This window comes from Nicotiana tabacum, chromosome 9 (assembly GCF_000715075.1).
Source record: "Nicotiana tabacum cultivar K326 chromosome 9, ASM71507v2, whole genome shotgun sequence".
Taxonomy (NCBI): Eukaryota; Viridiplantae; Streptophyta; class Magnoliopsida; order Solanales; family Solanaceae; genus Nicotiana; species Nicotiana tabacum.
Window position 1 is genome coordinate 90,382,919 of NC_134088.1, and position 72,089 is coordinate 90,455,007.

At 36.6% G+C, this 72,089-nt stretch overlaps 2 protein-coding genes and 1 pseudogene across 2 annotated transcripts; 2 read left to right on the forward strand and 1 right to left on the reverse strand.

Moving 5' to 3' along the window:
• Window positions 1–10,006: 10,006 nt before the first annotated feature.
• On the reverse strand, window positions 10,007–12,527 carry LOC107823763 (GEM-like protein 5). Its single transcript, XM_016650503.2, has 3 exons — window positions 11,982–12,527; window positions 11,142–11,416; window positions 10,007–10,592 (listed from the first exon to the last, which is right to left on the reverse strand). The coding sequence occupies exons 1-3, from the start codon at window positions 12,346–12,348 to the stop codon at window positions 10,359–10,361; spliced, it is 876 nt and encodes a 291-aa protein (XP_016505989.1). The 5' UTR covers window positions 12,349–12,527; the 3' UTR covers window positions 10,007–10,358.
• A 15,166-nt stretch (window positions 12,528–27,693) lies between these two features.
• LOC107823676 (uncharacterized) lies at window positions 27,694–34,505 on the forward strand. Its single transcript, XM_016650402.2, has 3 exons — window positions 27,694–27,958; window positions 28,509–28,743; window positions 34,172–34,505. The coding sequence occupies exons 1-3, from the start codon at window positions 27,916–27,918 to the stop codon at window positions 34,224–34,226; spliced, it is 333 nt and encodes a 110-aa protein (XP_016505888.1). The 5' UTR covers window positions 27,694–27,915; the 3' UTR covers window positions 34,227–34,505.
• An 885-nt stretch (window positions 34,506–35,390) lies between these two features.
• On the forward strand, window positions 35,391–37,422 carry LOC107823357 (uncharacterized; annotated as a pseudogene).
• Window positions 37,423–72,089: the final 34,667 nt, after the last annotated feature.

The following is a 72,089-nucleotide window of genomic DNA, read 5'->3' on the forward strand; positions in this document are numbered from 1 at the left end:
ATCATGGACACATTGGTACAACACGAGTCAGTTATTGAGGAGTTGGGAAAGGACGTGAAGAAGATGAGAAAGTCCTAGGCAAGCAAGAAATCAGTGGACAAGCTCTGAAAGGAGGTGAATAGACTTGCCACAGCCGGAGACTTGCCTTTTGATATGCTGCTTGACCCACACCAGTCCGTCCCAGATCCTTCAGCACCATCTACATTGTTAGCACTAGTTGGCCAGTCTGAGGAGCTAGACTTTGCTGCTGACACTGTTGAGGTAGTACGTGCAATGTTCGACAACCCAGCCACGCCTAGATTTGATGATGATGAGATACAGTTGGCTGATCCTGAGTGAGATGATATTGCAGGGGACACTGAGATGTCCAAGGATCCTTAGGGAGTTTTCTTCACCCTCTCTTCTTTTACAATTATTTTGCTAAGCATTGAGGACAATGCTTACTTTTATTCGGGGAGGGGGGAGGAGTTTATTTGATACATTGACACACTTTCTATACATTTGGTGTGTAATAATTTTATGATACTCTTTCTTTTCTTATTTGTATTTATCTATCTTTAGTAGTTATCGTTCATTAGCTTCTTTATTTTTCCACTTTAGCTCTTATTTTGTTAAGTAGCTTCTTTTTACGCTTTAGAAGATAATAAGCCTTTGGTTTTCTTAACGCCACAGTTCTTTCCAAAGTTAGTTTTTGTCTGAACCGAGTGACTCGTCCCAACGATGGATGACGTGACAACCTTCATAAGGAAATGGGTCCGTTTTTATGTTTAGGTAATGATAGTAGTAGTAGTAATGAATAAAAAGGCCTAATCAAGTCATTCTTAAAGAGTTAATCATGCTTATTTGGTACCAACACACTTAACTACGTGCTTATGGTTAGAGACAAGGTTATTGAAAGAAAATAGCTCTAGTTAGTGATTTTTGTGACTCTTGAGTTGACTTTGGTGATCATCGAGTGGTTTATTGGACCATAGTGATATTTAAACTTGAATGTGGTCATTGTAGGATCTCGACTCTATCCTCTTTTACGATCTAGTTGCACGAGGGGTGAGATAAATTGTTGCTAGTCCAAGTATTTGTGTGAATGGTTTAGAACTTGCTCCGAATGTATTTCAAAGCAAAATCCTAAGTTTTACTTTGTTTGAGAAGTAATTGTAGGCTTTCCTTGGCCCATTTGAGCTTTCTATTGCCAACCAATATCGTTATCCCTAGTCAATCCCCTTTGAGCCTCTAGCCTTTTTTATTTGATAACCATGTTATAAGTCTTTACCCATTTTGTCGTGACCCTCTCTTGGCACCCGGACTTTCCTTAACGCTCTTGTGAAATAAGTGGCTTAAAGAATAAGGTTGCGGGAGATATGAGAAGTTTGAAAATGGTATCAAGGCACAAAAAGAGAAAAGAAATGATCCCTATGAAAAGAGAAGGCATATAAAGAAAAGAACAAAAAGAAAAAAATATGCAAAAAGAGAATAAATGGAAGTGTTGATGGATTCAAAAAGAGGTAAAGATCCCTAACATGAGCATCAAAATGGGAGAAAAAGAATGAACTGAACAGGAATGAGTGATGCCAAGTCTCTCTAGCCCTTAATGAAAAGAAAATGTCTCTAAGAATTGGTAATTGTGAGTCGAGAAATGAAAATTTGGAGTGTTTAAGGAAAAGACCACATACCCATATAGTATCCTACCCTAATCCAAAAGCCTTTATTATAACCCGAAAGAAGTCCTACTAACCGAGTGAGGTTACATTAGCGGTGATCTATATGAGGGGAAAGCCTGGTACTTGAAGCCGTACTTGTGACATTTTCTTGTGAGAGAAGAGTGAACCTTTCATGAATCTTAAGATTGAGTGCTAATTTTTAAGTGAGCTTGGTAAATGAAAAATAGAGGAGGAAGAGTTTGGACTCCACCATGACCTACATGATAGAACAATAGTCCTTGATCAGTAAAGTCAATTCTTGAAGCTTAAATGTCACATTAGAACTATATGTGCGTGAATATTTGACTTGTCACCTTGTTGATAATGCATGAGTAGTGTGGGTAATTGTTGGTCCCAACTGAGTATGAATGGATCACCATTGACTCGCTGAAATGACCTTTAACTTTGAGAAGGTGGGAAATAATTTGTTTGCTTGAGGACAAGCAAAGACTTAAGTTTGGGGGAGTTGATAAGTGTGGATTTTGACCACTTAGTAGCTCCTTTTTGCTTTTGTTTTAGTCCGAAAGTATTGATTTATGTTCCCAAAACTAATGAAAGTGTGCAAATTGCAGGAATGTTGGAAGTTTGGGCTCTTACGATGAAATTCAACTCAAAAACGAGTGTCCTCACAAGGCAATAAGGGGCGCATAACACAAGAAGTGCGGTCCGCAGAGGTATTTTTGCGGCCGTAGAAGAAAGTGCGGACCATAGAATTCCCTATGCGGCCACAGAACAAGTGAAGAAGCCAGGCAAACTTTAAGCTGACGTGGGAACCGCATATGAATTGTGCGGACTGCATATGAATTGTGCGGCCGCAGAACAAGGTCTGCACTAATAAAGAATTCAAAATTCAGAGAGTGTGCAAATGACCAAGACTTGAAGCCTTGCCTGAAGTGCAGACCGCACAAGAATTGTGCAGCCGCAGAAGATGCATTGCAGCCGTAGACCAAATTGTGCATTGCAGAATCCTAGCACCTACAAGCTAAAGCAATCTGCGGACCGCACATGGAATTGTGCGGCCGCATAACCTCCCGAGAGGTATTTTTGTCAACGAATTTTGGGCTACTATTAATAGATGAGAATCGCATTTTTAGGTCAGGTTTTGAAGTTTGAGCTGATGTAGCGGTTGTATTTTGCTATTTTAGGACGTTTGTGACTATTTTGAGATTTAAACATCATCTTTTATCATTTTAATCTTAGATTATGAGTTTAATTAGAATTTCTTCTTTGTTTTCTTTATTTTTCACTATGAGTAGCTAGATTCTTACTAGGGTTGTGACCTAACCCTAGTATGTAAACCTTATGGGTATTTAATTTAATGCTTGTTTATGATTGGGTGTTGATTATTTAGCCTTGTTTATGCTTTAATTTTAGAATTGATGGTTGCAAATATTGATTCATGCCTATTTGACTTGGTTCTTACTTGAGAAAGATGTACCTAGTCTAGGAAAACTTGGCTAACAAGATTTTAGGCTAATTAAGGGTCTGATTAGCTTAGTTAAAGGGTTTGAAATAGAGATAGTGAGAACCCAACTTGATCTCATAGCAACTATTTAGCTTGATACCCATTTTGACTTGAGAAAGCCAAATTGGACAAAATCACTCTATGACCGAGAGGTATTAAGTGGGTAACTTAGAGTTGAGAGATATAATACACCCCGATCAATAAAATAAGTGTTAACGTATTTAACCCATTAGGCGAACACCTAGGTTAAAGTCACATCCATAGTCTTTTTAACCATTTGGAAAAATAACAAAAACATTCATTCGTTTTCTAGTTTCTTCTCTTTAACTTATAATTGTTAGAGTTAACTTAGAAGTAGAAATGAAAACCCTTTTGTTTGGAAGTGCAATTTAGTTGTACTGTTTGCTCTCGTCAAGTGTATACCCCTAACACCCATATTAAACTCCCTGTGGAAATCGACCCCGATTCTTGTTAGGTACTATTCTTCCAACGACCGTTTTCACTCACTATTGAGTGTGGATTGGACTTGGATCAGTTGCCATGGATTGAAAAGTATTACCTTCCAATTGAAATGCAATACACTTGAAGAAATATTACTTTTGAGCAAGTACTCATGGTCAGGACCATCTTTTATAATTAAGCCCCTGTAAACTAAGTCACAGCATATCAAAGCATTCATTCTACTAGGATAATGCGAAAAAAGGCTCAAAAATTAAATAGCAAAATTATATATAAAAATATTGAAAGTTAATATTTCAATATTGATGTTGATAAAGGTTTCCAAAAAACAAACAAAAACATCCGAAAATATCCAAAAGCATCAAAAACATCTGCTAAAAGAAAAAGACTGAAGAACATCTTAGGAAAGAGCGGAAGAAGGATCAACTGGGGGAGTTGAAGATGAAGGCTGAAGATCAGAAGGATCAGCCTCCGGACGATCTCTGCATAAATCACCCTTGGAACTTTCATCCTCGGGTGTAGAGAAACTTTGATGTTGCTGAGTGGTCTTAATTTTCTCTTTAGCCCAGGCAATCTCAGCTTCTAGATCAAAGCCTTCTTGGCTAGCCTCAGTCAAAGTTTCCAGATGTGTGTTCAAGAAGGTCTAGCTCACGTCTAAAGTCAGGTTGTCCTCAAGAACCGTGTAGTCTTCTCCAGTTGTTCAACTTCATCCCTCAGCTCTTTTTTTCAGCCTCGGCGACATCATATGAAACCTTCAAAGGTTCCTATATAGTCTCAAGAAATTTAATTTTGTTAGAAGAGGTGCAGAGATCATCTTGATCTTGAGTTAACTCTTGGACCAGATCACCCGCATACATTTCTTTTTAATTCAGAAGTTCTTTCAAATTTCAAATCTCTTCAATGGCCCTTGAATGGTACTCAGCAAAAGTGGCCTACGTCCTTGCTTTTTCCTTCTCTGCCTAATTAGCCGATACCTTCACCACTGTTAACTCAGCAGTAGTGAGCCTAAGTTGTTGCTCCGAATATTCTTCGTCGTCGGCCAAGATATCCTTCTCTAGTTAGAGGCTCTCAAACTGCTCTTTCCAGTCGTCAACCTCCGTGCTTAATTTCGCAACTTGCTGCTCAGTCTGAGCCAATTTCCTCATTAGATTTGTACCTGTTAAGTTGATCTACAAAAGGGAGAGGAGAAATATGTTACAAATCTAAGGAAGGGAGGAAAGAAGTAAGAGAAGAAAAATATACCAGAATGAATCACATCATTTATCAGAGTAGTGGAGGAGTGTGAGTCAAGTGTTTTCCTCTCGAAAGGGCCAATAAGAGGCTTCAACCAAACCACCGCTCTGTTAGGTTTCCTCAGCAAGTTGACGCTCCCAGGGACTTCAATAATAACTTGTTTCATTCCGCCCCCGATGGAAGGACCGACTTCATCTCGAGGAATAGCAGCGCGAGAAGCGGCAGGAGCAACGGGACTCATAGGAAGAGTGGCAAGAGGTGGTTTTTCAGAAACAAAGCTGAAATCTTCCTCCTCACCCTCAAATCCTTGAGCAAAAAGTCTTTCAACAACGCTTAAAGGAGGATCCAAAGCGGGCTCAGCATTTTCTTCCTCTAAAATTTTCGTAGGGACATCTTCACGCTCGTTGACCAAGTGAAAAGACACAGAGTCTGAAGGCTGATTTTGAGGGACGTTGGATTCATCATCCAAAATAATTTGCCTCCTAACTCGAGGTCTCTTTACCAAGGAGCCTTCTTCTTCTTCCTCTTCTTCGGGGGCAAGGGGTTCCTTATTTTTCCTCTTCTAAGAGGACACATTCAAGATCCACTCCTGCGCTGTGTTGAAATTGAGTCTAATTGTAGGAGCGGGAGAGGGACGAATTTTGCGGAGTCAAATCCTAAAAATCGAAAGGAAATGATGTTAAATAAACAACAAGAAAAGGAAAAAAATACACGGTTCGACTTTTCACCCAAAATTTTGGGATAGAAATTTCCAAGTTCTTGCTTCATAGGAGCATCGGACAACATAAGTTCTACCCAATCATGGAAGTCAGGAAGTTCCCCAAAAACTTTCACGATTGCTAAAAGAAGAAGAAGAAGAAGAAGAAGAAGAAGAAAACGTGTATGAGAAGGTTAGTATTTTAAGAAGGAAGTGAAAGACGATGGAAGAAAGCAAAAGTAAAAGAAAATACTTACGTGCAAAATTCTAGTTTTCGGGAAAAGACATGTTCTCTTCTCCCACCAAGACACGAGTCGGGACAGCAACAAACCGAGCATACCAGTCACGATTATCTTCAGTACCAACTAAGATGCGTTTACTCTTTGCTGCGAGTATAAAAACACCAGCACAAAAGAGTTTAGGGGAATATAGATGAAGAAGATGTTGGAAAGTAAAAGGGGTAAAAACTAAGCCCGACAAGTAACGAAGGCATGCTACTGCCCTCCACATCATTGGGCCTATCTACCCGAGACAAATGTTAAAATAGCGGCAGAACTCCAAACTCACTGGGTTTATCGGAGGCTTAAATCCTAATATAAAAGGATAAGTGTATATGAATGAATAACCTTCATGGTATGTGGTTATTCAGTCATCAACACTTTGAACTGTGATCGGGAAATCAGATTTCCAATGGCATTCTCTATGTATGAGACGAAGTAGACCAAACTTTATGAGGGAAGGATAGTGGTCTATAGAGTTGAGTGCTGCTATGGAGGTAACTTCCTTGTTCTATGCTTCACAGTCAGAAATAAAAGAAAACTCATAGGGAATAATATCCAAAACTAAGGGTTCAGGCAGTGGCCTGTTTTGATCCCTAGTTATGGAAAAAGATCTAGGAGTGGTTGTGGACTTTGCTTTGGAAGAGAAGTAGGTGTAGGAGAACTCTTCTTAGAAGAAAAAATGTTCCGACTCGATATGGAACCTAGGCTACGGAGCCTACCACCTCTGCTTCTACTCCTAACTGGAGCCATTGTAGAAGGGAGTACGTCTACTATAATAGTACGACAAGGATCGGAGGAGGAAGAATGATTTGAAGATAGGGAAGCCATTGTTAAGGAAAAGCAGGAGCACGAAGAGCAAGAGAGAAATTGTTAAGAGGATTCAATGAAAACGAAAGATAGTAGAAGAAGTTTTAAAAGGCGCATGATACGATATTAATAAGGAAAAACTTCATCATGGACCGTTATCACGTAACTGTCACATCAAACTGACACAGCTGCGGAAACCCTAAAAAGTCGTTGCATACTGCAGAGCCAATCACGATAAGACTCGTCTCTCGAGCATTAAATAAAAGAGACATACATTTATGCGCTTCTGAAGCAAATCATAATGATATCGGGTAAAGGCGGCAAGACATTCTCCCCATAAATAAACTCTTAACTTCCCGAATATTTAAAAAAAAGGGGGACTATCTGTATTGGTGAAAGAATAGACTCGCCACGTGGACCAATGATATGCTAACAGGTGGAATAAAAGTCGAAATGATAAAGGAGAGTGAAGATTAGATGAGGCATGAGTAAAACACTCATGGGATCATCTACGAAGATACCATGCCTGATAGCTGAAAAAGAGAAAATAAGTGTGGAATGAATAATTAAAGCCACGAAGATGGAAGGTTCATTAATAGTCACGAATATGGAAAGAAATCAGCATAATCCCTGATTATGCGGGATTGATTATTATTACCATAACTGTTACGAATCACCTATGTAACGGGTAATCAATGTAATAAATATTAGTAACATGCAAGAATTAAATAGGGTGAGACAATCACAAATTGTACCCTTATATAAATTCGCTTACCATATCTTGTACCCTCATTGAGAAATTCACGAAGTTATACTATCAATTGGCTATATTTTTACTATTTTCTGTTGTTGGAAGATTATATTTTTTCTTATTGGAAGAAAACTGCAATTATCAATAAGATTTCTTTTCCTTATTCTCTCAATCTTGCTTTCCATTATTTTCTATTCTTTTATACAAGAAAAGTGAAGTAAAATTAGTTATTAGAAACTCGAAATATTTTTTTATTTGCTTTGACCACAAAAATTATTTTTTGATTAAAAAAACGTGTTATTCGATAAATATGATTGTAATTCTCGTATTTATTTTTTACTATAAACGTTCAAAACAATGTATGAATATTGATAAGTCATATGAACTTGTGAAGGTACGTAAGTTTTCGCCCCTGGGTAAGGGAAGTCATTTTTTAGAGGAAAACAATAGAACATTTTCTTCCGTTCAAAGTACTATAACACTGGAAAGTTTCCATCATGAAAAAATTTAATGGAATGTTTTCAATGTATTCTTCCTTTAAGTTTTTTGCTCAGGAATCTTTCTGCTTCTGCCTTTCTGGAGCTGATAAACTAATAATTTGGTCTTTTGAATGAATTGGAGATTATCTTTTAATATCGAAATTTTGTTTGGGCTGGAATATTTTACGTTATTTTTTAAGATAAATTTCATTAATCATAACCTCCATTATAGTAGAAAATCAATTTTTATACTACTGACTTTATTACTTGAGAATAATTATCTGCAAAGTTGATTTAGAATATCAAAATCTATTTAAAATTACAAAAACAAAAACAAATGGCCCTCGTAATAATTAGAACGTCCAAATATTTAGGGGGGAGGGAATAGTCAGATTTACAACTATTAATTGAAAAAGAGTCACAGCTTCAAAAGTAATCGAAATTTAGATATTTTTTCATGTAAAAATAAAATTCGAACAATAGCACCCTTAAAATCCGGAAATATTCTAGCATAATATGTTGGAGTTCGAATTTTTTACATGTGAGATTCCAACATAATGTGTTGGAATTTTATAATGTCCTGGAATTTCAATATAATAAGCTGGAAGTTTATACGCTGGAGCTCCATAATCCAGCATATTATGCTAGAACTTTCCATGTGCTAGAGTTCCAACATAATATGCTAGAAGTAGGACTGCTTATCAGGCGGATTGGGCGGTTAATTACTCTTAACGGTTTGGCTTAACGGTTATCGGCTTTTAAATGTATTAATCCGCTAGCCACCCGATAAGATATCGGGCGGATTGGTATCAGTTTAGCTCTTATCGGGCGGTTTATCGGCCTAATTCAATCTATATTGCGTGCATTAATTGTTTGTTGACCGCCTAGCATACAAATTCAGAATAGAAAATTACACATTGAGTCCAGACATACATGTCTGTTAACGCCTACATAAGAATGATGTAGTGTGTCATGTGGTGTAGAGTGAAAAAAGCAGAACACATTGTAGTCTACATTACATCCCAAAGCAAACTATGATATGATGTAATTAAGGAAAAAGTAGTTCTAATGGATATGCCACTGTAACTCTTGCTAGCTATAACATGGATCATACAAGGATATCAAATTTCATTGAGATAACTATGTGATTGCTTGGGTTTAGATGCAAAGGAACAATTTCAGTAGTTTAGCTCATTAAATATAATGGTATCTAAGCTTTTATTAATTTATTCATAGCACAACGAAGCAAAATTACAATAAATGTGCGGTCCTTCCCTTTGTTTCTTGTTCATTTCTCTTAGAAAGGTAACAATATATTAATAATTAACACAAAGGTTGTGCTGGAGCCATACTTACAATTTTAAAAAGCAAAGATATGAGCTTGCTCTTCATACTAGGGCACTAAGATGGAGTGATGGAAGCCTGGACGTTGGCGGGATAGAGTACTGCGGGTGGCTGTTGGAGTGCTGGTTAAATTTCTACTGAAGCTGGTTGAATTATGGTCGAATAAAGAGAACCATAATTCTGCCGGTGGCTGCTGGTTGAAGTTTAGGCGTTAGGGTTCTGATTATTTAGGAATTAGGCGTTAGAACTTAGAGATAGAGTACTAGAAGAAGTGGAAGGGTTTTTGATATTTAATATATATATATATATATATATATATATATATATATATATATATATATATCTTAAGATGTATATATAGTATATAAATCGAATAATTCGCCCCCAAACCGATAAGCCGTTAATTAAAAAAATTCAATCCGTTCCCCGTCCGTTAAACCGTTAACCCGATACCAATAAGCCATTAAGCTTCGGTTTCGGTTCGGGTTTCGGTTTCGGTTCGGTTTTAAACACCCCTAGCTAGAAGTATATATGCAAGAGCTTCATAATCCAGCATAATATGCTGGAACTTTCTGTGTTTTAGCAAAATAATGATTATTTTTTATTGATTTTGTAAACGATGACTATTTTTCAATTATTAATCCAAAAATTGGCTAGTCCGTACTATTTTCACCCTACGGGCTGAAGTAAACTGATCAACCTAAATCAGCCCAATTTGATAAGTCCAGACAAAACCAAAAAGGAGAGACAGGGAAATTCAACCACAAGCTTTTGGATATAAAAACAAGAAAAATTCATCATATGCATGTAAATATATTTTTCTAATGTTTATACAATATGTCGATATAATTGAGACCGGAAGTAAAGCAATAAAACCAATATAGTGAAAGAAGCATAACATACCACAGCCCAATGCAATCTCATTTATGTACCCCCACCCCACCCCCACCCCCCACCCAATAAAAAGAAAAAGAAAAAAGCATAACAGTTATTTCCTTGAACACATATAAAGCACCCCAATCTCTGTATCGTGAAACATACTAGTAATGATACAATCAATATCTCTTCCGAATACAAAGGGAACAGACAATCTGAAAAACAAATGTGTAATCCAAGAAAATGTCCCTGGCGGAAGATTTCATTACCTAGTAATTACCAGCGGATTGTGCCACTGGCACATTGCCATGTCCACCAAAAGGTTGCCCTCTAAACATTGATAAAGTCTCTAGGAGATGATGCTTTGCTTTCTCAAAATTGATTAATCCCATGAACCAAAAGTCATGACCATCAATGGTGACAATTTGAATGTACCTTTCTGATGGATTTTCTCTCATGACTACAGGGTTGATAGTGCCTATGTTTGCCAATGGTATTGCAACCTATATGCAAGTCGAAAGCACTCGTTAACTGAAGGAACAACATCAGTAGTAGTTTTAACACGCAGTTGTATGTATATCTCCCCTGTGTTTAGTTTTTCTTCTCTTATTCATTTTCATCGCCGATGAGCATCATACATAGATAGTGCGAGAGCCAAGCCAAAAATTTATACAAAGGGATTCGACAAAATACCAAAATGTCATAGTTGAGATTCAAACATGAGAGCTAAAGCAACTTTTGAGCCCCTTAACACTATACTAGATTATTCTGTTGTGTTTAGAGGATTCAACAGTTTATATATAATAAAAATTGAATCGTTATAGCCCTACTCGCACAGTATATTTTTCGATGAAAGGGATTCAATTAAACCATTTCCCTTTCACCTAACTCTGCCCCAGGGTTAGAACTTTCAAGGAGAACTTAATACAAGTGTACCCTTTTCTGGTGCATTTATAGTAAGAAATATTCAACTCATCAGAAAAAATACATAGTACCCCATAATGTATTGGCATTCAGTGAATCTATAGTCTAAATTTGCACGAGTTAATTACCTTATAGTAGCTCCAAGCTTCCTGTCCAGATGGAGCTCCGAAAGATAAGGGACGATCACTGCAGAAAGCCACTTTAGTAGATGACAGATACAGAGTTCCAGCAACAGGGCCAGTTGTTGTAGATAGGTAACAAGCAAATGTTTTCTTCAACTGCTCATTTGGATCTGTAGCAAAATTCTGCTTGTATAGTGGCTCAAATCCTCCCTCTGTTAAAGCCTTAGCTGTCAATTTAAGCTTTCCACATGCAGCTTCGGACACTGATGGCCCAGTTTTCACTACAACATGAAGAACAGGCTAGATCTATCAAACACTTGTACATATATTTGCCTGGTATAGCTTGGTGAAATAGACAATAATCAAATAGGAGTAAATAAATATATGTATCCCTCGCAGTTTAAGCTTTTCGATGAGGTGATATGACAACATAAGTCTCATCGCCACTTCTTACAGAATAAATTTGCACATGAAAAAGAATCAATCCCGCATTTGAAAAGGATGTGAAGATATAACTGAATGAAGGAAAAGTGCGTCTTCTAAAACTAATTACTTCATTTTACGTGAACCTTTTGACTGGAAACGAAATTGAAGAAAGAAATAAATAACAAGATCAATCTCATGGTTTGAATTACATACTTTTGAACCTTAGTACTCGTAACCTGCCATAATAAATATATGACTATAAAAGCTTGTTATTAAGTTAATTCTTTTCAAATTTAGAAAAATATCAATTTTTTTAACAGACCGAATAGGAGTAGGAAATAAGAAGGTCATCAACTGAAACGAATGGGGTAATATTTTAGATGAGGCAATCACACAATTGAACAAACAGTTAGAACTCACGGTTATGCCAGAGGTTGCGGGCGGTGGTCTCAGCTCTATTACTCCAAGAATTGAGGATATGAACAACAGGATCAAGAGGGTTGTTGCTCGGCCTTTGAACAGGAGAATACAAAAGGTAAGGCTGCGGTTGAAAATCATGGCGGTGGTTCTGATCAGCTCCCCATAAGGCAGCCTTCTGGTTGTCTGGATGTGTAATTGGAACTGCTGGAGGTCCCATAATATGGGTACCCAATTTTGCCCGACCCATATCAGGTGATGGATCTTGTGACCCTGAAGTTGATGAAGGAGCTGCAGTAGGAAATGTTTCGGGGGGTTCTGGTTCTTTAGCTTTAGCTGGTATTTGGTTATTCTCTGCTGTGCTTGTCATAATTGATCGTTGATTATTGTCTGATAAGGTAAAGATTCTGCTGAGAATCTGCTTTAGTAGAATGGAGAATTTTAAGTGGAGAAATGTTAATGGACTGTATTTTTACATAAAGAATTGAAGAAGATGAGAAATAGGATATATTCTGTAAATGCCAACGCGTTTTCTTTTGCTTTGTTATGAAGATTATGCTGCAAATTTAAGCAGTTAGCTAGAGAACATCAGCTGAAAGAGACATCAAACAAGTAGAGGTAAGGCTAATTATACTCTAGCTATCTCGTGTTTTCTCTTTTACACGTCCCTTAGAAAAATATTAAATAGAAAATTTTTTTTACTATTTTATTATTATTTATATCTTAAAATATAATTTATCTTCATTTATTACTTACTCATAATTAAGGTATTTGTAATCTTCAAGAATAATTAATATTAAGGATAAAATATGGAAAAAAAATTAATTTTAAACTTTTAAAATGACAAATAATTTGACACCACTATTTTTAGAAATCAAGACACGGAATGTTATTATGAGAAAGAGGGAGTAGAAGATTATCTCCACAAATATTTTGCAACATACCTTAATTTAGTAACTTTAAATTAGAGGGTGGTCATTTGCGGTTTGCTTACTAATATTATATGTGTTTGGTTGCAATTTCTACCTGTTTTTGCGTGCTAATTAACGAGAAGAAGGAAGGGTCAACTGGTGATCATTGGATTCAAACTGATTATTCTTTTATATTTTCTCGGTAGTCTACTCGGTTAAGAAATGGCTCACATTTATTAAATTTCCTATGTTGCCAGTTTGCACTGTATATGTACAAAAAGAATTGCTTGGCTTTCTCGTTGTCTGCCAAGCCATGTACTCATTTTGGCTAGCGTTGACTTTTTTGGTCATAAATAATATTTCAGTATTTATAAATTTTTAAATTTAGTATCCGTAAATATTCATTTGGCTAATAACATTTCTATGCGTTGAACTTCAGTACCTGAATTAGCGCTGAAATATCAAATGCTTTATTTGAATCATATTTCTAGTGAAATACTTTTTTTTGACGATACACGACATTTAAGAATATTAGAAAATTTTTGAGATTTGTACTCGAATAAAGGTGTCTATAATATACTAAAGATGATTTTTGAACTTTGTGGTCTTACAAATGTTATGTCATTCCTATAGGAAATGTCATTAGCGATAAATAGGAATATTAAAATAAAAAACTTACTAAATATTTATAAAAGTAACATTTCTCTTGAAACGAGGGAATACTCATTTCTCCTCACAGATTTTTAACTTTTTTTATGTGAAATTCTTCTCCATATGGAAATGCAAAAAATATCTTTTTTCGAATTCAACTTATAATAATAGTTCACCCTTTTCAATTTCATTTAAATATTATCCAAGCTCCTACACATGAATGACGCCTATTTACTTCGACATGTTCGACCCTTTTCTTAAGTGGAAGATGAGGCCCAAGTGGTAGGTGGACCTGGATTTCATTACAAATTGCATTGGGGCCTCAAAAATCTTCAAACTGGCTCAACAACGGGAAAAGTATATGGTATAGCCGCTCTCAAAAATAATACGGTATATAGTATATAGTATATAGTATATATATATATATATATATATATATATATAAAAATATTTTTTAAAATATATTTGGCTAGTGAATATAATTAATTTTTTTTGACTGACCGTCAATGGGTAACTTACCTAAGTTAAAACATGATATTAGTAAACTAAATTCTCCAAGTTAGAACTTAGACCCTCTTGAAAAGGGAATTTGGCACACCGTGATAACTGCCAACACGTTTTGGCAATATTTTAGCCAAGAATTTGATTTAGCAACTTAAGCCCAAAAAATTAGCATATATGGCCATATTCCCTAAAAAAGGAGAGATAACAGGAGAATGAGAAAATTCTCGTCCTAATTTCATGCCTAAAAATTATCTCTTTGCAAAAAGTAAAAAAAAAATGAGATTTCAAAAAAAATTTCTCTGCTAAAGGGATTCAAAATCATCCACGTGATTCAGTTAGTTGTAAATTGCTATCAACTAGAGTCTTAGTTTTACTGACATTCTAACTCTTGTGTAAATAGTTGTTGTATTTATCTACTTAGATTTGGATTCACTAATCCACTGTATAAATGTACGTAACAAAGGCAATGGAAAATGCATCACTTTCAGCAACTATTTGTGTTCCTTTATGGTATCAAGAGCATCAAAGACTCTAACGAGTAACTGATTCTCGGAACACCTTTTTTTTTCTTCTTTTCTTGTCAAACCAAACCAGTGACAATGCCCTCTTCAGATACTATTGTTGTTGCTACTACTGGTGGCACTGCCCCTCAAGCATATCAACTAATCACCATTAATCTTGCATCCCAACTACCTCTCAAACTCACCAGCAGTCATAATTTCTCGACATGGAAAGCTCAACTTTCCACTCTCCTCGTTGGATATGACCTCATGGGTTATGTAGATGGAACGGAACTGTGTCCTCTACAGTTCCTTACTTCAACAGATGGTTCAAGCAAGCCCAACCCAGCCTACAAAATCTGGACAAGGCAAGATAGCCTTCTTCAACACGCAATCATAGCCAGAGGCGGAGGCAGAATCTGAAGCTTATGAGTTCGGTTTTCCAATTAGTATAAGCTACTGGGTTCTAAATTAGTAATTTATATATATTCAATGAATTTCTTAGGACAAATATATGGATTGAACTAAAGTTATTGGGTTCGGACGAACCCGCAACCTCAAGGCTAGCTCCGCCCCTGATCATAGCCTCAGTGGATGGCACAATCGCACCAATGATAGCCAATGTCACCACAGCTGCACTTGCTTGGAAAAGTCTTCACACTACATATGCCAACAAATCCCAGGCTCGAATTTTTGGACTTCGTGAACAGCTATCCGTGCTGCGAAAGAATTCCAAATCTATTGTTGATTTCATGGGTGAAATAAAATCCTTAGCGGATGAACATGCAGCCACTAGATCTCCTTTAACCAGCGAAGAGTTGACGATTAAAGTCCTTAGTGGTTTAGGGCCTGAATTTAAGAAAATTTCAGCAGCCATCCGAGCCTGAGACACACCTATAACCTTTAAAGAACTATATGATAAACTACTTGATCATGAAGTTTTCCTCAAACATGAAGATGCCAAGAAGAAACAACTCACTATCACTGCTCAACTCAATCAGAGAAACTCCTCAAACAATTGACCTCGTAGTAACAACTTCAATACCAATCGCAAATCCTAGTCTACAAATGGACAGTCGAGCAATTAATTCAGACAGCAAAATGGATATAATCCGTGACAATCGAACAATCAACGAGTTCAGTGTCAACTTTGCAATAAATTTGGTCATATAGCTAAAGTTTGCCGCTCAAAATCTCACTTTGCTGCTAAAATGCAAGCTAACTTCGATGCTCGTAACAACATGTAAAATAGTCGGTGGGTGATTAAGTCAGGAGCGTCACACCACATGAGAAATGATCCACATAGCCTCATGTTTGCATCGGATTTTACTGGCACGGACGAGATCATCATTGGTGACGGTAATGGTATTCCTATTTCACATATAGGAAACACTAATCTCTCAAATTTCAATTTTAATTCCTTTGTGCTTAATAATATCCTGTGTGCACCTCATGTAAGAAAAAATCTTATTTCAGTAGCCAAGTTTTGTAGACAAAATAATTCTTCCATTGAATTCTCTCCATATTCTTTTGTTGTGAAGGATCTGAGAATGGGGGAAGCACTTCTTCAAAGCCAAAATAATGGGGATCTGTACGAACGGTCATCAATTGATCGTGTCGCCGAGCATTCACCACCTTCCACTCAGTTTGCAATATCAACTAGTCATCCACCACTACATTTGTGGCATGCTCGTTTTGGCCATCCTCAACCTCACATCACAAAGTCAATGGTCTCGTTGTTGAACCCTCCAGTGTCTACATCCAAGTCTTTTACTTTTTGTGATCCTTACTTATGTAATAAGAGTCATCGTCTCTCATTTGGAATAAATACTTTGCAAAGTGTTAGACCTCTTGACATTTTGTATTCAGATATGTGGGGACCCTCTCCTATTCGTTCCTTTGATAAGTCTCCCTATTATGTTGTTTTTGTCGACCACTTTACCAAGTATTCTTGGCTTTTCACAATTAAACAAAAATCTGATATCATGGCCATCTTTGATAACTTTAAAAATCAGGTTGAACGATACTTTAATACATCAATTTGTCCTTTCTATAATGATGGTGGTGGCAAATACATTGGCCTACTTTCTTTACTTAGTCGCCTGGGCATTCAACATTTCACCAGCCCACCATACACTCCCTAACATGTTGGGACGGCTGAACGAAAGCATCGTCATATCATAGAGGCGACTCTTACTCTGCTACACCATACATCTGTTTCACTTTTTTTTGGTCACTAGCATGTCAAGCAGCCATATACTTAATCAATTGCATGTCCTCACGGATTCTCAAAAATAAATCATCTTATCAAATATTATTTAACATTGCTCCCAACTACTCGAAACACCGTGTCTTCGGTTGTTTGTGCTATCCATGGCTTAGGCATACACAAGCCACAAGTTAGACAATAAATCAAAATCATGTGCTTTTATGAGGTATGAAAGAATTTCAAGCTGTTACATTTGCTACGATCCTCAAAATCACAAATTTTACTCTTCTCACCATGTCATTTTTGTAGTTGGTATTCCCCTTCAAAAAGTAACAAAATAGTCTACCTCGTGTCAATCTTACACAACAAGATCCCTGGATAATTCATCCTGCAGAATTTTCTCCACCTACTGGAGAAGTTCAAACTCCTTCCAAAGCTCTCTTATCTGAAGAGATACAAATGGCGCCGACGAACAGAGATTCCCATTACCCTGCCTTGATCAGTTATGAGCCTTCTGTATCACCATCACAGGTAACTACTTCACCTTTCTCTTCTTCTTTACCTGCTTCACTCCCTGCACAACCCAATCCAACACTTACTGTTAACATTACTGGAAACTACACCTGCCCATCTCAACCTCAAGACTCAACTCATTCCCAAACTACTTCTTCTCAAATAACCACAACTCCACCATTGTCAACTAACTAGTCTGCTTTATCACCCAACCAAAATTGACCAGTAATATGGTCAATGAATAATATTTTCAAACCAAAAGAGGTCTTTGATTATTTAGCCATAACAGGATCATCTCCTCTTCCATTAGCTCATAGTTCATATCGTCAAGCTTGCCAACATCCTCAATGGCGTAATGTAATGCAAGTAGAGTTTGATGCTCTACAACACAATCAAACTTGGTCCTTGGTACCCCCATCCCCTCATTATAATGTCATAGTATGAAAATGGATCTTCAAAATCAAACACAATCCTGATGGCACTATGGAGCGCTATAAAACGCGCCTTGTTGCCAAAAGATATACCCAACGACCAGGCTTTGACTTCGATTCCACATTTAGCCCTGTAGCAAAACATACCATAGTATGTGTTATTATCTCCATTTCTGTCACCTTTGGTTGGCCTATCCACCAGTTAGACATCAATAATGCCTTTTTACAAGGTACTTTGCATGACATTGTTTTTATGTAACAACCTCAAGGCTTTGTGGATTCTCGATTTCCATATCATGTCTGTCTCTTGAAGAAAGCTATTTATGGTCTACGCCAAGCTCCCCGTGCATGGTATTTGGAGCTTCGTTCTTACTTGCTTTTGTCTGGTTTTACTAATGCTCATTCTGATACCTCTTTGTTCATCTATCATTGCGGTGACTCTCTGCTATTTCTTCTAGTATATGTAGATGATATTATTATCACAGGTAACTCGAGGTCTGCTGTTCAGTCTATTATTACTAGATTGACCTCTCGGTTTTCTTTTAAAGACTTGGGCAGCCTACACTACTTCTTCGGTGTAGAAGTTACTCCATACAATGGTGGCTTACCTCTGAAGCAGCTCAAATATATATATGATATATTAGAACGCCACAACATGTTAGATGCTAAAGTGGTGTCTACTCCACTGTCTACTTCATCAGTGTTGTCTCTCAGTGATGGCTCTACTCCAACAGATACAAAAGAGTCTCGAAGAGATATTGGCACTTTACAATACTTGTCGCTCACTCGTCCATATATTTCGTTAGCGGTAAACAAGTTAGCTCAATTCATGCACTCTCCAACTGTTAAGCATTGGCAGGCTGTCAAAAGGCTTCTTCGATACCTGAAGTACACTATAACTTATGGCTTACACTTCAAGAAGTCTTCTTTTTTGTCCCTGACTGGGCCGGCAACCACGATGATCGCATGTCTACATCAGCCCACTTAATTTTTCTTGCCTCTTATCCGATCAGTTGGTCATCCAAAAAGAAGCGTACAGTTGCTAGATCATCTACTGAAGCAAAATATAAAGAAGTGGCTGCTGTAGTGGCTAAAGTGAACTGGCTCTCTAATCATCTTTGTGAACTCTCTCTAACGCAGCTCAAGTTACCAGTTATATATTGTAACCATATTGGTGCTACTTATCTTTGTAAAAATCCTGTTTTTCATAGTAGGATGAAGCATGTAGCCATTGACTTTCATTTTGTTCGAGACCAAGTTTCCAAGGGAGAAATTATCGTGTGATATATACCAACAGGTGGACAATTAGCGGATCCACCAACAAAGGCCCTACCTAAGAGGCAGTTCCTCCAACAAATCAAGAAGATTGATCTTCTTTCCATCCAGCCCATCTTGCGGGGGCATGATAAAGGGATTCAAAATCATAACGACTTCTCATTATCCATGTGATTCAGTTAGTTGCAAATTGCTATCTACTAGAGTCCTAGTTTTACTGATATTCTAACTCTTGTGTAAATATATGTTGTACTTATCCACTTAGATTTGGATTCGTTAATCCACTGTATAAATGTACTCAGCAAAGGCAATAGAAAAGGAATCACTTTCAGCAACTATTTGTGTTCCTTTACTCTCTTCTTCTTCTTCTACTTTTTTTTTCCTATTAGATTGAACAAGAGTGTGTGAGGCATGTAACATATGTATATCATATTGTATATCATGTATATCATATACGTAAATTTTTCATGGACAATACCGTTGTATATTATGTTATATATTCTTATGTATATCAGTATATACATACACATTATTTCATGAATATACACAAATTTGTATGTTAGATAAACTAATATAAAATAAGATATTGTTGGGCCACCAGCTTGCACCACTTCAGGCTTAAAGTAGCATACTTAAGTTTGGCTTAAGTTGGCCCGACTATTTATGTTATACTTAGCCCTTTTGTATTAGTTAGCCATTCTTTGTTAATATAGCATAGTAGTTATTCATTTTAGTGGTTAGCCATTTTACATTGTATAAACAAGATATAAATAGAAGAGGCCACAACTGTTAAGGTTTGGCCGATTATTTTGCATTCTCTCTCTTCGTTTGTTCTCTCTGATGAACTCTCTAGAAATCCCTAACCTCCATTAACGAGCTTCTCTTTCTGATCTATTTTCACTAGTTTGTCATGGTATCAGAGCGGGGAATCCGTTAGATATTGTTCATCTACGTCGAGCGGTGTTACCCCTGTCTGATTTTACCCAATTTTCATCACGATTTGTTTTCGTCGGAGCTTCGTTATTCTTTTGTTATTTTCCGGCAAATACACTATGTTCCTTTGCGATTGATTCTGTTTTGCTGTGTAGATTGTATTGAATCTTTCTGGTGTTGATTGGAGGCTAAGAATTCTATTTTGTTGAAGCTAGGGTTTCGTCAATTTCTCTCGGTGCTAGGGTTTCCTCGTTTTTCACTACTTCGCTGTAGCTGTTCTACTATATCAAGGCTTTACTTTTTCAGGTTGCGAAGAAGGCTGGTATTTTCACCTCTCTTTTGCATGTGTTGGATTCTGATTTTAGTCTAAAGTGTTTGTTGGTGAGTTAATTGTTATAACCATGACTTCTTCTTCCGCGTACACTCCTAGCCCTACATCTCTATTCCCTTTGTCGTCTGATGTACCTGGTGTGTCCCTGGTCCCTGTGCAATTTTCAGGGAGTGGGTTTGGAGGTTGAAAATGAAGTATGATAGTGTCGTTGTCTGCTAGGAACAAAACTGCATTTATTGATGGTTCGTGTCCTAAACCTGCTGCAACTTCCCCTGATTATAAACAATGGGACCGTTGTAATAATATGGCGATATCTTGGTTAACAAGCTCGTTATCACCAGATATAGCCGAAAGTATTCAATACTCTGAGACAACAGAATGTATATGAAAACAATTAAATAATAGATATGGTAGTATAAATGGGACCAAAGTTTTTGAACTAAAAATGGAACTTGCCTCTACCTATCAAGGATCCCTTGATATTGCTTCATATTTTACCAAACTTAAGAGAATCTGGGATGAATTGGGAGTAATGTGCAGCAGCCATGCAAATTCTTACAATTGTGCTGCTAAAGTGGGTTTCCAAATGGAGAAATATGAGGACAAAGTCCATCAGTTCCTCATGGGATTGAGTGAGGTTTATGTTGGTGTGAGAAGCAATCTGTTAATGATGCAACCTCTACCATCCCTTGATAATGTCTATAATATTCTTCTTCAAGATGAAAAGCAAAGACAAGTCAACCCACCTCCTTAATTTACCTCTAAAGCAGCCTCCTTCAATGTGAATTCCCTTAATAAAACTATTCAACCCCAACTGAATATGCAATTCCAGGGGCAGCAAAGACAATTTACTCAAAGAGTGAACTTTGATAATCAGTCCAGGGCCTCTAATCTCTTCTGCAAGTATTGCAAGAAGCCTGGGCACTTAATTGATAAGTGTTACAAGCTTTATGGCTTTCCTGGTAAGTTCAATTTTACCAAGGGTAGAAAGGTAACTGTTAATATGGTGACAGACTCTGATTTCTCTGCTTCTGAGTGAACTTCTTCCAATCAAACCTCTATTGTGCCTATTGCTGAAAATGCTTTTGTGGTGCCTGGGTTGACAAAGCAGCAATACTCTCAATTGCTCTCTTTGTTGCAGCAATCTCATGTCTTTGATCCTGCACCTCAACTCAATATCACGAGTTCTGCCAACTTTACTGGTACACTATTGCCTAAGAATGTAGTATATAGTTTTAACTCTACTTTGCTAAACCAATCTGATTCCTTAACTTGGATAATTGACTCTGGTGCTTCTGACCATATGACTGCTAATAAAGAATATCTCATTAATATCACACCTTTACCTATTCTTTTCCTAGTATCTCTTCCAAATGGTTATAAAGTAAAAGTTGCTTGCACAGGTTCTTTTGTTTTGGCTGATTCTATAGTTCTTTACAATGTCTTTTATCTACCTTCCTTTAAGCACAATCTCATCTCTGTACACAAACTCACAGACCAATTTGATTGTATAGTTCAGTTTACTAGACTTTCATGTCTCATACAGGGCCCTTCTCTGAAGAAGCCTCTGGATCTTGGTAAACTTGATAGTGGGTTGTACAAATTTGTATGGAAAAATCCCTCTCAGCCTCATGTTACTTTGTCAACTGCCTGCAGCAGCTTGTCATCTCTGTATGTTTCTAATCATCTTCCTTGTACTGTAAATATTTTTTCTCATTCTTGTAATAAAGTTGCTATGAATAAAATGGAAATTGTTTGGCATCATAGACTTGCACATGTTCCTTTTATTAAAATAAAAAGCATTTCTGAAATTTCCTCTGATAATTCCTCTACATAGTCTTTTCCATGTACTATTTGTCCTATGGCTAGACAAACTAGATTACTATTTCCTAATAGTTCTATTCATAGTTCTAAGCCTTTCCAACTTATTCATATTGACACTTGGGGACCATATCACACTTCTACATATTCAGGCTCAAAATATTTCCTTACCATTGTTGATGACTTCTTTAGATGCACTTAGACTCATCTGATGGGGTCCAAAAGTAATGCCTTTCCTCTCCTAAAGGCCTTTGTATTGATGGTTCAAACTCAATTTTATGTCACCATTCAAAGCATAAGGTCTGATAATGCTCTAGAATTGGGAAATAACAATGCTGCAGTTTCCTTCTTTTCTGAAAATGGAATCATCCATCAAACTAGCTGTCCACACACACCTCAATAAAATGGTGTAGTGGAGAGGAAACATAGAACCCTCCAAGGCCTTACTTTTCCAATCCAAAGTAGCAATCAAATTTTGGGGAGATTGCCTCCTCACAGCCACATACATCATTAACAGACTTCCCTCTAGGTTACTACAGAATAAATCACCTTATGAGTTGTTATTTGGAAAGACACCTAACTATTCACACTTGAGAACTTTTGGCTGCCTCTGTTCCAATTCCTCAAAGAGACAAACTGAAACCTAGAGCTATCCCATGTGTCTTTCTTGGCTATCCTTTTGCAAAGAAAGGTTATAAGTTGTATAACCTTCAATCAAAGCAGTGTTTTGTCTCTAGAGATGTCATTTTCTATGAACAACTATTTCCTTTCTCTTCAGATTTTTTCCTTCCAGTTATGTCAAAGGACCCATTGTCAACTACTTCACCTTCTGTTCCACCCTATTGGTCTGAACCTGTTCTACCTCCTGCTGCTACCACCCCTTCTATTCCTCTTTCAGTTTCTTTCCCTTCTTCTTTCCCTAATGCTACTAACAACCATCCTTCACCTTCTGATGCTACACCTTCTCCTCCACATTACTGATGCTTTCTTTGACTCTGTCCCTTCTACTTCTTCTCCTGTCACTGTCAATCTTACCACCTCTGTTTTCCCACGTAGAAAATCTAATAGAACACACACTCATCCTTCTTATCTCAAGGATTACATCTATAAACTGCCCAGTTCTCTTTCCTGTTCTGCTGTCCAACCTGTAGAGTTTGAACCATATACTTATTCTCATGCAGCCCCTATTCCAGCTTGGCAGGATGCTATGAGAAAAGAGTTTGAAGCTCTAGAAGCTAATAATACTTGGGATATTATTGCATGATCTTACTATTGAGGTTTTCTTTCCTATTTCTGTCTTCTGTGACAATATGGCAGCTATTCACATAGCTATAAATCTTGTTTTCCATGAACGCACTAAACATATTAAAGTGGACTGTCACTTCATCCGCAGTAAATTGACTGAAGGATTCATCCAGTTGTCACATGTTCCTACCTCTGACCAGCTGGCAGATGTATTCACAAAGCCACTACCTAGGGTTCTCCATCACACTTTTCTTGGCAAGTTGAAGGTTGTTTCCCCCTCCAACTTGAAGGGGGTGTTGGGCCACTAGCTTGCACCGCTTCAGGCCTAAAGCAACATACTTAAGTTTGGCTTAAGTTGGCCCGACTATTTATGTTATACTTAGCCCTTTTGTATTGGTTAGCCATTCTTAGTTAATATAACATAGTAGTTATTCATTTTAGTGGTTAGCCATTTTACATTGTATAAACAAGATATAAATAAAAGAGGCCACAACTGTTAAGGTTTGGCCGATAATTTTGCATTCTCTCTCTTCGTTTGTTCTCTCTGATGAACTCTCTAGAAAACCCTAACCTCCATTAACGAGCTTCCCTTTCTGATCTATTTTCACTGGTTTGTCAGATATACATTATAATATACATGGAGATATACACATGATACAATGGGGGAAACACATATCAAGTTACTTCAACCTCGAGTATTCAATATGAAATTTAGCTCAAATCTACCTCAAATCGTGTACAAATACCTCCAAGATTGATATTCAAGATCCTTAAGATTTTTACAAGAAAATCTGATATTATCGAATTGAGAAAAAATAATACTAATATGCAAATCAAAAAATTTGAACCAGGCTTCAATGATCTTTAATGGTTCTTCAAAAACAGAATCTTTTTCTACATGCATAGATAAAGTATTGACAATGTCGAAAGGAGATAAATATTTCTGTTGATCCAAACCCTAACTTCAATCAAATACAAGTGAAAAAGGTGATTGATCGAAGGTTAAAAAAATATTAAATTATATCGGTAATTCACAAAAATCAAAAGAGTTTATTGCCAGATGTAGAGCCATGGGTATAATAATAAAGAGATTTGGGAATAAAGACTGAGAGATTTGGGAAAATAACTAAAAAAAAAGGTTAGAAGAGAGAGAAGGGCGGGCAAATATTCTGAAGTTATTTTTAAGGACAAGGATTTTGGTTATAACAACTAATTTTTAAAGGTAAAAATCTAATGTAAGTTAACATATACCAATAACTATAAAATGACTATTTATGCCATTTAATGTTGGCAGTTGTCACGGTGTGTCAATTTTTCTTGAAGAGATCAGCTATGGAGGATAGCTTTTAAATCGGTAACTATAGTTTAGCTACTATTTTAAATAAAATAGGGAAAAAAAAATTTTTTTGATGCGAAAATTTGAACAGAAATACCCCTTCTTAAAATACAGAAGAACTTTAGGAACGACTACTGAAGTTTGAATATTTACTTGTTCAACTTCGATGAATAATTCCTAAAGTTCGAAATATGTAGTTTAAACTCGAGGATAATTACTGGAGTTTAAACCTTTTTCTGTTCAAACTCCAGGAACATTCATGTAGTTTGAGTTTACTATTTTCCTCGATTTGTTTTATAATACCATGATAAGAGCATATGAATTCAACAAACTCTGTTGATTGGTTCAATCTTGTATTTGTGTTGTCTACGTGGTTGTGTATCTTGTGCAACTTCAAACACATTAAACTTGCATTTTCCATCTCAACTATTTTTGATATCTAAAAAGGAGAGAGTAACAGACAAAATAAGTTTTATCGTAGTTGGAGACTTCTAGCAAAGTATGATTAAAGAAAATGACTAACATAGAAAATAAAATAAAAGGTGAAGTGCACCAATAGCTACTTTTAAGTATGCTATTTAAATATATTCACAATTTATGATGTACTTAAAGATTAGCCAATTCACCTAAACGTCAAGACTAAGTATTCTGAATTTTTGTATCCTGAAACTTTGAGCTGCTAATTTGAAATTCAGGACTTAGTGTCCTGAATGTTTGAACTGCTAATTTAAAATTCAGGACATAAAATTTGAATTTCTGAACACAATTTAGGACACGATGTCCTGAAGTTGGAACTTTGAGATTTAAATATATTGGTTAATCTTTAAATACATTATAAATTATGGATATATTTTAAATATCATACTTAAAAATGGCTACCTTGTGTCATTTATTGCAAAGACTAAATTGAGAGTTTTATGTAGTCTGGACTTTTTGGGCTGCAATGGAGATGCCGATTGGGTAAAGAATAAACTAAAAACCGGTGAATTGTTTACATGTTCAAACACCAGTACTTTCAGGTGTAAAAATTGCATGGGGCGCCCTATTTAGTCGCCCCTTTTTAACTTATACCCGTTTTATTTTTTTATTTGCATCCGTACCCATTTTGTTTTTGTTAAAAGCGTTTTAAAAAGACGATTTTTCCCTTCTTTAATAAAAGACTATTGACAAACTGCATGACAAAAACTTAAGTATGTTTAGGCTGAAGTTTAGCAAGTGAATTAAAAAAGTTCAGCTTGTTTAGACTGAAGTTTCGGATAAAACTCAGGACAAAACTGTAGACTGCATTACAAAAACTTTATCATGTTTTGGTATGGAATTTTAGCAAATGAACTAAATAACTTCAGCATGCATTAGCAAAAACTCTTTAGAAAATTAATACTGCAAGACAAAAACCTAAACTCTTTAGAAAATTACATACTTCAAGACAAAAACTTAAGCATGTTTAGTCTGAAGTTTTAGCAAATGAACTAAATAACTTCAGCATGTTTTGTCTGAAATTTTAGCAAATGAACTAAATAACTTCAGCATGCATTAGCAAAAACTCATTAGAAAATTACATACTACAAGACAAAAACTTAAGCATGTTTAGTTTGAAGTTTTAGCAAATGAACTAAAAAACTTAAGCATGTTTAGTCTGAAATTTTAGCAAATGAACTAAAAAACTTTAGCTTGTTTAGACTGAAGTTTCGGATAAAATTCAGGACATAACTGTAGACTGCATTACAAAATTTCAGCATATTTCGGTATGAAATTTTAGCAAATGAACTAAATAATTTCAGCATGCATTAGCAAAAGCTCTTTAGAAAATTACATACTGCAAGACAAAAACTTAAGCATGTTTAGTCTGAAGTTTTAGCAAATGAAATAAAAAAATTTAAGCATGTTTAGTCTGAAATTTTACCAAATGAACTAACTAACTTCAACATGTTTTGTTTGAAATTTTAGCAAATGAACTAAATAACTTCAGCATGCATTAGCAAAAACTCATTAGAAAATTGTATACTACAAGACAAAAACTTAAGCATATTTAGTCTGAAGTTTTACCAAATGAACTAAAAAACTTAATCATGTTTAGTCTGAAATTTTAGCAAATGAACTAAAATACTTAAGCATGTTTAGTCCGAAATTTTAGCAAATAAACTAAAAAACTTAAGCATGTTTAGTCTGAAATTTTAGTAAATGAACTAAATAACTTAAGTATGTTTAGTCTGAAGTTTTAGCAAATGAACTAAATAACTTCTTACATGTTTAGACTGAAGTTTCGGATAAAACTCATGACAAAACTGTAGACTGGAGGATAAATAACTTCAGCATGCATTAGCATGAAGTTTTAGCTTCAATGTGAAATAACTTTATGCTATATTAGCATGAAATTTTAGCTTCAACATGAAACAACTTCATGCTACATTAGCATGAAGTTTTAGCTTCAAAGGTGAAACAACTTCATGCAAGTGTGATTCTGAAGATGAATCTGGACAAGTTACTAGTTTTTTGATAAATTTGTTGAGAGGAGAGGAGGAGATCTTTTTTCACGAATGAGGTTGCAGATCACGCGATTAATGGGTGATGCAGGTTTTATATCTTTTGTCAGGGGTATAATTGTCATATTATTACAGATTTTTTATCAGCTGGCTATTAGATCAATAATTTTTAAAAATATGATACATGTTAAAAGGTGACACAAATATAGGGTACGACTGCAAATCCTCCTTTTCGGTAGAGTTTATTTTTTAAATGTTTAGAACTTCAGCATACGATGTTGGAGTATCGCATATTTTAAACTCTAGGAATTGTTCCTGGAATTTGAACTTATAAGTGCTTACAGTGTAGTAATCGCACATAGAGTTTTTCGTATTTTAACTGGGATATTTTGATCCAAATATTATTTAGTATCAAAAGAGTAGCTAAATACCAATTACTTTTTAAATATTAGCTAAATTGTGGTTAAAAGTGGCTATTTTTCAAAAAGATTCCCTACCTCTTCCCTCGATCATGACTCACGTTTTGAAGCAATGCCATTTGCTGAATTATAGACCTCTTAACTTTATCTGCTGCTAACACGTGAACGGCTATGATAGTGAATAGTGATAACGACCCTTAAATTATCTTATGGATTGATCTTCTGACGTGCCTGTACTACATATGTTTCCTCCACCTTAGCAGCTAAGTTAAAGTCGCTATATTAGCTGATCTACTCACCTCTCTTCATTTTTAGTCATCAAATTCTCTCTCTATCAACCAAGAAAAAATCAAGAACCAGCATCTCTGACACCAAATGAGTTACCAGCATGTTCACGAAGGTCCCTACCCTCCACCAGGTATGTCCCAATTTCAAGATTACCCCATTTTCAACCTTTGTCTAGTAAATTAGGTCAATTGATTGTTTTAATTCTACTTGTCTGTTCTTGTATTTTTCTCTTCTTTTAGGCAAGGTATAATATCAATAACTAGATCACCAAAGATTCAACCTTTACTTACCAAATACTTCACCAGTAAATTGGTCAACTTGATTGTTCTAGTTTTACTTGTCTGTTCTTGTATTTTTTTCATTTCTTTTAGGCAAGTTGCAATAACAATACAATTTCAACAACACCCAATTTTCAACCTTTGTCTACCGAATTACCCTTTTTTTTTAAAAAAAATTGGTTATTTGATTATTTTAGGGAATTGGTTATTTGACTGTTCTGATTTTACGCTTGTTTGTTCTTCTGTTTATCACTTTTTTGGGGTAAGTTACAATACGAATACCTAATTGCATGATCAGTACCTGAGTTTCAATTTTTGATACTAAATTATTACTACTAGTGAATTCGTCAATTAATTGTTGTAAATTCAACTTTCTGTTGTTGTGATTTGACAAATTTTTAGGGTATGGACCACCACCACCTCAACCACAAGGATACCCGCCACCGGGGATGCCACCACCACCAGGGTTTTACGGTGGAGGCGGCTATCCTCCTCCTCCACCACCTCCTGGAGGCAGTTATCAAGGCTACTTTAATGATCAATACCCTCCACCACCACCTCAGCACATCTACCACGACCAGGGTGGTGGCTATTATCATGGTGATGACAATGGCTGTTCTTCATTCCTAAGAGGGTGGTATGTCATCTCTCACTCTCTTTCTCCTATATATTTGATTTTTTAAGTTTATAACACTAGTGTCCGGGCTAGTGGATATTAGAGGTTCCACCATTTTGCTTCATGTGTTGAATGCTGACTAGATTTCCCTTTACCGCACATTTTCTATCATGGGCTATATCCGAATGAGGATTCATATTGCCGACCCCAACTTGGGACTAAGGCATAGTTATTGTTGGTTATATCCATAAGGTTTTCAACTGATTCTAAATGGACGTTTTCTACAAGAGATATTTGGGCTTGTTCTTAAAAGAAGAGGTCTTTTCGAATCATAAAACAACAAAAGGCCAGAGTAATAAAAATGCCTATTGGGGAGAAAGTGATATGAAGGAAAAAAGAATATTCTTCCTGTATCTGGTCACGGAACTTCGTCATCAATTAAAATCTGTGCTATCATACCAGAATAAACAATTCGACTGATCTGACTAAACCTTTCAGGTAACATTAGAATTTGAATTTTTTTAAGGTCCAGCTGCTACCCTCTTCTCTCTATTTCAATTTGGAAAATTTACTTTTATTTGAAAGGCACTAATGCAACATAATCTGTACTCCTGCAATTGATGGCCAAAAGACAAGCGAGAGTTGATAATATGTGGGGATATTGCTTCATTTGTTATCATTGGTAGTGGGGAAAATAGTTATGTATGTGCAATTTTCAAGTCATAGAGAGCTTGATGTTTGGAGGATAGTCATCAGGAACTAGATTTAGTGCCCATATGAAAGAAGGGTGAAAGATTGAGAAGATGATTAACTGAATGCCAACACGAGAACCGTTTTTCTCTTAGGTGTATTTGTATTTAGTGATGTCAAGTTCTGTTTTGTGCCTAAGGGGTATTAGCTTGGTTCATGACCAGGATTCACAAAACTCAGCTTAGCTAAGGAATCTCAAAATGAAGGAAGAAAGCCGGAGGTCGTCACCTGTGCGGGTCCACATGGACTTCTTAGGGCAGGATTCTTAGGTTCCTTGAATTTCGTCCAATTTTTATTATTCTAAATTTTGTGTCCGCATGTGTTGTTAAATGCTGTTATTCTTTCGCCACATGGACTGCTTTTGGTAAAAAATGCATTAGGGGAACAGTGGTGGTACACACTAAAGCTCAGACACAAGTGTGGGTGTCTGACACAGGTGCGGATCTAGAGGTCGGATCCTTCGAGATGTAAATTGTAAGATTCGGGGAAACGTATCCTAGTACGGATACGGATGCGGTGATCCGGCTAAAAATAATTCCAAAAAAAAAGAAGGTATTTTTAAATTATGAGAAATTTTGTGGAATACTTACGTATATATTATAAAGTGTCGATTTTCTTTTTTTTCCCCCAAGTTGTAGATAAGTAAAGGATTGATTTCCTAGATAAGGTATGCTATTTTCTTCAAATTTACCCTATTTTTGATTTTGATTTCGGAAATCAAATTGTATCTCTGTCTCGGATTTTTCCGTTTGTCGTGGTCAAAGTACCCAAAATTGTTTGACCAAATTCGGTATGGATCCCATACCCACACCCATACTAGTATCGTGTCGACACGGGTGCGGCACCTAAACTGCCATGTCGGAGCAACTTAGGTTTCAAGCTTCATTCAATTCAATCTTCATAATATTTTGATCCAGGTTTGTGTAAAGAGAAGTCCTTATAATATATGCATGTGTTTTATAAAAACGTTTCATCATCATGATGAATTACTTCTGGTGTCAATTAAAAAGGATAGAATCTAAGTAAATTGAGAGAATAAATATCTATCTCCAATGTTAAGTTTTTTATCATGTTATTCAGTTATCATATAAGAAAGGACTAATACATAAGTTTCACCCTAAACTTGTCCCAAAAACTCAGTTACACACTTAAACTTTGCGGACATTCTTTTACCCCCTTATTCTTGACCGAAGGGTATTAATTATCCACCTTAGAGGTGGTGTGGCAGAGAGAGTGTTTACATTTTCCTGAACAAGCGTGGCTGGCAAAAATAATAAGTAAAATGAAGTAAATTTCACTAATATCGTTTTTAATTAAATTTAAGTTTTTCTTAATCTTTTCGTTTTATTTTTTATTCGTTTTTTTCTCTCTACTCTTTCACTTTTTTCCTTTTCTTTCTTCCCTGCAATTAAAAATGACCTAACTTTATGAACCAGAAGGCAACAACAAAAATCACCTCTATCATTTTTTTTCAAACAGACCTTTGTTGTTCTGAATCTGTTTGAAACTCCCTTTTTAGTAGTATTTGATAGATGAGAAGAAGCTGGAGTAGCAATAAAAAATGGGTACGACATTCAACCGGTGAAAGTTACAAAATTCTATTGTTAATGCAACAGCTATATCGGACAGCATCGTTGATGTTAAGTTAGAAGGTTTTGACAGAAAAAAGAGGAAGAGAGAAAACAGGAAGGAAAAGAAAAAAAAAAGTAAAGAAATTGGGTTTGGCGGAAAATTCTTTTACTAAAAGACTGTCAGCAAAGACTGAAATAGTCTCACATAAATCCATTTACAAAGATTAAAATTTAAGATATAGAAAGAAAATCAAGTGGATCTTGATTTGGGATTTGACCATGGATGAATCTCACTTTAGAGAGGATATGTGTTGATTGTGTGATGAAGGTCCCACTACTGGTGTATATTATGTGTTCTGTGGTGGTCAAATTAATTTAGAGAAATGGAGGATGGTGAGATGTTGGAGATTAGGAAGAGGAAGAAACATAAGAATTCTCACATGGTGTGGAATGAAGGGGCAGTTGGGTTTCTAATTTTGACATTCAAGTTTAATAATTTTAATATCTTGATCTAAAAAATTATATTAGAGAGAAGTAAAGTAAAGAAATAAAGTTTTCTCGGGCAGTTTGAGCTTTGGTATTTCATGGCGGAATATGAGTGTTGGTGGGTGCTATAGAAAATGGAGGAATGATGGAAGATGAACGGGAAAAATGCAAAAGAAAAAAAAAAGGAAAAAAGAGAAAAAAAAGTTAGATGGCATCTACATGGTTCTGACGTGGCAGGAGCGTGTGTAACATTGTCTAGTACAAAAGTGGTTCTTTATTTTTAGGGAGATAATTAATGCACTTCGATAAATAATAAGGGGGTAAAAGGATGCCCGTAAAGTTGAAGTGTGTAACCAAGTTTTTGGGACAAGTTTAGGGTGGAATTATGTATTTTCCCAAAACAGACTCTTAGGGACCTAGCTCTTTTTTTGGTCATCCTCATACGTGTAGCCATCAGTCATACGTAGTATGAACATCAAAATTTGGTAAAGTATAACACCTTTGGAATGACAAGCTGTAAAAAATGAGTGACATGTATTCTTTCCATTTTTCCTGAGGCATTCTACCACATTCGGTGCAGCTCAAACTTTATGCCAATCGTGACGAAACACGTAACGGCGAGATCGAAATAGGAAAAAATCTGTGTGACATTCTTGAGAAAGATTGCACCGTACTCCCTTAAGAAAAGTCTTTGGGAACTTGTGTTTGAAGAGTAGTGGTGAGGAATTAGATTGCTGATCAACCCTGGTAAAATGAAGGGGCTGAACTTTGGTTAGGTTGAAAAGATCCCATATGATTAACCTATTAACAACAGAAGAATCATTTTATTCTTTTGCATATGAGGGTTCTAGATAGGTTCATGATGGAACCCACATGGATCAGCCTAGTTGAGGTTCTCGTTAGGAACTTAAATAGAGGGAAGTGAGGAGAAGAGCTCCTTCACTTGATGCGTCCCACATCTACTCCTTTGTGCCTTGTTTTTTTGCAACGTACGACTGTTCTAGGTAAACAATGTGTTTGGTGAACTGTATTAGTAATTAGTACAAAAACATAGTTCTGCGGCCCACTCTTGGTAGTGAGTCAAAATTGCTGGAATATGCTTATAAACCATGCATGTGATTTCTGATACATGACATATTATAATTAATTCCTTCTGATGCCAATTAGAAACAGGGTAATGTTGAGAGAATAATCTCTTCCAATGTGGAGGTTTTTCTCATGTTATTCAGCTATCGCATAGAAAATGAATTCGACAAGTAAATAAATACAGGAAATAGTACTACCTGAATGAAAATCTTCAGGCAAGCAGATTCTAGGAACCTAGTTTTCTTATTTCCCCCCTCGCAAGCATAGGCATCAGTTCATTAGATCAATAAGATTTGGTTATTCCTGGTTGCAAATGTTGTCGAAGTACAAGCAAAACTCAGTTGTCATTTCTATCTTCTGCTTGGCAGTTCAACATAATTAGCAAGGTCTTTTGTTCTTTCTTGATTAAGACAGCCATTATTTTTTTCATAACCAAGAAATCTCCAAGCGTCAGCTAGCGCACAGTTTGAAACTCAGAATAATGGCTAGTTTTTCCTCTGCCCTCCTTCACTGAAATACTAGTTTTTTTTTTAGTCTGAGGTAGAGTTCGAGCTCGTGAGGTGTGCCTAACCCACAGTTGCTTGTTGCGCTCTTGCCACTAAACCAGAACCCCGGGAGCTAATTAAGATGGCCATTATTGCTGTCCTAGAGAACCATTTTCCTCAGACTTCAACTATAGTGCCCATACTTAGAGTTTCTTACTTGCACTGGGATATACATGAAGAATGTCTTGCGTATGAATCATTTAGCCATTTGTTCATCTTGTAGCTATTCGCACCAATTAGTTTTGCCCCTCATTAGTTTTTTGTGAAACCACCAGAGGCTTTTATTTCTATTCTACTCTTATTTCATGACTGCTTTAAAATTCTTTCATCTTGTGGCTTAAAGCTGCATCTAGTTTTTGCTGTTCATAAATTCTTTGTGAATCTGTGAGGGGCTTCTATTTTCCTTCTCCTTTTTCTGTTGCAAACTTCAGCTTCGGAATTGTTGTTGTCCGATCTATTTCTTTAAATCTTTGTTGATATGAGTGGGAGACTAAATTCAAAGGAGAAAGAAGAACTTAATCGGCAAAAGATAGCATTACAGAGAGCTTTTAAGGTTGCCCTTGGATCAGGTAGAAAGTGGTATCCAAGTGCATTTTCAAGGTTTAACTGCAGAAATCTTTTCTTGAATTAATTATATCTCAACCTGTGACCATACTTAAAGCACGACTTAAGTGAATCTGCATAAGCTACTGCAATGCTCGTGCTCTATCTCTTATGCGTGTTTGAATTCTTGCTTTTCGAGAGAGCAAGAGCATACAAAGCCAAAACATAGAAGAAAAATGAGATGATAGAAAGGAGAAGTTGGCTAAGAAAATGTTGAGCATCTCACATGCAAAATAGAGGGAAAAACAAGGTAATAAGGTGATACTTGATAAAGACGAAGAAGAAGATGAAACACACACACACACACACACAAGGAGTATATATTTCTAGGTTGTGAAGGCTTGTTCTTTACATTTCTTCTAGTCGTGTCGTTCAAATTGTTTTATTGAAAGCTGATGGTTTCTGCAGTTTGGCTACTCTGTGTTGCTGCTGTCTCTTGGAGGAGTGCTGTAGATGCTTCTAGTTGGCTGGTTGCCTGCTACCAAATACTATTGGTTTTTCAAATTGCTACTGATTGTGGATTTCTTAAAAATGTCAGCAGACTCCTCCCTTAAGACTTTTATATTACATATGCAAGAACAACTTGTACTGCAACACTTCTATTATTAGTTATTTTGTCCAGTAGTTATCTGAAGAATGCATCCCTAGCTCTTTGGCAAAAGTAACAACTTTTGGCTTCTGTATTTCGAGCTCTCTTAAGATGTAATCTTCTTATTACAATATCAAAACTATTTAAGTTAAACAGTATTCGAATGATTTATTTTGTACTTTGTGCGATTATCAGAGGTAGTGAGTTTATATCTAATCAAAAACTAGAAAATTGACTATAAAATAATGTTAGATACAACTTTTTTTAATGGGTATTTTAGCTGTTGAAATATTCTATAAACTTTCTTTTTGCTATGCTATCAATGTTGGATTGATTCGTTGTAAAATCTTTATGCAATTCTAGAATACGCTGTTATAACATTAGTTTCTCCTTCTTGCTCATTTATGTAGAGGTTCAACAACCGCCTATTTTGCTAGTTTTTTTTAATTATTAATTTCTAGCTAGGGTTTACATTTCGCATTTTAAAATTATATAAACTAAAGCACAAAAAGACCTAATACATATGGATTTTATAATCCTAATACATATAATTTCGAACAGCAATAGATGTATGTCCTGTATAGTTTAAGATATACAGGACATATTTGCTAAATATAATCTCGTATTTAAGATAGTTTACTTGTAAGTACTGTCATAACCACAATTATTTGTTAGTTTTATTTTGCTTTTAATGAAAAGAAATTGTCTTGTTTAATTTTCAGTAACACAGACAGAATTGTTTGACCACCAAAATAATGTAATGTTAAAACTATATAATCTTAAGAGCATTAAGAGGGGAATATATTTGTTTTTAACTTCTCAAATCATGAAATCCCGATATCAGATATGAATAGAATAACAATGATAAAAAAGGAAATTAGCAAAAGTGGAATTACCTTCGACATTCAAATACTACGTTGTTACTTAGCCAACAAGTTACTTTTTTAGAGAAATGACACTGGTCAGCAAGTAAATATTTCCTATAAAGTCTAATCTCCTCTGTCGAAAAAGAAAAGGCCTCATCCTCTCCTACTTCCAGTCCTAAGTTACATTCATTTCAATGAAGAAGTCAGCACAATCTCTAAAATCCATAGTGTTTTCACTTATTGGCCCTCCAGAAATCTATGTTAAACAAACATCTTCATCCACCATTCAACAATCTGCAGCCTCCACTATTAGCAATCCCTTTATGGACTTAATGGTATCAAATTTCAATTCCACAAAAGCACAACAACCCCCTAATATGGGCTACACTGAAAATATGTCACCTACCTATCTTTCTACTTCAAACCCTTGTTTAGATTTCTTCTTTCATGTTGTTCCTGATACTCCTCCTCAATCCCTTACCAAATATTTGCAATGTGCTTGGGAATGATGATTCTTTAACCGCCTTGAAACTTATTTGCAATTTGCGTGGTGTTTGTGCACTGGCAAATCTGACAAGGAAGGTTACTACACTGCCATTTTATGGCTTCATAGTCTCTACCCTAAGACCCTTGCCTGTAATTTAGAGTCGGTGGCGAATTTCGGGTATTTCAAGGATTTAACTGAGATTCTATACCGGCTACTTGAAGGAGCTGATGTGAGAGAAAAGGCTAAAAAAGAATGGGAAATGAGAAAGTTAAACGGAGAACCGTTTAGGCTTAGAGCTGAGATCATTTGGAGAACCTAAATTATCTTATGAGGAGAAAGTTGAAATTAAGAAACAGAAGAGAATAGAGATAGCCAAAAAGGCTGTTGAGAGGTATAGGAATGATCCTGATTATAGATTCTTGCATGAACGTGTATCTGATCTTTTCGCGGATTACCTGAAGTTAGATCTTGAGTTGTTGAGAACTGGGAAATTGAGACGGATCAGCCTTGCAGCTAAATGGTGTCCTCTAGATTCGTCTTTTGATAAGACAACACTTTTATGCGAAACCATTGCAAGGAAGATATTTCCAAGAGAGTCATATCCCGAATATGAAGGAATTGAGGATGCACATTACGCGTATAGAGTGAGGGATCGATTGAGGAAAGAAGTTCTAGTGCCCTTACGCGAAGCTCTGGAGTTGCCTGAGGTTTATATTGGGCAAAATGATTGGGGTTGGATTCCTTACAATAGGGTGGCCTCAGTTGCTATGGAATTGTACAAAGACAAGTTTTTGGAACATGATAGATATAGATTTGAACAATATCTTGAGAAAGTAAAACAGGGAAAGGCCAAGATTGCTGCAGGTGCGCTGCTGCCTCATCAGATAATAAAGAATTTTTTTGGTCGGTGGAAGTGGAAGGACGAGCAAGTTGCTGAGTTGCAACGGAAGAGAATGATAGATGACTTGTCCCAAAAGGGGAAACTGAAAAATTGTCTTGCTATTTGTGATGTCTCGGCTAGCATGTCGGGTACACCAATGGAGGTTTCAGTGGCGCTAGGCGTTCTCGTTTCAGAATTAAGTGTCGAGCCTTGGAAAGGGAGGTTGATAACATTCAGCAAGAACCCAAAGCTTCAACTAGTTGAGGGGGAGGATTTAAGGTCCAAGGTTGGGATAGTGAGAAATATGGATTGGGGAATGAACACTGATTTTCAAAAGGTGTTTGATCTAATACTACAAGTAGCTGTGAATGGGAAACTAAAGATGATAAAGAAACTCTGTGTGTTTAGTTATATGGAGTTTGATCAGGCCTCTGCTAATCCATGGGAGGCAGATTATCAAGCTATTGTTAGAAAATTTAGGGAGAAAGGTTATGGGAATTGCGTGCCGCAGATTGTGTTTTGGTATTTGAGGGACTCAATAGCTACACCTGTGGTTGCAAACCAGAAAGGAGTTGCACTAGTGAGTGGGTTTTCAAAGAATTTGCTGAAACTATTCTTGAAAGAAAGGGAATATGATCCTGAAGCAATCATGGAAGCAGCAATTTCTGGGAAAGAGTATCAAAAGCTAGTTGTGCTTGATTGATTACTCAAACTTGGGGAAGGAACAAGTGCATGGAAAATTATTCAATGGGGCAGATTCTGTTGATGAAAGCTTCTACAATTAACTGGACACTTTGTTGATGTTGTTAGGACTGTTTTCTTTATGGCATTGTTGATCAGAAGGGGTTGAATTGTGCCTTGTATTTTAATTTTTTATAAAGGTGTTATCTTTGTACTAATGTTACTGTTGGCATAGGTAGCTGAATTCACTAACATGTTCTAGTTTGCTAAAAACACAATAAGGCGTTGTGAATTGGAGATTTTAACAATTTTTAATCACCTCGTAAACTTTTAGTCAGCTAAAGTAGTCTTCAAAAGACACTGAACAATTAATAGTTGACTCAAAATTGAAACATCAAACAAATCTACAGATTCTTTGAAGCTTTGATTCAATTCCAAAGGTTCATTACATCTTTATTAAATCAGTGATAGAAGTAAAGATGAGCACCGATAAGTAGGGATTTAGCCTATTAATTGCTCTCTTTTACTTGTGTTTTGGACCAAATATGCGTGAAGGTATTCCCGAAAACTAAAGTAATATGCTTGCTTGCAGGGATTGTTCAAAATGAGCCAAAGGAGCCATAATCAACTCATAAAGGAGTCAAAACTTGAACAAAAACCAAAACCGGGCCAAGAGGTATGGAACGCGGACCGCGACAAAAAAGTTCGGCCGCGAAAGTATCAACGCGGACGCGACCATTATTTCAAGGTCCGCAATATGAAGAATCATAGAGTTGATTTTTTGGGCACAAACATGAATGCAGACCGCGACAAGAAGATGCGGCAGCGAAAGTACCAGCACGACCGCGATGAAAATTCTGCGGACCGCGATTGCTAAGGTTCAGAGAGTGCATAATTCAAGCAAAAGTGAGAATGACGGGCCGCGTCAAAGTTACGCGGCCGCGGAAGTTTCTCATGCGGACGCGGTGGAAATTACGCGGTCCGCGAAACAAGGTTCAACCCAGGTCCAGATGTGAAGAAACGCGGACCATGATCAGAATTACGCGTTTGGTTTTCTTAATGCCACAGTTCTTTCCAAAGGTGGATGTTGTGTGAACCGGGTGGCCCTTCCCAACGATGGATGACATGACAACCTTCTTAAGGGATCGAGTCCGTTTTCTTTTTATTTTGGTGTATATAGTAGTAGTAATGAATAAAAGTGTCTCAAGCAGGCTTCACTTGGTACTAACACATTTACCTACGACCTCATGGTTAGAGACAAATTGATTGGCAAAGATTAGCTCTAGTTGTGACCTTTAGACTCTTGCGTTGGCTAAAACAATCATCGAGTGTTTTCTTTGAGCCATTTGTAATCTTCAATCTTAGCTAGGGTTATTGTGGGCCCTCGAACCTGTTCTCTTTAACAATCCAGTAGTTTGAGAGGTGAGGTATTGAATTGCAAGTATAAGTCTCGTGCCAATAAGTCTAGAACTTGCCCTGAATGTTTGTCTAGGCGAAATTCTAAGTGTAGCTCGACTTGAGAAATGATTGTAGGCTCTCCTTGGTCCAAGTTGAACTTTGAAATCTTCCGTAGCCTACTAATATGATATCCCTAGTCAACTCCTTTTAGCCTAAGCCTTTTTCATTCAATAGCCACATTACAAGCTTTTATCCGTTATATAATGATCCTCTCTTGGCACCCAATCTTTTCTTAGCATTCATGATAAACAATTGACAAAAGTATAAGTTTGGGGGAGAGACGAGTAATTTGAAAGTAATAAAAGGTTCAAAGAAGAAAAAGAATTGTTGAAAAGGAAAGGCAAAGAAAAGGAAGAAAAGCCAAAAAGAAATACGTCAAAAAGAAAGAGAAGGTTGAAGGGATTTAAAGAACATAATGATGAAAGGCAAAGAATGATGAGAAAAGGAGAAAAATGATTGTCATGAGTAAGAAAGAGTGACGGTTTGTCTCTCTAGTTCCCCTAAGGAAGAAGAAAAATGACTCAAAGAGTCAAGAAAGCATGAGCCGAAATGAAAAAATGGAGTGCTTAAGGAAAGATGAAACCATCATAGTTCGTTATGTCCTACCTTGATCCAAAAGCCTTCATTACATCCCTGCTAAAGCCCTATATGATTTCAAGTTGAGTGAGCTTATATTAGTGGTGATTTACATAAGGAGCAAGCTTATGGTACTTAGAGCCGGACTTGTGACATTCTTTTGAGAGTGATGAGCGCATTTCTTCACAATCTTTGTTTTGAGTGTAACATTCTGAAAAGCGAGATTTGCTCATGGAGAGTATAGGAGGAGGAGTTTGGGATCCACAATGACCTACGTAAGAGAGTGAGCTTCCTTGATGAATTGAGTCAACTCTTGATGCTCTAGTATCACATTAGAACTATGGAACTCAAAAGGTCATAACATGACATTGTTGATAATTCATTTGTGTTGAGGGTAATTGTTAGTCCCAATTGATGTTTGATGAAGTCACCTTAGGCCAGTTGAAATATCCCTTTCTTTTTCTTGTGGAGGTGGGAATTACCTTATTTGCTTGAGGATAAGCAAACGCTTAAGTTTGGGGAGTTGATAAGTGGGGAATTTAGCTCTCTTTTACTTGTGTTTTGAGCCAAAAATGCGTGAAGGTATTCCCAGAAACTAACTTAATATGCTTGCTTGTAGGGATTGTTCAAAATGAGCGAAAGGAGCCATAATAAACTCATAAAGGAGTCAAAACTTGAACAAAAATCAAAACTGGGCCAAGAGGTGTGGAACGCGGACCGCGACAAAAAAGTGCAGCCGCGAAAGTATCAACGCGAATGCGACCATTATTTTGAGGTCCGCGATATGAAGAATCAGAGAGTTGATTTTTTGTGCACAAACATGAACGCGGACCGCGATAAGAAGATGCAGCCGCGAAAGTACCAGCATGACCGTGATGGATATTCCACGGACCGCGGTTGCTAAGGTTCAGATAGTGCATAATTCAAGCAAAAATGAGAATGGCGGTCCACGTCAAAGTTACGCGGCCGCGGAAGTCTCTCACGCGGACGCTGTGGAAATTATGCGATCCACGAAATAAGGTTCAACCTAGGTCCAGATATGAAGAAACGCAGACTGTGATCAGAATTACGCGCCCGCGAAAGCAAGTGTGCGGCTGCGGTCAGAATTGCGCGGCCGCGAAACTTCCGCAGGGGTATTTTTGTTCGAAAATTTCAGCTTAGTATAAATAGATCTTTTTGTCAACTTTAGGTTATGTTATGTTTTTGCTGAGTACGTGAGACGGCTAGATTTTTCCTTTTGGGCAATTTTGTATAAGATTTACCTTATAACATTAGATTTTTATTTTTTAAATTTAGTATTATGGATTATATCTTCTCTTCATCTTTGATTTATGCTATTGCTATGGGTAGCTAGACCCATAGCTAGGGTTGTGACCCAATTCTAGTGTGGGTATTTAATGGATAATGAATTTTAGGGCTTGATTGTTTATGAGTTAGTGATATTTAGCCTAGTTCATGCTAGAATTATGGAATTAATGGTTGCAAATACTGATTCATACTTTTGTGACTTAGGCTCTTCTTGAGAAAGAGGGACTAAGTCTAGAAAAATTAGGCTAATAAAGAATTGGGGTGAACTCAAAAAATTGATAGCCCCAATAAAAGGGTTAAACCTAGAGATAGTACTACCCGACTTGAGCTAATATCACTTGTATTGCATGAATACTCATTTGGACTTGAGAAAGCCAAATTGAGCAAAATCACTCAAACTACCGAGAGGTATAGAGTGAGTACTTGGGTATGATAGCTATATTACGATACCAAATTAATCAAGCTTGCCCTGGATTCTTACTGCCCGTTAGATGTCCACCTAGGCGAAAGTCCCTACCGTAGTCCTTTTAAACACTTGAAAACCAACATAAAAAATATTGTACTTAGCTTTAATCATTGCATACAATAGAATAGAATTAGAAGTAGAATCAACACCATCATGTTTGGAAGTGCAATTAGGAACAACACACGCATCTAGACTTAGATATAAATCTAATTCCAAATCAATTAACTCCCTGTGAAAATCGATCCCGACCTTGTTTGGTAAAACTGCATCGACCATCCTCGCTACTCAATAGTGGTATAGGTTTGGACCCGACCAAGCACATCAACTAAAGATCGTTCTAATACAAGAAAGAAAACAATGCAGAAACTAAAGAAATAAGGTAAGCAAGAGAAGAATGGACAGAGATTTATCCTACTACGGATTTAACCTGCTATAGCAAATTACTTAGTATTCAATTTGTTGTAGGTTATTAAAACATATTTATTAAATAGAATTATCTGCAATATCTTTTAAGTAACCTACACGTACCTTTTAAGTGGCTTCATGATACACCATCAACACATAATTGACTATTTTTTACTATTCAACATCTTGTCTTTATAAAACATTATAGCCACTGGAGTTCCACATCAACGGCTATTGTGATCCATCAATACTTCATTTCTCTTCCAATTTTCAGCTCTTTAATTCCCTTCCTTTATTTTTGGCATTCCTTTCGTATTTCGATAAGTCTTCCTTCAACCTTTAGTGCCTAAATATTTCTGCAGATCTTTTTCTTACGAGCTGTGAACATGCCCAAAAATAATTTTAGCACAATCAAATGTTCTAATTGCTTTAGATTTTAGTAGGTTAATTTTTAAATAATAGATATTATTACCTTTATTAGACGAAGATGACAGAAATACTTTAATAAACTCCTGAGACAAGAACATTGTGATGGATGATTTAGAGCACTCCGAGAGTCGACAAGATTTTAGATATTCTAAGAATATTAAAGTTGAAAAGGTCGAGCGGGCTATGCATAGGATGGGCAGGGTGATAAGTGTGAATTTTAATCACTTATTAATACCTTCTTACTTTAGTTTTAGTGCGGCCCACACTTGAAATTGTGCCGCCGCAGACGACTCTTTACCCCCTCAAATCCTGTGAGTATAGATAGAACTTTAGGCCTTATTTTATATTTTTCATACTTTTGAGAAAGTATTGTTACTCTGAGAGTCTACCTGAGGATCTAGCATTTTCAAACACACACACACCCATTTGCACTCACAGGATCTTTGCACATTTACATCATCTGGTATACTTCATTTCATGTTGATTTTATTTCATTTTTAATTTTTGAATTTATTTTTCCTTTTTAGCTTTTTTAGGCCATCTGTTATTATATTCCATCATTGTATCCATGTGGGATAGTTTTGTAATGGGTAACTATTAAAACATGCTACAATGGGTTGGGTTAACTGATTTCTATGCGTATACCATATTGCCAAGTAGATTTGAACAAGTTTTTTGCATAGGTAAAACTTAGACCTGCTCGTCTGTTTTTGCATTGTGCGGTATACAGATTACTAAGTAAGGCAATTAGTTGTTAGATGGTGCTTCTATGGCTGCACTTTAATTGTGCGGACCGTAAAATTTCTGGAGAGGTTGCACTTTGGTCTATCTATCAGAGGCTTTTTCTCTGACACTCTAATGTGCGGGCCGCAGATAAATTTTGCAGTCGCACATGACATATACGCACTGTCCATCGGAGATTAAACATCAGAGCCTCTTGCACATCTGTGCAGAAGTGCGACCGCACTTGGAATTGTGTGGTCCGTACTTTCACTTTGCGGGTCGCACTTCAAAATGTGCAGACCGTACTTCCCCCATTCCTGTAGTATGTTTATTCAATTGTAACCCCACTGCTCCTATGTTGTTCTCACTCACTTACATCAGTCTTAATTGTGTTGAATCGTGATTTGCAACTGACAATTCTCTTTGTGTTGATACAGATAATGGTACGATCACGAGGATGAGGTGAATCTACCAAGGGAAGAAGAGAAGCTTCAAGGGGTCGAGGTAGAGGTGCCTTGCTCCTAAGTGTGCAGAAAATCATATCTAAGAAAGCAACATCAGGCCGAGGGAGAGGTAGATACCTCTCCGAGTCTAGCTCATATTCCCCGTCTAGGGAAGCCTCCGAGGGAAACTATGTGTTTGTTCCAGAGGAGCACAATGAGGAGCAATCCGAGCCACAGGGGCGATCTGAGCCTATGGATGTGCCTTCTACATCCCACAACACTTCTTAGGTTCGAAAAGTGCTAGCCAGGAATCCAAGGTAGCCGCTGTAGGGTCTGGTTCTGATAATGCCCCTGATGATGCGAGAGGGGGAGCAGGTAGACAAGCCGGTTTAGCTCGGACAAAGAAGAAGGAGGCATGGGAGGATAGATTCATGAGTCGCCAGGCATTCTCTGATTTCCGGATATGGTGGCCTGTTCAGATTTTGACTCATGAGCGGAAGTTCTTATTGAAAGATATTGACAAGAATAATCCCGCAGTTCTGGAGCAGTTTAAAAAGAGAAAAAGGTGGATGTTATTTACATAAACGTTAGTGGATGTCAAGGAACACCTTGTCTGAGAGTTTTATGCCAACACAACGCATATTTTCAAGGGGACAAAGTGCGCATTTTGAAAGTGAAGCTTGATCAACATACTTTGAATACGTATTTGGGGTTTGGGGATATGGAGCCGAAAGAATATTTAGAGAAGTGTGCCTTGAAGGAAGAAGCTTGACCGTGGCTTGCGGAGAATCTAGCACCGGGGACCACTCCCCCTTGGATTGCTGCATGGGTGCCTATCCTCTATAGCACCCTGAGTTTCAAGGCCAAAGGGTGGCAAACCTTTGTCTGCAGCAGGCTAGACCCGTGCTTGAATGGGAAAAACTTTCCCATCTATCGAGCTATTCTAGTGGCTTCTATCATGGCCGGGAACCCAATCAATATGGGTGTCCTGATGTCGACCAACATTCCTCTGGTGGAATAATAGAGTAACACTTCTTACCCCTACCCATGCATCATTACTAAGTATCTAACAGATGCTAAGGTAGAGCTCAGACCATTTGACACCAAGATCAAGCCAACTGGGTTGTTTGAGTGGTACAAGTTGTAGGATTCGAGGAACTGAAGAAGAGTGCTCAACCTTCTACTACTGGTGGCCAATCTGATGAGCCGGTAGTGGTAGTTTCTAGTACATCTGATATTCTATCCACATCAGTTGAGCCTTCTACCAGTGCAGCAGCTGTTATGCCCGAGCCAACATCTTTATCTCCCTCTACAGTTCCTTCCACAACTCTTCCTACTCCAGTTCCGAGGCCGGTGCCCATACCTACAGGACCACTTTCTACTCTGCGAGTCTCCCAGATATTGGCGAGTCTCAACAACTGAATGCAAGCAGCTACTTCAAAGTTGTATGAGATCTCCAGTGTTGTTGCATGCACTGGCAGTCATCCACACAGGCACCCAGGGATTCCTCTGACATTGATGAGAAGCTGAACAAAATCTTGGACAACCAGAAGGTGATTATGGATATATTAGTACGACATGGTGCTGTGATCGAGGGTTGACCAAGCAGATGAAGAAGATGCAGAAGTCTCAAGTCAGCAAGAAGTCAGTGGATAAGCTTCGGATTGAGGTGACTCGGCTAACTACAACCGTAGATTTTCCATTTGACATACTGCTTGACCCATCCCGGTCTGACCCAAATCCATCTACACATGATGCTCCTGCTGGCCAGTCTGAGGAGCCATGCCTTACTGCCAACACTGCTGACGTAGTGCGTTCCATGTTCACTTCTCCAGCCACTCGCACACTCGATAATGATATTCAGTTGGCTGAACCAACATGGGTTGATGCTGCTGGGGACACAGTGATGACAGAGGACACTTAGGGAGTTTCTTCGCCCTCTCTACTTTTGCTCTTATTTTGTTAAGCATTAGGGACAATGCTTACTTTTATTTGGGGGGTGGAGCTTATTTGATATATTGGATATATTTGGATACTTTGGAATGTAATAATTGGATGATTCTGTTTCATTTTATCTATCTTTAGTAGTTATTGCTTTCATTAGCTTCTTTATTTTTTTTCTTTGATTTTGTTTATGTTAGTAGTTTCTTTGTATGTAGTAGCTTTTATGGTTATCTTAGTAATGTAGATAATAAGCCTTTGGTTCTCTTAATTTCACGGTTCTTTCCAAAAGTGATCTTTTGTGTGAATCAGGTAACTCTTCTCGAGGATGGATGGTGTGATAACTTTCTTAAGGAAATGAGTCAGTTTTGTATTTAGGTAATAATAGTAGTAAGTAGTAATGAATAAAAGCCCTAATCAAGTCATTCTCTAAAAAAAGTTATTCATGTTTTATTTGGCACCAACACACTTAATTGGATGCTTATGGTTTGAAACAAGGTTTTTGGATAAAAATAACTCTACTTAGTGACTTTGAGGTTCTTGAATTAACTTTGATAATCATTAAGTAGTTGATTGGACCATAGTGTTCTTTAACTTGATTGTGATCATTATAAGCTTTAGATTCTATCCTCTTTTACGATCTAATTGCATGAGAGGTGAGGTGATTTTTGTTGCTAGTCTAAGTACTTGAGTGGATAGTCTAGAACTTGCCCTAAATGTGTTTCAAGGCGAAATTCTAGGTTAACTTGGTTTGGAAGATGATTGTAGGCTTTTCTTGGTCTGTTTGAGTTTTCTATGGCCACCCTATGTTTGTTATCCGTAGTCAACTCCTTTGAGCATTTATCCTTTTCTGTTGGTAACTATGCTACAAGCCTTTACCCATTTTGTTTGTAATCCTCTCTTGGCACTCAGACTTTCCTTAACACTCTTATAAAATAAGTGACTTAAGGAATAAGTTTGGGGGAAAAGTTGAGGAATCTAAAAGAGGTATCAAGGCACCAAGAAGAGAAAAGAAATGATCTTTATGAAAAGAGAAGGCAAGAAAATAAAAGAACAAAAAGAAAATGCCAAAAATAAAATAAAAAGGGAGATTGATGAAATCAAAAAGAGGCAACTATCTCTAGTATGAGCATCAAGGGAGAAAAATAACGAAATGAACAATAAAGAGTGATGGCAAGTCTCTCTAGGCCCCCAGAAAAAGAAATGCCTCTAAGGGTTGATAAATGTGAGCCAAGAAATAAAAAAGTGGAGTGCTTAAGGAAGAGTGTAATCACTTATCTCATATGGTATCCTACCTCAATCCAAAAGCTTTCATTACAACCCGAAAGAAGGCCTACTTGATTTTGAACCGAGTGTGCTTACATTAGTGGAGATCTACATGAGGGGCAAACCCATGGTACTTGAAGCTTTACTTGTGACATTCCTTTGTGAGAGAAGAGTGAATCCTTCATTGCTCTAGAAATTGAGTGTTAATTCTTGAAGTGCGCATGGCAAATAAAAGGTAGAGGAGAAAGAGTTTGGAGTCCACCATGGTCTACATGATAGAACAAGAGTCCTTGATGAGTGAAGTTAATTCTTGAAGATCAAATGTCACACTAAAGTTATATGTACGTAACATATATTTTTTCACCTTGTTGAAAATGCATGAGTATTGTGGGTAATTATTGGTCCCAACTGAGTATGAATGGATTACAATTGACTCTTTGAAATGAGCTTTCACTTAGAGGATGTGGGAACTAATCTATTTGCTTGAGGAAAAGCAAGGACTTAAGTTTGGGGTAGTTGATAATTGTGAATTTTAACCGCTTATTAGTACTTTCTTGCTTTAGTTTTAGTCAAAAAGTATTAATTTTTGTTCCCAAAATTAATGAAATCATGTGAATTGCAGGCATGTTGGAGGATTGGAGCAAAACAAAGAAATCTAACTAAAAAGGAGTATTCCAACTCAAAATGGCAAGAAGGAGAAATGCAGGCAAAAGTGCGGTCCGCATAAGTAATTCTGCAGCCGTAGAAGAAAGTAGGGTCCGCAAAAATACATATACGGCCGCAGAAGGAAACCTGAAGCCTTAGAGGAATTTGAAGAAGTGTGGTCCGCACATCAAATTGTGCAACTGCAAAAGCTAGTCGCACTAACAAGATTTGAAAAGTTCAGAGAAGGTGCAAAAGGACCAAATGTGAAGCCTCGTCAAATTGCAGTCCGCAGAAGCTGAAGTGCAGCCTCAGATAGAATTGTGCAGCTGCAGACTTCCTCCCTACCTGGGAGAAGCAGAAAAGTGCGGACCGCACATGGATGTGCAGCCACATAACCTCCCGAAGGGTATTTTTGTCAGCAAATTTTTGGGCCCTATAAATAGACGGGAAATATTTTTTTAGGGAAAGTTTTGTATTCTAAGCAACTGTAGCGGTTATATTTTACCCTTTTGGGAAAGTAATGACAAATACTGGTGAAGAATCATTAGTTTTATCAATTAATTATAGTTTATGGCTTTAATTACTTCTTCTACTTTGTTTTCTTTATTTTCTTTCATAAGTAGCAAGATTTTATCTAGGGTTGTGGCCCAACCCCTAGTGTATAAACCTTATGAGTTATTAATTTTAATGCTTGTTTATGATTGAATGCTTATTATTTATCCTTGTTTACGTATTAGTTCTAGACTTAATGGTTACAAATATTGAATCATGCCTATTGGACTTAGTTCTTGCTTGAGAAAGAGGAACCTGATCTAGGAAAACTTGGCTAACAAGAAATTAAGCTAGTTAAGATTTTGGCTAGTTTGATTAAAGGGTTTGAACTAGAGATAGAGAAAACCCAACTTGGACTCATATCAATTGTTTGGATTGTTAATCAATCGAACTTTGGAAAGCCAATTTGGGCATAATCACTCTATAACCGAGAGGTATTGAGTGGGTACTTGAGAATTGAGAGTTATAATATACCCTGATCCGCAAAATAAGCACTAACTTGATATACCCATTAGGTTTGCTCTTAGGTGAAGGTTACACCTCCTAGGGTTTTCCCCAATTGACTAAAAACACCAAAAACAATTATTCCCTTGCTAGTTATTTTCAATTAGTTTAATCTCTTAGTGTTAATTTGAAAAACAATCAACCTTTGTTTGGAAGCGTAATTTAGTTGTTTCACATACTCTCGTCAAGTATCTACCTTAACACCCTTCATAAACTTCCTGAGGAATTCGACCTCGACTCTAGTTGAGTATTATAATTGCAACGATCGTTTTCACTCACTATTGAGTGCGGATTGGACGTGGATCACAGGGGAAGAGCGAGCGAGCCAGACGAAATTTCAGTGGAATTTTGTATGAATGCGGGCATGATGTGCTTAGAATGAGTCATTAGGTTGTTTAATGTAATTTTTAGGATGAAGTAGATGCCTGAAGAATAGAGGTGGAATACGATGATTTCGTTAGACAAGAACAAGGGTGATATCCAAAATTGCAATAACTATAGGGGTATCAAGTTGTTAAGCCATACTATAAAAGTTTGGGGGAGGATGGTAGAAGTGAGGGCGAGGATGAGTGTGAATATTTTCGAAAATCCGTTCAGATTTATACAGGGACGATCGACTACGGAATCCATTTACCTTGTAAGGAGATTGGTGGAGCAGTATAGGGAGAGGAAGAGGGACTTGCATATGGTGTTCATTGATCTAGACAAAGTATATGACAAAGATCCAAAGGAGGTCCTATGGAGACGTGTAGAGGTTATAGGAGTTCCTATAGCTTACATTATAGTGACTAAGGACATGCCTAATGAAGCTAAAATCCGGATGATGACAGTGGGAGGAGACTCAGACCACTTTTCAATTGTGATGGGGTTACATCAGGGATCAGCTCTTAGCCTATTTTTATTTGTCTTAATGATGGATACACTGACTTGCCACATTCAAGGGGAGAGGCCATGGTACATGTTATTTGCCGATTATATAGTACTGATTGGCGAGATACGAAGCGGTGTTAATGCGAGGCTGGAGGTTTGGATACTGACCCTGGTGTCTAAAGGTTTCAAGTTGATTAGGACGAACAAAAAATACTTGGAGTAAAAATTTAGTGACGTGACCCATAAATAGGACGTGGACGTGAGGCTTGATACACAAATCATCCCCAATAGAGGAAGTTTCAAGTGCCTCCGGTCTATAATCCAAGAAGATGGAGAGATCGATAAGGATATTATACATCATATAAGAGCGAGATGAGTGAAATAGAGGCTCACATTCAGCTTTTTGTTTGAAAAGAATGTACTACCAAAACTTAAAGGTAAGTTTGACAGAGTAGTGGCCAGACCGACTATGTTATATAGGGCAGAGTTTTGTCTAGTCAAGAACTCCCATGTCCAGAAGATGAAAGTAGCAGAAATGAGGATGTTGAGAAAGATGTGTAGGCATACCAAGATTGATAAGATCAGGAATGAAGTTTTTCGAGACAGGTAAAAGTTACCCCCGTGGAGGACAAGATGTGGGAAGCGAGACTTAGATTGTTTGAGCATGGGAAGAGGAGAAACACAAATGATTCAATGAGGAGGTGTGAGAGGTTGGCCTTGACGAGTCTGGGGAGAGGGAGAGGTAGGCCAAAGAAGTATTGGATGAGAGATAATTAGGAAGGACATTATGCTGCTTCAGATTACTGAGGACATAATCCTTGATAAGAGGGTGTGGATGCCGAGAATTAGGGTAGATGGATAGTAGGTAGTCGAGCATTTTTCTTTTTCATACTAGTAATATTAGTGTTAGTCTTGTATTTTCTTACTCTTAGATTTCTATTACTAACTGATGTTTCTTTCGTTTCTTGTTATCTTGTTGTTATTACTGCTTGTCGCTACTGCTACTATTATCATTTGTCCTTGAGTCAAGGGTCTATCAGAAACAGTCTCTTTGCATTCTCAAGGTAGGGGTAAGATATGCGTACATACTACTCTCCTCAATCCTACTTATGGGACTACAATGTAGTTGTTGTTGTTGGAAGTAACTTGACTGGATCATTGCACAGTAAAACCTGATATTTCATTTCAAATTATGTGATGAAAGGACACTAAATTTAAGAACTTTTTTAAAAACATTTATGATCTTATATTTATTATAATATTTTTGTGACTATAAAAAACATAAACAGTAAATTAAAAATTTGAAGATTAAATCATTTTCAAATATAAGGTTTCATTCATTTAAAACATAGAGGGTATAACTTAGTAAATAATATAGTAGCTTCCATTGCTAAGGAGTAGACATAGGTATCAATGGTTCAGTTCGGCCATTTATTATATAAAATTTACATTATACTAATTTTTTGGTTACTTTTTTTTTCTATAATTAAAATTAAACTTTTTAAAATCGTCACAGTCATCTCGATTTCTATTCCGTATTGGTACGGTTGGATTATTTTTGATATTTTTTAAAGCATTATTTAGGAGTCGCTAGTAGAAATTAGAACACAATAACATGTATACTTGCATATGATTTTGGAAAAAATCTTAAGATATTTTTATTATTTAAAAGTTGATGAATTAAGGGAACGTGAAAGAGAGATTCATCCCATTATTCTACAACAACGTAAAATAAATTAAGCAAAGACAAGATAAAGATAAATTATATGAGTCGAAAGGTATATTAAACAAGTTGGTACTCAAAAATAGAGCATATTAGAAGAGTAAGCGTCGAACAAGAAAAATCTAAATTATACGAAAGGAAAGATATTCAATACCGTATGACTTGTCTACTTAAGATCGGTAGAATAACTAATGGCTTGCTATTCAAGATGCTGGAACTAATTTAGTTTTAATATAAATAGGAAAATTGGTTCGGGAGTTGAGATTTTGGGTGTTAATTACTTGTTAGTTTGTCAACATTTTTATAATCCCAAAGCCCAAGATATTTTTTAATGCTTTGTTAATGGAATCTTTTCGTATATAAGAAATTTTAAACTTATTTAATCGATTTATCTAAGTTTTTCTATTTATAGAAAGTAGCTAAAAAACTTTAATATATATATATATATATATATATATATATATATATATATATATATATATATATATATATTCAGTCAAAATTTATAATTTATCTACTACTTTCACGTTTTTGTACAAAAATTCGGTCAAAAAGTATAACTTATATACAGTTTATATACAACTTGTATAAATTATGTTAGTCTTATATATTTTGTATGCAATTTCTACACCCGACATACAAAATATATATAACTTGTTTATGTCTTCTTCCTCGGGTTTCAATTATAAAATCCAACCAAAACCGACTCGAATCTTCACCAAATTCGCTCAAAATTGAGATATAAATTTCAAAGAATATCCCCAATTATTTGCAACAACACCCAATCCAAACAAATCACAATTTCGCAAAATTCAATTTTCGAATTCAAAGCTTCGAAACCTTTTAATGACCGTCAATAAAATGTTTAATGAAATAACAAAGTTTTGTTCCAAAACCTTTCTTCCATAGGTTAAACCGCTTAACAATCTTATCAATGACAAAAATCCAACAACATATAGCATAAGTTTATTCCTCAAAAAGAAATCAAGAAAGAAACCTCATGAATCAAATATTTTCATTAAGCCCTATTGCTCATATATATATATATATACCCAGTTTTCGATTTTGGAGTTACCTAATATGTTTGTCCTTTGGTTGTGATTATTGTATTTAGTGAAATTTGAAAGAATCATGATTGAACAACAATCGGGCGTCGTGAAAAAAAAGGGGGGGGGGGGAGGGAATTGGAAAAAATTTGATTCCAATATATTATTTTGTATATAATTGGTAAATTACATATCAACTTGTAATTAAGTTAAAACTTTAATATTGAGGGTAAATAAGTTTAAAAAATAGTACAGATATGTAAAAATCTCTATCCTAATCAAATTTGTAAAATATATTTAATATATAAATTTATTAAAACTGTTTGATATATTTTTGGTTTATTATTATAAAATTTAAAACCTAACCTAATTATTCGATAGTTATAGACTTTACAAAAAACATACAATTTTATTAATAAAAGCTAATCAATTTAATATGATTTAGTTCTCTTGGTTTAATTGGTTTTTGAATATTCATTAACACCCCTCGGAGTAGATGATAAGTTCGGTTTATCCAGTGTTGGAAAAAATAATATTCCGCCCAAGAAAAATATCCACGGTAAATAACAATTACACAAGAGAGTAACAATGATACCAAATCTTTTAATGAGGTAAAACTGTCACAACCCAAAATCCATAAAGGTCGTGATGGCGCCGGACACCACTGTCAGGCAAGCCAACAATAATTACCTAATTGGGTTCTTATTTTATTATTTTTAAAATTATATTTTTCCTTCAATTTAAATAGTAAAGAATGGGGGTTTACAGAGTAAATAATAATACTCTTAACAAATTCAATACAGAACAACCTATAATGATCCCAAAACCCGGTGTCACGAGTGCATGAGCATTAACTAGGAATATAAAATAAAATACAGCAGCTGTCCAGAATACAAATAGGACAGGAAAAATGTAAATACTCTGAAGGAGACTCTGCCGGCTGCGGGTCGTAATATGGAATGCAGCTCACGTAAGTCCCTGCATTCATACACATCTCTGCTCTCACAAGACCACTAGTCACATATCTACCTGCACAAAAGTGTGCAGCAAGTGTAGTATGAGTACATAATCAACGTGTACCCAGTAAGTATCTAACCTAACCCCGGAGGAGTAGTGACGAGGGGTCGACATCGACACTTACTAGTGGTCCAATAATATCATGTACAGTAAAGATGTAGTAGATATGAGGCATAGTAAGTAAGTGAAATAGACAAATATAGATCATGTGGTACAAATCCCCTCTCTTTACGAGGAACTCAAGCTCTTCATTAGAAATTCCTTCCTTAACCAGAGCATATATATAGGTATAGTGAATCTCATCAAGTAGCTTACCATAATTCAAATACGGGAATTCACCGATACACTGGCTTCTTGACAAGTCTTACGCACGATTTCATGGAGATGTGATATAAGAAATGCTGAGGCGTACGGCCCGATCCAACATAAAAATAAAACTGTGCACTAGCGAGGGTCGAACGACACGAACCATAGATGCATCTATTAATCTGCCGAGGCAAACGGCTCGCTCCCATGAGAGTGTAGTACATAAATCCTGCCGAGGCAAATAACCTGATCCCATAAGAAGTGAAATACATAATTCTGTCGAGGCGAACCCCCAATCCCATTAGAATAAGAAGCTTTGATGAGTCCTTGACCCTACTCATGAATAAACGTGTGAGTTATAATTTATTTAATGAAAACTCCTTTCGATGAAACATATATATATATATATATATATATATATATATATATATATATATATATATATATATATATATATATATATATGCCATGCCGTAAGAGGAGGAATATTATCTGATGGCTAATCGTGAACCCGTGAAGTCTCTACAATAGAAAGTCTAGTCTCAAATAGAATGTAAAGCAAGGGAATTAATAAGCGAGAGACTACTCAAATAGTACAACTATAACATGATGTGAACCTAAGTCTACCCGGACAATAACATAAATGTAGTTACGTACAGGATCTCGTCACCTCGCGCGTACGTAGCCCCCACAACAAGTAGCACACATCCATATATAACACTTAGGGGTAATGTTTCCCTCACAGAGTTAGACAGGAGACTTACCTTGCTCCGAAATTCCATAATCGTCTCTAGCGCCGCTCTAACACCTCAAACCGATGACCGCCAATCCAAAACTAGTCAAATAAGATGAAACCCAATCAAAATATATTCTAATACTCATAATTAATCAATTTATAATAATTTTCAACTCCGCTCGAAAAATTGATAAATCAAACCCTCAGGCCCGCATGCCCGGATTCCGAAACTTTTCGAAGATAAATACTACCCATAGCATTACGAACTCCAATATATAATTTATTCTCGATTTCATGCCTAAATTCGTGGTCAAAATCCAAAAATATAAATTTCTATGTTTTTCTTCAAAATCCCAAATTCCTACTAATTTTTATGTTTAAATCCATATGTAAACTAAGTACTTAACTTGCAATAGGTGGAAATCACTTACCTTGCATCGGATGGAGAAAATACTCCCTTGAAGAGCTCCAAACATCGCTCAAGCCATGTGAAAAATGGGTGAAATGAACCCAAACCCAGCTTTAAACAATCTGCCCAGCCATGATTTCTGCTTCTGCAGCTAGCCAACCGCATCTGCGGAAATAACCTCGCAGATGCGGCTTTTCCCCCTTAGCCTGCTTATCCGCTTCTGCGATCAGATGCTCGCTTCTGCGAGACCGCTTTGGCGGTGCATGCGCCGCACCTGCATTGGATCCCGCTTCTCGGTCCTTGGACCGCTCCTGCGGTCGCGCATCTGCGCCCCTCACGTACGCACCTGCGACTTCTGGGCTACCAACACTTGGCCACTTCTGCGAGCTCGCACCTGCAGCTAGCCCTCCGCAGGTGCGGTTACACCAGAAGCCTGGTGCAACAATTGCTCCTCAAAAATCCAAACTTGATCCGTTTACCGTCCGAAATCCACCCGAGGCCCTCGGAACCTCATCCAAATATACCAACACGTCCCAAAACACATTATGAACTTAGTCGAGGCCTCAAATCATGCCAAACAACATCGAAACTACGAATCACCCTCCAATTCAAACTTAATGAACTTTGAAATTCCAAAATTCTACGATCGATGCCGAAACCTATCAAATCACGTCTGATTGACCTCAAATTTTGCACACTAGTCATAATTGACATTACGAATCTACTCTAACTTCCAGAATCGGAATCCGACCCCGATATCAAAAAGTCCACTTCCGGTCAAACTTCTTAAAAACCTTCAAAGTTCCAACTTTTGCCAAAAGACCCCGAAATGACCTACGGACCCCCAAATCCACATCCGGACACGCTACCAATACCAGAATCACCATACGGAGCTATTTCCAAACTCAGAAATACCAAACGGACATCGATAGCATTGAAATGCACTCCAACCCAAATTTATGAAATCCTTCCAAAATGCCAACTTCCACAATAGGCGCCGAAATATTCCCGCGTCATCCAAAACCCGATCCTGACATACGTCCAAGTCCAAAATCATCATACAAACCTGTTGGAATCTTCAAATCCCGATTCTGAGGTCGTTTACTCAAAAATCACCCTTTAGTCAATTCCTCCAACTTAAGGCTTCCGAAATTAGAATTTTCTTTCCAAATCAACTCCGAACTTCCCAAAATTAAATTCTGACCATGCGTACATGTCATAATACCTGAAGTGAAGCTGCTCAGGGTCTCAAACCGCTGAATGACGTGCTAGATCTCAAAACGACCGGTCGGGTAGTTACAAAAACACAATATCTGAGCGGAGCAATATAATACCACTATAATATTATAAATTAGTAGTGTCAAGAGACTACTACAGTTTCAAAAGAAACAACACTCTTTATTTTAAACACCACACTACGATATTTGATACTTCACATATTTAAGTTCTACTTCCTTTTTGACAATGCATTCTCTGATAAAGTGATACCTTGTATCTATATTCTTGTTTCGATCGTGATACACCAGATTCTTGGCAAGTGCCTGTGAAGATTTGTTGTCAATACAAATCTCTATAGCTTCAATTTGTGATAAATTGATCTCCTTCAATAATCTTCTCAGCCAAATAGCATGACAGGTACAGGATGTTTCTTCCATATATTCGATTTCACAAGTCGAGAGAGTAACTATGGATTGTTTCTTTGAAGTATAAGAAATAACAGAATCACCCAAGAAAAACACAAAACCAGTTGTGCTTTTTCTATCATCAATATCTCCCGCATAATCACTATCACAAAATCCCATAAGGTTGAAATCACTAGAAGAAGAATAAAATAGCTCAAAGTCAATTGTGGGATCCGTTTTTTCTCCTTCATCAAACTTGGATAATTTTGTCCCATTCTCCATCGGTGTGTTCACGGGGTTGCAATCGAGCATGTTGAACTTCTTCAATTTCTTTTTTGTATAGCTTTCTTGAGAGATAAATATTCCATCCTTGTCGCGACCCCAATTTCCCTCCGTAGGATGTCGTAATGGCACCTAGTCTCTAAGATTAGGTAACTCTAATACTTACTGAATTAATAACAGAGTTTAACCAGAAACAACTATAGCATGCAACAAAAATTTCTATAATAAGACAACAATCCTGAGTACAATACAATATCCAAAAATCAGTAGTACAAGTCATAAGCTCTACTGAGTTCACTAGGAATTTTCTAAGTACAACTGTTCCGGAATAGAAATAAACAGTACAAGTACAATATCAAAAGGTGACTCCGAGGCATGCGAACACAACGGCATATATACCTTGAGTCTCTACAGTAATGCCCGATCAGCTAGCTAATAATCAACAAATTTCTGAGGTACCTGGATCTGCACAAAAATATGCAAAAGAGTAGCATGAGTACACCATAGCGGTACCTAGTAAGTATTAAAACTAACCTCAGTGGAGTAGTGATGAGGGACAGTCAAGACACCTACTAGACATAACAACCTGCACAATTATGAATATAAAACTAACAGAGAACAATACAAAGCTAAACATGGAAAGAATAATGTTACGATACTCGCGTTAAGAACTAGAACAACAATTAATAACAAGGAACAACAGATAATAACGCCATAAAGTAAGCTGAATACAGTTAAAAATCTGGTGAAACCAAGTAAGGAGAAACAGGTAACAACCCAATAACAATCGTTTCCACACAAGATTTGTACAAGAATTTTCCCGAGGTGCTACACCTTATAACCATAGTTCGCGGGTCTCAATTCACGAACCCTATTCACTTGGAATCTTGTGCCCACATTACAAATCACAACTGCATGGACGACTCACGTGCCACATGGACAACTCACATGCTAAAGGAGTGACAATATCTCATATCTGCACGGACAACTCACGTGCCAGCAATAACAATAACTCAAAATCGCACGGAAAACTTACGTGCCAACAATAGCAATAACTCATAACCGCACGGATAACTCACGTGCCAATAGTACAACTCTCACATAGAAGGAAAGTGAATAAGAATACATGTAAATTATCAATAAACTTCAGGATTCATCTTCTTAAATCGATACGAGTGATTAATTATGTGTATGCTTGTGCAAGTGTTCTATCACAACTCAAATCAACAAGTAAGAGCATAGACAACGAATGGCACATAGGAAACAACACAACGAAACGTAAAATGCATAACTCACACAAGGTAGGCATACCACTACACAAAAATAACAATGCCCCCAGGCCATCACAAGTCATCACAAATCATCCTGACATAGCCCCCCTTGTCTCGCCACATGCGCAACAATAAAGTAAATGCCCGCCTTATTTCGCTGCACGCGCATAATAATACTCCTGCCTTATCTCGCCACATGAGCAAACCCCCCACCCCACCCCCACACACACACACACACATATATATATATATATATATATATATATATATATATATATATATATATATATATATATATATATATACGCCGCATGTGTAAATATCAATAATAACAATAGCATAGACAACTCATGTGCGAACACCCCGGCAATCCTCTCAACAATACCACGTGTGCCAAAGCATAACAACACAATAAAATAACTTCACAACATGTGCACATATGCCATAACATTTCCTCAAAAAAATTTCCAATACCACAACCACACTTAGCCCTCGGCTCAACAACACTGTGTACAACAATAACAACAACAATAACATGAGAGTACGTCAAGAAAATAAACACAAGAATTACAAAATACAAAGAAACGGAAGAACGAGCTCACAATGAAAGATATAGCAAGTAATACTGGTTTCAAACAAGAGTAAATCAATAATGAGAGAGATAATGTGTAACAACGATATCCAATAAGAGTAACTCAATAATTGAAGGGATAACATGTAACAATGTTTCCAAATAAGTACAACTCGACGACAAGAGAGATAGTATGTAACAATGATTCCAAGTAGGTACAACTCAATGATAAGGAAGATAACATGTAACAATGCTTCCAAATAAAGCTAAATCAACATTGGAGAGGATAACGATAACTTCAACTAAGGTTAAGCAATTACAAAATAGATAATAATAAGTTCAAGTAAGGTTAAGGAATTACGGAAGAGATAACAATAACTTCAATTAAGGTTAAGCAATTACGGAAGAGATAACAATAACTTCAATTAAGGTTAAGCAATTACAAAAGAGATAGCATGGCAATAAAAGAGGCAACAACTTTAATTAAGGCACATAAGAGTTTATTTTGCAACAAGGGTAGAACATGAATCAATCAACTTCAAATAAGACACGTAAATTTAGCATGTGGAGGATTTAACATGATACGACAACGTCATTTTTAGTGAACATAAGAACCTAAGAGTCTAATCCGATCAAACTTCCATATATAAGCCGTGTACACACTCGTCACCTTGTGTACACGTCTTTCACATAGTTCAAATAGTACAAACCAACAAATCCCTACGGGGTAGTTCCCCCACGCAATGTTAGGCAAGATACTTATATCAAAAACCCCCAATCAACTCTCCAAAATAGCTTTTCCTTTATAATTCACCTCCGCTTGGCACAAATCTAACCAAAATTGACTTAATAACATCAAATAATGCAAGAGAAATCAATTCCAATAATTAAAGCTATGATCTTTACACAATTGCTCAAAAGTCAACAAAAGTCAACCACGGGCTTGCCTGGTCAAAACCCGGGTCCAATGGTAGATTATGACTACCCATGACCCCATGAGTTCATATATGTGATTAGTTTCAAAAATCCAAGTCCAAATGGACTCTCAAAACTCAAATTCTTATTTTTCAAAAATATGACAAAGTTTCACCTTGATTCACATGATTTTTATGTTAAAATCCAAGATATAATGATGGAATATGATTAGAAATACATTATAATCACTTACCCAAAGTTTGTAGATAAAAATTTCTTTTCAAAATTGCCTCCTACCGAGTCTAGGGTTCTAAAATATGAAAATGGGACCAAAATCATGTCCCTCAGCTCTTATTTTCAGTCGCAAATGCGAAACCCGCAAATGTGAAGAAACCATCGCAAATGAAAATTCCTTCACACCCATACTACAGTCGCAAATGCGACAGTATGTTCCCAATTGTGAACCCAAAACACTTTGCAAAAGCGACCAAGTTGGTCGCAAATGCGAATGAAGCTTATCCAGCCCCCCATCACAATTGCGAACCATTTGTTCTCAAATGTAAACTTAGTTGTTTTAGCCTTGCATCGCAAATGCGATCTCTCACCTTGCAAATGCGAGGCCTGCAGTCCCAGATTACACCATCAATACTAAAAACCTTCCAAACACTCTGAAACGCGTCCAAAACACATCCGGCCCTTCGGGGCTACAAACCAAACATCAACACAAGTCTAAAAATATAACACGAACTCGCTCGTGTGATCAAATCATCAAAATAACATCTAAAATCACGAATCGGGCTTCAAAACACATGAATTCAACATGAAACTCAAGAACTTCTAAAAACACAACCACGCGTTCGATTCCTATCAAATCAACTCAGAATGATGCCAAACATTGCGGACAAGTTCCAAATGGAAAAATGGACTTATTCCAAGTTCCGAAACAGAAATCCAAACATAATAGCTACTAAGTCAACCTACGGTCAAACTTATGAATTTCTTAAAATTGTCAACTTTCCGCAAAACATCACAAATCAACCTACGGACTTCCGAATTCGATTTCGAGCATACGCCCAAGTCCAAAATCATGATATGAACCTATCAGAGCCATAAAATCACCGCTATAGGGTCGTTTCCACAAAAGTTAAACCTCGGTCAATATTTAAAAGTTAAACCTCGGTCAATATTTTCAACTTAAGCTTCTAAAGTGAGAATCACTCATCCGAATTCATTCTGAACCATTCGATAATCAAATCCGATCATGCACACAAGTCATAATATACAATATGTAGCTACTCAAGACCTTGAAATACTAAACGGATTGCTAAGGCTCGAAACAACCGGTCGGGTCATTACAATCCTCCATCTTCTTCACTTCTAGGCCTAAGTAATATGACATGAGCCCTACATCCATCATCTCGAAGTCACGGGACATATCTTTATTAAAAGCTTCGAACAAACCTGGGTTATTGCTCTTGAAAATAAGATCATCAATCTAAAGACAAACAAGCAAGATATATCCATTAGTATGAACTATAAGGTAAATAGCATATTCATGGAGACAACGAATAAACTCATTGTCTTGAAAATAATTATCGATGCAACTATTCCATGCTCGTGGAGCTTGCTTCAAATCATATAAAGCTTTCTTCAACCTCAACACTTTATCTTCATGGGTTTTGACCATGAATACCAATGATTGTTCAACATAGACTTCTTCTTCAAGATAGCCATTCAAGAAGGCTGACTTGACGTCTAGTTGATGGATCTTCTACTTCATTTGCGCCGCCATGGAAATTAGCAAACGAAACATCTCCATGCGGGCAACAACATAGACTTCTTCATAGTCAATGCCTTGCCTTTGCTTGTAGCCTTTAGCCACACGTCATGCTTTGTATCTCTCCACCTCTCCATCATCATTCTTCTTTATAGTGTATACCCATTTAACTCCAATTACTCGATGACCCTTGGGAAGTGTTGTTAACTCCCAAGTGTTGTTCTTCTATATTGACTCGATCTCCTCATCTATGGCTTGTCTCCACCTTTTGTCTGTAACATCTTCATCAAAGTTCATTGGTTTACTATCAACAAAGAGACAATACAAAAAATCAAAATTAGTAACTTCTTCTATGCCATCATAGAGCTCTTGAATGCTCCTCATCCTTTGTGGGTGTTCATTTGAACTTTCTTGAGAAGAAGGAGATGCAACATTAGTTGGTGAAGGAGGTGGGGTAGCATCTTGCACAGGTTCCACGGTCTCTAGTTCTTCTTTATCACCAAAGTATGGAAGAAAACCAGATAAAGATTCATCCTGAGCTTCCTAATTCCATGCCAATTCTTCATCAAATTTAACATCATGACTCACCACCACCTTGCCGCTGCTTGGGTTGTATAACTTGTACCCTTTTGAACTCGTATCATAGCCAACAAACACATGCTTGACGCTTCGATCATCAAGGTTTGCTCTCCCTTGTTGTGGCACATGAGCATAAGCTATGCTCCCAAAGATTCTCAAATGCTTGACACTTGGCTTTATTCCACTCCATGCTTCTTGAGGAGTTTGATCTCTAACATTTCTTGTTGGAGGCCTATTGGATAAATAAACTGCACAAGAAATAGCTTCGGCCCAAAATTCCTTGGGCATACTTTTAGCCTTGAACATACATCTAGCCATATTAAGAATCGTTTGATTCTTTCTCTCTGCAGCTCCATTTTGTTGGGGTGAATAAGGTACCGTTAGAGGGCGACGAATTTCATGAGACTGACAAAATTCATTAAATTCTTTTGAAGTGAATTCGCCTCCTCTATCGGACCTTAAAGCTTTTATTTCATAGTCACTTTCTTTTTCTACATGTACTTTGAAATTTTTAAAAGCAGCAAAAGCTTCAGATTTTTTGTTCAAGAAATAAACCCAAGTCTTTCTACTAAAGTCATCAATAAAGAGAAGAAAGTATGTACTTTTATCAAAGGAAGGTGGATTGATTGGCCCACACACATCAGTGTCAACAAGTTGGAGTGGCTTGGTTGCTCTTGACATGGACTCCTTCGGAAAACTCCTCCTTGCATGTTTTCCAAGAAGACAAGCTTCACACAATTGATTGGGATGGTTGATTGATGGTATCCCATGCACCATGTTCTTTTCTTCCATTGATTTGAGCGCTTCAAAATTCAAGTGCCCAAATTGCATGTGCCAACACCATGATTCATCTTGCACATTAGCCTTCAAATACTTTGCATCAATTGTCTTAATATTCAGAAAAAATAATCCATTCTTTGCCATATGCACTTTAGCAATTAGAATTTCACCTGAATCTCTAAGCCAAATATGCATATTTTTTATGTGGATGCCATATCCCTTTTCAAAAAGTTATCCCAAACTCAAAATATTACTTTTTAATTTTGGCACATAATAAACATCTTGATTTAACTTATGGCCACCATCTTTACAAGAGATTAGAATCGTACTTATCCCTTCGATTTGAATCTTTGAGGTATCTCCAAAGGACACATTACCTCTCACCGTTTTATTGATCTCCACAAACTTCTCTTTGTATCCACACATATGATTGCTTGCTCCATTGTCCAAATACCACGAGCTGCAATCATCTCTGTCTTCTTCCTTGAGTGCCATCAACAACGTTGACTCAACTTCTTCTTTCTTGTCGTCAACAAGGTTAGCTTTTTCTTCAACACTGCTATGACATTCCCAAGAGTAATAGCCAAATTTATGGAAACTATAACACTTAATTTTTTATTTTTCATACATTTGTTCATTATTTGTTTGATAATAGTCACGTCCTCTTCCTCCTATTTGTCCACGACCACGATCTCTGAATGTTTGGTAGATTTTAACTTCATTGTTGAAGTTGTTACCAATACTTCTTCCTCTTCCATGACTTTCACGGTTTCGTCCTCGTCCATTCCCTCGATAGCTTTTTCCACTTCCATAATCCTTAAAGGATGCATGAGTTTTAAGAAGTTGCTCCAACGACACTTCTTGTCTCCTCTTGATCTTTTATTCATGGGCCTTTAAAGAACTGTCACGACCCCAATTTCCCTTAGTAGGATGTCGTGATGGCACCTAATCTCTAAGACTAGGTAAGCCTAACAATTTGTGGAATAACTGAATAATAAACTGAACTCCAATCTCAACACATGATATATAATTAAAAACTGCAATTTAATAATTACAACTCCCAAAACCCGATAGAAATAAGTCACAAGCTTCTAAAAGAATGTAGTAAGTGTCTTTATACATCAAAGTCTAAAGAGAATAAGGGAAACAATATAATAAGGAAAGAGGGGGACTTTGAGGTCTGCGGATGCTTGTAGATATACTTTGAAGTCTTCATGTGCGGTCCAACTCGCTGGTATCTGGTCTGGTAGGAAGAACCTGGATATGCACAAAAGGATGTGCAAAAGTGTAGTATGAGTACACCACAACGGTACCCAGTAAGTGCCAAGCCTAACCTCGGTAGAGTAGTGACGAGGTCAGGTCAGAGCCCTACTGGTTTAAAAGAAAAGTAAGGTAGAAGATATAATAATATTTGAAATGACTAAAAATTTAACAAGGAGAAACTTCAAAAAATAATAGCTCAGCAAATAGAGGTAAACAACAGGGACGCTCCCGAGGTACCACCTCATAGTCCCAAATGTAAATATGCACGACACGGGGATCTTTCGAAGTACCGCCTCGTAGTCCTAAAGTAAATATGCAAGAAAAGGGAATCTCCCAAGTAACCTCCTCGTAGTCCCAAAGTAAATATGCAAGACATGGGGGATCTCCCAAGTAAACGCATCATAGTCCCAAAGTAAATATGCAGCAGATAACCGAACCGAAGGAACAACGAATTTATAGCAAGAAATCTTACAGTTAAAATTTTAATTCAAATCAAGGGAATCAGGTAATTCAACTAAGCATGTTGCACAAATTATAAGTAAGAGTTAAGGCACGTAGACATGCGATACTAGGTTAATCATGATCACTACATATGCTAAGGCAACTCAGTTAAGAAATTTAAAAGAAAACAACTCAGTAAGAACCGAAATTTCCACAATTAGCCCATGTACGCACTCGTCACCTCGCGTACACGGCGCTCACATATCACAAATTTTTACAACAGTACCAAATCCTAAGGGGATTTCCCCCATACAAGGTTAGACAAGTCACTTACCTCAAATCTCGCTCAATCAATCGATAAGGATGTCTTTCCCTCGATTTTCCAACTTCGACTGACCTAAATCTAGCCAAAAGCAATTACATATCATGAATACAACTACGAGAAACTAATTTAAATCATAAATCTACAACTTTAGCAAAGAATAGAAAAATCATCCCAAAAAGTTGACCCGGATCCACGTCTCGGAATTGGGTAAAAATCACAAAATACAGACACCCATTTGATATCGAGTTCACCCATACCAAAATTACCAAAATCTGACACCAAGTCACCACTCAAATTCCCAAATTAAACTCTCCAAATCCCTAGCCTCAAACTCCCAAGTTTCACCTTAAATACACACTAACTAGTTGGAACAATCAATGGGGAAACAAGATTATTAATCAAGAATGAGTACAACAGACTTACCTCAAGAAATATCTCGAAAATTCTTTCAAAAATCTCCAAGACCCGAGCTCAAAATGTCCAATAATGATAAAAATCCCCAACCCTTGAATTAATAGAGTTTGCCTAGTGTTTTTGCTTCTACGGATCACTTGACCGCATTTGTGGTCCCGCTTTTGCGAAAAATGCACCGCCTCTGCAGTTTTGCCCAGGGTGCCTAGCCTCCGCTTTTGTGATCTCCTATCCGCTTCTACGGACTCGTTTCTGTGGACTCGCTTCTACGAGAAGCAATCCGCTTTTGCTGCTCCAGCGCACCTGCGGCCTCCTTGTCTGCATCTGCGGTCTCGTAGATGCGGAATTTTTCTCACATTTGTGACCTCTGCCCACACTACTCCATCCCTCTTCTGCGATCAACGTGCAGCTTCTGCGGGCTCGCACATGCAGTTAATCTTGGGCAGGTGCGATTACGCTAGAGCTGGTGCCTTCAGCCATTCTCACAAGTCCAAATTTGATCCGTGAACCGTCCGGAATCCACCCGAGGCTCTCAGGACCTCAACCAAACTTACCAACAAGTCTTAAAACATCATACGGACTTAGTCGAGCCTTTATATCACATCAAATAACTTTAAAAATACGAATTGCACAACGATTCAAGCCTATTGAACTTTAAAACTTCAAACTTCTACATCCGACGCCAAAACCTATCAAATCAAGTCCATTTGACCTCAAATTTTACACATAAGTCATAATTGACATTACCGACCTACTCCAACTTCCGAAATCGGAATCCAACTCCGATATTAAAAATTTCACTCCTGGTTAAACTTTTCAAAAATCATCCAATTTCTCAACTTTCGCTAATTGACGCTAAAATGACCTACAGACCTCCAATTCAACATCTGAACATGCTCCTAAGGTCAAAACTCACCCTATGGAGCTATTAGAATCGTCAAAACTTCATTCCAGAGTCGTCTTCACACAGTTCGAACTACAGTCGATTCCTACGACTTAAACTTCTATTTTTAGGGACTATGTATCCCATTTCACTCCGAAACCAAAAACAAATCCTCTCGGAAAGTTACGTAACCACAAAATAAAATAGAGGGAGCAATAAATAGGGGTTTGAAGCTACTACTCTCAAAATGACATGCTGGGTCGTTACAAAAACCCTCCAATTACTCCACCATCACAGAGTCTAAATCTTTAGACTCCTCAATAGCACACACCACAAAATCAAATTTAGGTGTTAAAGTGCGAAGGATTTTTTCTACCACATGGACATCTTCTATGTCCTCCTCGTATCTTCTTAATTGATTCACAATAGCCTTCACTTTTGAACAATAATCCGAAATGCATTCGGATTTCTTTATTTTTAAAACTTCAAAATCTGCCCTTAAAGTTTGAAGTTTTACCTTCCTCACCTTGTCAAATCCTTGGAGAGAATTTTGTAAAATCTCTCAAACTTCCTTTGAGGTGGTAGCATCAGCCATTTTCTCAAATATGGCATCATTTAAACATTGGTGGATGAGTGTGAGGGCTTGTTGATCATTCTTCCATGTCTTTTCCAAGACATCTTTCTCATTTTGAGGTAGAGCTTGCTCATTATCTAATATTTCATACCCTCTGTCTACGATATCCCACACATCCTGGGAGTCAAGAATGACTTTCATACGTAGACACAATTTCTCATAATTATCTTTTGTGAGACGAGAGTACTAAAAAGACTGCGGACCATTATTCGCCATGGCTCTGATACCACGTTGTTAGAAAAAATAATATCCCGTCCATGAATAATATCCATGGTAAATAACAATAACACAAGAGAGTAACAACGACACCAAATCTTTTAACGGGATAAAATACAATACCCGAGCGGAATAATATAATACTACTATAATATTATAACTTGGTAGTGTCAAGAGACTACTACAACATCAAAAGAAATAACACTCTTTATTTTAAACACCATACTATGATATTATTCATATTCTCTATTTATCTCACAGACTATAATCTGTAGATTACTTTCTCTACACTCTATTGCGTTCACTCTTATTTTTGGTGTACTTCAAAAGAGAAATAGAACCTGCTATTTATAGAAAAACTTTGCCAACCATTAGACCAAAATGAATGCTCGATTCCTTTGTAACTCGCAAAGCAAATTGCCACCGTCTAAAATTGGTTTTGGTTTCAGTAACTTGTTGCAACTTGCAACTTGAAATTTTCTTTGTTTCTCCCGTTATTATAACAAGTTATTATTGCAACTTATTCCAATCTTTTCCTTTCTGTTTTTAATTTCTTTTTATTTGATCAGGTTCCACATCCACTGCTGAAGAGAAGGCTTTGCAGCAATAGGAGTGTTCAAAATCGAACCGAAACCGAAACCAAAAATCGAACCAAAATCGAAGCTTAATGGCTTATTGGTATCGGGTTAACGGTTTAACGGACGGGGAATGGATTGAAATTTTTTTATTCAATTTTCTTAACGGATAATCTGTTAACCCGTTAAGAATATATATATATATATATATATATATATATATATATATATATATATAAAATAATCAAAAATCCTTCTTTTACTATTAGACATTTAGAAACCCTAACGCCTAAATTTCAACCAGCAGCCAGCAGCACTCTATCTCGTCGACTTCTAGTACTCTATCTCGTCGACTCGCTGTCTCCCTCTAGTAGTCTCGTCGACTCGCGGTCTCCCTCTCGCCGACTCGCCTCTCTATCTCGCCGTCTCGCCTCTCCCTCTCGCCATAGCCAGAGCAGCAGTTGGTAAGTTTCTTTTCTTGTTGATGTCTTTAAAATCAAAGAGCATCTCAATTCTCAAAGTATTCAGATGCTTGCTTCAGTATACATAAACATGAACTCATCTGTTTTGAAACATAAGCACAAGTTTTGTGAAGAATCAGAAACTTCTCACATTCAAAGCATACAAAATTTAGGATGTTTGACTCTGTTCTTAGTATACAAAATTTAAAAGCAACAGTAATCAGCAGGATATTTTAAAGTTCACAAAACTCATCTGTTTTGAGATCGATTTTGACAGTACCTGTATAAATATCTGTTAAGCAACTTGTTATTCTCATTCCTTTTCTTTTCTTGTTGCAGTGAATCATAACATGGCTGAAAATATACAAAGTGATAAGGTGATGGGTGAAAGTGGGGCTTCTAATTCAAATACAATAAGTCAAGCTCAAACAATAGAGTCAAATATAATCAAAAAAAAGAAAAAAAAGGGTTTGTTGTGTGGGATCATTTTACAGAAAGTATTACTTATGAAGGGAGTACAAAAGCAAAATGTGACTATTGCTTTATTGAGTATTGTTTTAAGACCAAAGACGGTACGTCGACACTTCTTACTCATATGAATAAGTATCCTAAATGCCCTTCTATTGTTGATAAAAAAAAAACAATCAAATTTAGGCCTTCAATCTATTCCGGGGGGTAGTTAGGGTGACGTAACTATTGTTACTTGAAAATTTGATCAAGAAAAGTGTAGGAAAGCGTTAGGTTATATGGTAATAGTTGATGAGCTTCCTTTTAGCTTTGTTGAGAAAGAAGGTTTTAGAGACTTTATGAAAGTGGCGCAACCTTATTTTCGGATCCCTTCCCGTAGTACTGTAACTAGGGATTGTTTTGATCTTTTTAATGAAGAAAAGCAAAAGTTGAAGAGGTCTTTTATAGAAACAAAATAAAGAGTATGTATTACCATTGATACCTGGACTTCTATACAAAGAATCGATTACTTGTGTATCACTGCCCATTGGATTGATAGTGAATGGAATATGCATAAGAGAATAATTAATTTTCGTCCTATTGTTAGTCATAAAGGCAAAGATATGGCAAATGGTATTGGTAGGTGCTTACGTGAGTGAGGGATAAATAAGATCTTCATTGTCACAGTTGATAATGCAAGCTCAAATGATGTGACAGTAAAAGAGTTGTCTAAGCAATTGACAAAAATGGGAACTAATTTGATGAATGGTACTCACCTTCACGTGAGATATATGGATCACATCATGAATCTTATGGTCCAGGATGGTTTAAAAGAATCTTCAGTGTCTATTAAACGTGTTAGGCATGCAGTGAGATATGTTAGGCAGTCTCCTGTGAGGTTGAAGAGGTTTCAAGAATGTTTTGATGATGAACAACTCAATTGTAAAAACACTTTATGCTTGGATGTTCCAACTAGGTGGAATTCAACCCACTTGATGTTGCGTAGGGCTGTTGAATTTGAAAGTGCATTTTCACATTATGCTTCTAGTGAATTGGCTTGAGACATTATCTTGAGCATTCTTATATTGAAGTTGGAATTCCTACAGGTGAACTTTTGAGTAGTGATTGGGAGAATGTAAAAAGAATTACAAAGTTTCTTGAAATTTTCTATCTTCTTACTTTGAAAATATCTGGATCACGTTATGTTACATCGAATATTCATTTTCTTGAAATTTGCGCAGTTGTTGTTTATTTGAAGCAATTGATAGCAAATGAAGATACCGTTTTAAGTGAAATGGAAAAGAAGATGAAAAAAAAGTTTGATAAGTATTGGGGTGATCCAGGGAAAATGAACAAGATAATTTTTATCTCATGTATTTTGGATCCACGCTACAAGATCTAATCAGTTGGCTATGTACTTGTAAAGATGTTTGGTGTAGATCCGGGGGCAACTATACAAGCAGAAGTGACGAAGTACATGACTTCATTATTTAATGAGTATGTAAAGTCCAACTCAAAAGGTGTCGTGCTTGCTTCATCTTCAGATTGTTCTTCATTGGACACTTCGACTTTCGAGCTTTCTGGTAGTCAAGCAAGCACCCAAAATATAGGACTTTTAGAATCACTCATGCAAGATATAAAAAAATATAAAAGTAGGAGTGGAGGTGTTGATACTAGAGCAGAGTTAGCTAAATATTTAGGTGAAGAAACTAAAGAATTTGATGTTCTTCTTTAGTAGAAATTGAACTCAGCTAGATTTTCTATTCTTGCGCAGATGGCTCGTGATGTATTAGATGTTCCGGTTATAAGTGTGGCATCCGAATGTGCGTTTAGTACGGGAGGACGTCTTCTTGATTCATTTAGGAGCTCATTAACTCCTAAATTGGTGCAAGCTCTAGTGTGTCTTCAAGATTGGCTTCGAAATAAAAATTTAAAATAACCTGTTAGTGTTGAGGAAGATCTTGATAAAATTGAGGAGCTTGAATAAGGTAATAATATTGTTACTATATTTGTTGTATATAAGTATTGTTGATATGCTTATATTTATCGCACGACTCATTATTTTAATTTTTTTCTTCAGATTTAGCCAGCAATGGAAAAGACCCTTCCGTAATTGACGTGTAGTGTTAATATATCTAGTAAAAATTCAAATTTAACCCATCAAGGCTTCAAGTATTGAATTTGTTCTTGCAACTGCTATGATTAGTCAGCATCAATAGTTATTAGTAGACATCCTATCTTCTATTATCATTAATAAGTAGTTGATAGTTTCCTTATGATAAAGAGAACTTAAGTTATACTGTTGTACTTAATAAGCAGAAATGCTTCACCAAGCTAATGGTTGTGAAAACTGTGAATTTTGTATCTCGCCATCCCTTGATTTGGAAATTATAAATTAATTTGGCTGCTTTTTCCTTTTTTATCATCTTCGGTTATGGTGATTAGAATTTAGAAACATATGATGAGAGGAAAGAATATTTTGTTTTTCAGTAGATAAGTTAGGAAGGGAAGATATACTGGTTTGCTAACCGTGAGGTAAAGTAGCCTATTCCAAAGGAGTAGTCATTAATCAATAGGTTTCTAATTGCATGTATTTCCTTTTTAGAACCTACTAATCAGAGTTGAATACAGATAGTTTTGATGTCATATATTATACCAAGTGTTCTCTTCTATTTCTTCTGATAGTTATAAGATGTTAATAGGCTCATCCCCAGAGATGATTCTACTGGAAAATACGCTGCAAAAAAAATATTGAGTACTTAATGATCTATTCGGAAAGAATATGTGTGAGAAAAATCATCTAAATATTAAACAAGAATCAAGACAGTAGTATTTATCACAGTCTCTATTACGTTGCCTAATGCTGAAATTTGGTGTATGCATATTTTTTATAGGGATCTACTCACTTATGGATTAAGCTGTTGTTTGAACTTTGAAGCTGTAGAAATTCAAGCATTGTTAGGCGTTAGCTGTAGGCCAAACATTTCTTCGTAGTCTTCTCACTTATGGATTAATCATTTTGAAATCTGTATTCTAGACTCACTTTGAATATAGACTGAAATTTTATCATTTCAGAATTAATCATGGAGCATTGACTTTTTCTTTGCAGTTGTCGGCGGTGGAAAGACATGTATTCTGGACTCATCTGTAATGTAGTCTTCTTTGGGATGTAATGGACTCATCTATTGTATTCTATAGACTGGAATGTAGTCTGCTGAGCATAAGAATTGTATTTTGAGTCACAGCGGTCATAAAACAATTAATGCACGCAATATAGATTGAATTAGGCCGATAAACCGCCCGATAAGAGCTAAACCGATACCAATCCGCCCGATATCTTTTCGGGTGGCTAGCGGATTAATACATTTAAAAGCCGATAACCGATAAGTCAAACCGTTAAGAGTAAATAACCGCCCAATCCGCCCGATAAGCAGCCCTACGCAGCAACATGTCCACCTCTTTTGTATTTGGCCTATTTTGGTGGTGGTTCAACTCGTTGGCTGATTTACGCAAATGACCCCCACTTTTAAGAGTCAGTTTGGATTGGCTTAAAAAAAGTGACTTTTAAGCACAAGTGCTTAAAAGCAACTTTTAAGTGCTGGAACTTGTTTTATAAATAAGCAGTTACTTGTTTGGATAAAAGTGCTAAAGCTTACAAAAAGTTGTTGAAGTGTTTGGTAAACAGGTGCTGGTAAGCACTTTTTTCTATTAAAAAGATAAAAATATCCTTAAAGTCGTTAACATTATAAAGGAGCTGATTACTATAATATATTTAATTATGAATTAATGCAAATAAAAAATAATTTATATTTTAATTTAATTTCAATTTAATTTATTACTTTAAATAATTTTTATAAATATAATTCTTGAATGCTCATTTATCACCACTTTCAATCAAGTAAACTTCCATAAAAGTCTCAACCTATTTAAAATACCAAATTATTTTTGTTGAATTCCTCTTTCCCTTTTTGTCCATTTACTCTTGACAAATACATAGAAGAAATTTCTCTCTTAATAAAAATATTTCAATAAATTTAACAAATGTCTACTAAAAGCTATAGATTTCGGGCATGCTAATATTATGCGTCATGTTTGTTCTTTTGTCCTAAGAGATTTAGGAAACACCGTACGCATTTAAAATCGGCATTGAGTAAATACAATTGGGTTTAATGAATGAAAAAAGCAGTTATGGGTCCTTGATTCTAATACGATAATTAGCAACAATAATGGGTCCTTATTTTTAATATGTTTTTTTGCTAACTAGTAACTCATATAGAAGGTAGGCTGTTCAACGTCATGTTTTGAGTCAGAAACAATGAGGATTGATTTCCACTTAAATGCTCGAGGAAAAGTGCAGAAAAATGGAGATGAAGCAGAGAGGAAGAGGAAATAAGAGGAATGGTTGTCTTCAGAAGTGAAGGAAATAGAAGTAAAATGTTTTAGGGTTTCTTTGACCGAGGATAATTTTATAAAAACTTATAATGGACAAGAAAGTAATTTTATTGGTCAAACTAAAATGGCTTTTAAGCCAAAATAGGAAAAGTGGG

What these genes read in the sequence shown, in the direction of transcription:
- LOC107823763 (XM_016650503.2), bottom strand. Translation starts at nt 12,348, where the DNA reads ATGACAAGCACAGCAGAGAATAACCAAATACCAGCTAAAGCTAAAGAA. An exon ending in CCGCAACCTCTGGCATAACC is followed by an intron (nt 11,417 to 11,981) that starts GTGAGTTCTAAC and finishes TTCATGTTGTAG; the next exon opens with TGAAAACTGGGCCATCAGTG. An exon ending in AAGCTTGGAGCTACTATAAG is followed by an intron (nt 10,593 to 11,141) that starts GTAATTAACTCG and finishes ACTTGCATATAG; the next exon opens with GTTGCAATACCATTGGCAAA.
- LOC107823676 (XM_016650402.2), top strand. Translation starts at nt 27,916, where the DNA reads ATGAGTTACCAGCATGTTCACGAAGGTCCCTACCCTCCACCAG. An exon ending in AGGTCCCTACCCTCCACCAG is followed by an intron (nt 27,959 to 28,508) that starts GTATGTCCCAAT and finishes ACAAATTTTTAG; the next exon opens with GGTATGGACCACCACCACCT. An exon ending in TCTTCATTCCTAAGAGGGTG is followed by an intron (nt 28,744 to 34,171) that starts GTATGTCATCTC and finishes TGGTTTCTGCAG; the next exon opens with TTTGGCTACTCTGTGTTGCT.